This window comes from Pocillopora verrucosa, chromosome 12 (assembly GCF_036669915.1).
Source record: "Pocillopora verrucosa isolate sample1 chromosome 12, ASM3666991v2, whole genome shotgun sequence".
Lineage (NCBI taxonomy): Eukaryota > Metazoa > Cnidaria > Anthozoa > Scleractinia > Pocilloporidae > Pocillopora > Pocillopora verrucosa.
Genome location: NC_089323.1, coordinates 7546470 through 7607417, shown reverse-complemented (window position 1 = coordinate 7607417; position 60948 = coordinate 7546470). Strand labels below are relative to the sequence as shown.

Below are 60948 nucleotides of genomic sequence, written 5' to 3'. Positions count from 1 at the left end.
TACGTCAAAGTTTTTTCCAATTAAAAAAAACAGCTAATGCACTGAAAAAGGTGCGCGATTCTCCAAGTTTTTGATATAAAGTGATTGGGACGGAGTTATAATAAAAATCAGAGAGGAACATAGACTTTAATAAGGTGGCTGTAACGAAGGGCAGAAGCTGAAACGACGTTGGTTCCTTCGGCGGCTTTTACTGTTTGCATAATAGAGGGTAAAGATTTTCCTTTAATGAAAAAACGAGAGTTGTTTTTTTTTTTGCTTTTTTTTTTTGGACAACTACATTTACTCCTCATGCAAAAGAATAACTGATAAAGAAATAAGGGGGAAATGAGTTTAAAGATAATTAGTGATAATGGCTCTCTTTAATTCAATAAAATTGTATTTAAGTCGGCTGTAAAACGAAAATCTTAACAATCATTCCCTTTTGCTGAAGGAGCTTGATGTTTTGAGCATCCTTGAAAATAAAGCCATCGGCAGGTAAAAAGATCTTAACCAGGTTTTTGAGAGATTCAGGGAATTAAAATCGTGAGTATTATTTGAGCGTTCTCTGAAGCAATAACCTTGTACTATGTTTATTGAAAGAGGGCTATGGAGAAAATTCTTTAAATTTGTTCTTCCACGAACACTGCCTTGAGGGATCTTTTACCTCCCCAGAGGACACGGCAGTTGAGAAGTAGGTCGCATAATTATATTCTACCTAAGGTCCAGACAAGTCGTTTTAAATCAGTGTTTATCGGTAGATGTCTTTTTAATTGCAGTTAATCATTATTTCGTCATGTAAATTGTTGCACGTCTGTTTGCGCAATGAATTCTTAATAAAGACCTTTATTATTATTATATTATTATTATTAATCTTGAAATTGTAGAGGTCCATCGAGGAAGGTGAAGCCGTTGCACTGAGAGCTCTGCCGAGTGTTGGCTCAGTTTCAACATCAATTTTTTTTTACTTTCCTCTGTGATTAATCCCGTAAATTTGCACCTCCCTCTCGACCAATCAGAGACAAAGGAAAAGTCAGTCAGGAAGTGCTCACTCGCTTTTTTTTCTGCGCTTCAGAGAGTTTGGTTAATTTTATTTTGAGTACTCACCAGTTGGTCGATAGGTAAGTGTTTATTAAAGTCACATTGCAGCCCATAGGCTGAATTACGCAATTGTTTACTTACTAAGACTTAAAAAAGTTACGATAATGACTAAAGTATAATATAGGTACTAAATATGTTTCATAGAGATCTAGTAACCATTATAATAAGACCTTAATACACTTCTTATGGCTATGATATATAATTTGGAAAATAACCCTACAATGGTCGTTACAAGTTCCACTAATGAAAATTTACCCAGAAAATTCGATTTGCTCTGCGGCCATTGCAAGTATAAAAGAGTTCTTTGGCCTATTGGTGAGGACATGTGGCATATTATAAAGGCGATGTTTTCTTATATTATACCCTTGGATTCTTATGTAAGGGCGGAAGTAAGCGGTTCAGCGTATGGTCTTTATTAGATGCGATGCTATGAAAAAGCTTATCACATAATGAATCAATATGGTGCACCATTGGTGTTATGCCAAGGATTTCGCATTCATTATTGTAGCTCGTGCTGGGTAAAACGATTGAGATCGCCCTTCTCTCAATACGAACAAGCGCGTTGATGGGATATTGCGGCAAGGCGTTATAAAATACCTGAAGGGCATAATCGACCACGGACCTTATGCACGTACTGTAGTAAAGAATTAGATCTGTTGGCAAAAATTTCGTGCGTTTGAGCTGTACTAGGAAATAAAATCGCTTAATAGCTTTCCAAGCTGCATTTTCAACGTGTGCATTCCAATTTAGGTCAGCGTTTGTAGTAAGTCCCAGCAACTTGGCGGTACTTACAACCTCTACTTCTTTTCTGTCGATAACAACTGCATCCAGTTCAACTGGATTCCGAGAAAATGAGATTTGGAGCTCCTTGCATTTTTCAGGGTTGAGTTGTTCTCTATTTATACGGGACTACTCAATAACCTGGTTAACTATACTCTGTGCATTACTGGTATTCCCTTTCGGAACAACGTCGGATGCTGTAGTGTCATCAACAAATTTCCATAAATGTGATGTGTTTACATCCAAATCATTTATCATCAATACAAAAAACTTTGTTTGAGGTGAAAAAAAATATTGGCAATTAAAAATATCGTATTTTTCACTTGTGTTGATATAGCCAATCAGCTGGTTACACGTCACTCGCCTTTGGCGCCCCTCGGTCAGGTTGATGAATGAACGGCAAAACCTTCATGACTCTCAATACCAGTTATTTGTCGCAGCTTTCTCGAAATATGGCAGCTAAAACACTAAAAAATCCCTATCAACACGAAAGAAGTAGAAGTTGTAAGTACCGCCAAGTTGCTGGGACTTACTATGACACTAACCTAACTTGGAATGTACACATTGAAAATGTAGCTTGGAAAGCTAATAAGCGATCTCAATTATCCGGAACTTGAAGGATACGGTAGACCTTTGCGGGCCAACATTTTTTTTCACCTCAAACAAAGTTCATTTTTTTAATTACAGTTTCCGCAAAACGTTATAATAAAATATTGAAATGCAGTTGAGTTATTAGCAAAAACGTTTTTTCCGAATTTAATTCTTTGAGCCGCAAAAGTGTCAAAAGCCAGTAACGATGTGTCAACCCAAATAGCTTTTGTGTTGTTTTTCGCGACAGAACATCCGGGATAACATCAGTCGCAGAAATAGTTTTGTATTTCAGTTACACGTGTTCATCATAGTAGTTTGCGAAATAATAGGTAATGATAAAAACGGAGACATGCCTTGGGTTTTAGCAGATGGGGAGTTTCTTTAGTGGGAAAATTAAATCGATTCATTTAAAATTCGATACACTATCGTCAACATTATCAGATATTTTCGGCAATATTGCCAAGTCTTGGTCTGGTACCTGAATGGATCATTTTAAACCACTATCTGAATGTAAAGTGCGCTTTGTATTAGATCCTTTTATGCCGCTGCACCATGTTTGTGAAATAGTTCCTTTTAGAATTGCGTGCTATCCCATAGTCATTAACAACTTTTAAACCCAATCTTAAGAACTCCCTTTTTGATCAGGTTTTCTTTAACCGTTTTAGAACAGAATTTTTATTGGTCAGAGCGAGTTCATTATATGCACGCGCCTTACGTCACACAAGTGCACTGTTGAGATATAAAGCACGCAGCCTACGTCATCTTATAGAATTCCTGCGTGCTTATAGAACTCAACAATGCACTCGGCGCGTTTTTCATTTCTTTAGTGAGTATCATTTAAATTTTACATGGTATACTTAGATTGAAGTAGAAGAATCATTGTAAAGCGCTAATGATCATTTCTTTACCTTAAAAGACACCGTAATCGTGTATGTCAGTACTTTAGCGAAGGGAATGATTGCTAAGATTTAACTTTGAAAGTCGATTTTAGTACGACTTTAGTGAATTCAAAACTCATTAACACAAGAGAGCCATTATTAGTGATTTATTTCAAGTTCGTATTGTCTCATAATCATCTACGACTTACATTCGCTACTCTGACGAGCAGATTTGAAAATTAAAAAAAAAGTAAAAAGCGGAAGGAACAAAAGAACTTTGGTTTCTACAATAAAATAAATCTGTATTGTTCTTCTGTGCAAACAGCTGAAAGTCAGCAAAGGCAAAAACCTCGATGTTTATCGTTTGCTGTTCGCCTGAGCCACCTTCGCCTCTATATTGTTCTCTCAAGATAGTGGTTACATCGATATCTCCTTTGTTGCCCTCGAATCAAATAAATCACTTTGGATAAAAGACTTACAGAATCATTTCCTCTCTGTTAGTAGACTGGCTGTCTGTTTAAGGTGGCAAAGGTTTAAAGAGTTTTTACCGAAAATTTATTACTCTAAATGACCGGTGGTAATTAAACCTCTTTGATTATTTCATTAAGCGATTAAGGTATGTTCCTTCGATTTGGTTGATCGTTTTGATAAATTTGGTTTTAGTCTGGCGACACCCAACTTCGTCTTCTCCTTACCAATATATATTTTCCCTTTAAATTATTCCCTTTATTGATAGCAGACGAAGAAAACTCTATCATTATCGTTCATCTAAGCTTACTTAAATTAATTTACTCTGTTTCGAGGGTCTCAATGAGGTGCTATGGCTTTCACGGCTAACGGTTGAAATTTTTGCCATTTTAGGGCGTGGATAATGTAATTGCATAGTTGTCACTGTTTTTTCTTCTTATTTGAAAGTGAAATTTTTTTCGACCGTGAGTTAAAATGTCTAAATTTTTGCTCCAATCGGCTAAATTTAGGCCGTTTTACGGCTATTGGTTAACCCTAATGAGACTCTCTATTTCCTATGCTCTCCAGATAAAAATGACTCAAATGTCCAAAATGTTTTGAGTCATTTTACTTTTATTATGTCTATTGTTCAAAGTCAAAGCTCTTTCCAGTCAAACGGACAGCTGATGCACTGACAAGCAAGCTTTTGTTAGAAAGTGATTTATATGATTGGGACAACAAAGGAGCTCTAATCGTGATTAGAGAGGAACAAAGACTTCAGTTAGGTGGCTGTAACAAACGGCAAAAGCTGAAATGACGTCGTTCCTTCTGCTGGCTTTCAACTGTTTTAACAGTAGAGGGTAAAGATTTTCCTTTACTGGAAAAACGAAATTCGATTTTTTATTTTTGCCTTTCCTTTCTCCTACCACTAAAGTTACTCCTCATACAAAAGAATCACTAATAGATTATAAGGAAAGTGAATATAAAGATAATTAGTCGTAATGGCTCTCTTGAATTCAATAAAACCGCATATAAGTCGGCCGCAAAGCGAAAATCTTAGCAATCATTCCCTTGACATTCAATAGCTTGATATTTTCAGCATCCTTGTAAATAAACCCAGCGGCAGGTAAAAAGATCTTATCCAGATCTTACCCTGAGTTTGAGAGATTCAGCAAATTGAAAATCGTGAGTATCATATAACATTTGGCGTTCTCTGAGGCAATAAGTTGCATTATGTTTATTGAAGATACCTGAAGGATGACTATGTTGATTATCGTTTACGTTAATCCTAAAATTGTACAGGTCCATTGAGGAAAGTGAAGGCTATGCACTGCGAGCTCTGCTGAGTGTTGGCTCAGTTTCAACAAAAAAAATGAAAAAAGGTTATTGTAGAGTTTAATTTGCCTAAAGCAGAAGGTTGTACACAGATAGATCCATGTAATAGCTTTTTCTTCCCGAAATTGAGATTGTTGTTTATTTATCTTTTCATATTTACTACAGCTTGGATTACAGATAAGGATGTCTCAAACAATTTCCCAAGATCCCCTGTATCGCTCGAGAGCAGAAATTGTTTTGGAAGTAACTTTTGCCATTCTGGTTTGCCTCGCTTCCGTACTAGGTAATGTGCTGGTTGTTTATGTTGTAAATAAATACTCTGAGATGCAAACCATCCCCAACATTCTCATTCGCAATCTCGCACTGACTGATATTATCATGGCAACCCTTAACATGCCGTTCTGGATAACGAGCGTGTGCTCGGGAAAATGGAATTTGAGCCAGCAATGGTGTGAAGTCTCCGCATCGGTACAACAAACTATAGTTTTGGCCTCCTTACTCACTATGGGCTTAATTGCCATGAACAGATACATGAAAGTCGTCAAGCGAACCTTATATATCAAGTTTTTCCCCAGTAAAAGAGCTGCCTGGTTGTACTTTGGTTTCGTCTGGCTGGTTTCTGTGCTATTCGCCACACCTCCATCGTATGGATGGGGAAAAATAAAATTTGACTCACATTTTTTACTGTGCTCATTCAACTGGAAGGAAGGACACTTTTCTTTTGTCATTCTGCTTGCAGGGTTTTTCGACGTGATAATGTTTGCAATATTTTACTTCTATTGGCAAATTTACCAAACGGTGAAAGAAAGCACAGATAATGTCAACGCTAATGTTGCAAAAAATGGCGTCGGCGCACCAAGGTTCCATCGTACTGACATCGATGTTTTGAAGACTTGTTTCACAGTGGTTTGTTTCTTTTTAATTACATGGTTTCCTATAGCCTTGTGCGCTTTTATAATAGCTAATGGAGGCTACATTCCACGTGAAGTGGCTAAGGTGGCTGTGTATTTGTTGTTCTCCAGTAGTGTTGTAAATCCAATCATCTATGGGATAATGAATCCGCAGTTTAAACAGGCCTTCAAAAAAGTATTCCGTTGTGGTCATTATGGCAACGGTAATGAAGATCAGAGTCATGCAAGAGTTGCAGCTGTCATAATACATCCGAAGGGCAATTAAACTTACCAACTTTTGGCCTAAAGATCTATCATTTAAAGCTGTCATACAACATTTTTTGTTTAATTCAAAACCTTTTTTTCCGGGAAAGTGGGGTCGATACTGGCTTCGTTCTGTTTTTTCGTGTCTTTATACTTTTCTGGGTCCAATAAAATACAAAAACAGACATTGGATATTTGAAAAATTTTTAGTTAGCTGTCGAAAATAACCGGGATTGCACAGGCTTTTTTTTTACTTTGTGATTAAGAGAGTGTCTCTGTAAGAGCGGTCCGGTCGATTTTGCTTGAGACACGGATTTCGCTCGTTTCTCGTGTGTTGTAAGACATTCATGTACCTATACTAAAACCACAATCAGTTTGATCGGATCTCTTTATTTTTCAGAGTTTTACGGAAATTAAATTTCACTCGAGCGAAGGCTTATTGTGACACTTTTCAAGACTTTAATTTCATACAACTTTAGAGGACAATTTACAAAAAACTACGGAACTCAGCAAAAAACAAATACCACAGCCATGTATATTAACTCTATCTTATCTATCGAGGCGACTTTCGTAAACATCACGTGTCAATCAAGGAAACAGGAAGACTTGAATGACACCTTATCGGTTCGCCTAAATCAAACACGCCAAAACCGATCAAATTCAAGGTAAATTTTTGAAAAAGTGAGGCGTTCTTAACTGATCCAACTAACATAGCTAGGAAGTAGGTGCCATAGAAAAGATAACTACAGAAAAAAACTTTGCGGCCCGACCTTTACGAGAACTTTATAACTCCGTGAACTTACCTAATTTTCGGCAATCTCCAAGTTTGGCCGCCATTTTGAGGGACTTGTCAACATGAAGCGTAACCGATATAAATCAAGCAGGTTAATCTTAAACCGTCAGAAATACATACGAAAGCAATTCAAATGAACTTTTCTTTCAATTCAAGCGGCAAAATTTGAAATTGTTCGTTAAACTTACAATCCTCATGCGACCATTTCTTTCAACAATTCAAACACTACAACTAGTGTTCGAATTCCCCTCGTCGATTCCACCGCAAGAAATAACCTGTGCCACCCAAGCTTCGACTCGAATATGAAGTACGAATCAAGTAACATAACTGCTTCATCTTCGCGGAAATATCACGCTGGTATTTTGATTTTCCGATCGACAAGAACGGTGATCAGGAATAGATCGGTTTGTTTACCTCGTAAACGTGACCTCTGACCAGCCGCTAAGTGAAAATAGCATAGCGCGGGGTGGGGTGGTTGGCGGGCTTATCGTCATAAGATATTCGAATGCATGCTCAAAAAGCTTTAGGACTATCAGTCTAAACAGTGAAGGCATGCTTCGAGGTACAGACAATTTTTATTTTATTCTCATAACTTTCTCCTTTAAATTAGAACTGGTATTAATTAATAGAGTTATCAACATATTTTTAACCGGGGCACCCATATAACCTTTTTGCTTGTCATCAGTGGTATAAAATAAAATGTCTTTTCCACCAGAACCTTTTATTTATGCCCCATTGCACGGAATGAACACTATACTTTGAATGATTGCTCTAAGTAATTTTTTCTGTTCCCAAGAATGTATGCAAAGTGGTAGAGATTTTATTGATTCCGCTGACACGTTCTTTTAAGTTATGGCGCGTGTAGGTTTTTTCTATCAAAAGTCGCGCGTGCAACACACCGGAATTGAAAATTCGTCGTAAAATCGCACGAACCTTAGAATGATTTTAGGCAACTTTGACTTCTGGCGAGATTAAGAGGATGACTCAAAGGACCCCTTGAGATTTTTTTCAGTACTATAACTGAGAATTGTTAATAACTATGATAATCGTCATCATTAGCGGACGGTGCTTTTTGCCCATTGTTGTCATCATTATCGTTATCACGCCGGAAGAAGTATAAAGCCGGCATGTCGCCTTACCTAGCTACACAGAAAATTGTTCTCTCTTTTGCTCCCCTTGGATCCTGGAAACTGTTACTATTAAGACGATCAACAAGAAAGCCTTTATAATTATTGAAACTTTTGATTAACAGAATGTGGGAAAAAATCGGTGGGAGAGTTTTTCGCGTATCTTGTAATCTGAACGATAGTTTTAAATAAAACAAATAACAATTCATTCAATTTACCTTAGTTGTCTCGTGTTTAAATAGTGGCGTTTCTGGGGACCGTAGATTCTTCTCTGATTCTTCTTGTCTCAGCCAAGACTCACTATCATCAACTTTTTTCTTGTGCTTCTTACGGCATGGGACACAGTGAGTGAGGTAAGCGATTGCAAATTTCTCAGTTAAAGTAAAGCCCAGTAGCATCCATCAGGAATTAAAAACCGACATGCACTGTTTACTTTTATTATTCTTAATCAAATAAGGGGTGTTTTAGTCTGCAAATTTAATCATATCGGTTAATGAGAATCATACAAACTGAGGAAAACTGACCGCAAATAATTGTGAACCGTACGCATGAGTAAGTAGATTGCGTTATCAGGTGATTTGATCTTCTACAAAAACATTATTGATTATCAACCGAGCAACTTTGTACATATTTCCATCTGTGATGAAAAGCACTTACACATAGATCTATTTTTTTTCAACGTGATGTGTACTTAAGTACCCTTCATCTAATAAAGAATTTCTTCTCTTTTCGAGCAGATATGTCACGTGACAAAAATAGATAACAGAAAATGTTACTGAAGACCACCTGATTCAACTGGAATAATAACTCCAAACAGCTTTTGAACGTCCTGAGACATATGCAAGGTAATTACATCTCTGCCTTGGATACACTTCCTGACACCATCATGATCAGGATACTGACGTGTTACCTTTGCACTTCTCCAAAACTTCCCCAGAGTGTAGCGATGCCTATAGAAAATCCACATTTTTTTGTTTATCCTCCTGAGCGAGGTGAAATAGGCCAATCCTTGCCAAGATTAGCTCATTTTCACTTAAAAAACCTCTTTAGACAGGTGGCAGCTTATCAAATGTTTTACTTCGTCATTGCATTCAGACAGTCGTACCAAACCACTTAAGCCACACGATGAACCAAAGTTTTTTCCATCTTTGCTATTCAAAAAGCAGTCCTGAGACATAATGAACGTCTCGCTTGTGAACGACTTCTTCCTGTACTTGTAATTGTTTCCAAAGCGATACAAGTTCGGGAGATCTAAAGGAACTCATTATAACTTTGTATATTCGATACGATTTCAATTTCCGCGTCAAAGGAGAAGCCTACTGTAATTCGTGAGTGGTCAGTGGTTACGCTCGTGAGGTAAAGAATGGGTTTGTGACTTTCTCATTCAATTGAATCACTCGCGTCACTCTTATAAAATGGTTGAACGGAATACAGACTTCGAGTAGTCTCTTATTTTTCTTAAAGATAGTGAGGTCACGCGTATCCTGTGAGCATGGTGAATCCGCGAGACGCGAGACTCGTATCTCGCGTCTTCGCCGCTCCACGCTCTCAGACTTGGGCAAAGATAAGGCACGTTATTTCCGGTGCGATACAAGAGGTTCAATGGTTATCTCGATTATCTAAACACATTTATTTACGTGGTAAAGATTTGCTTTTAAATCTATGAACTGATGCTAGTCCTATTTGGAACGAAGTTTATTTGAAATAAAAAGGAATAGTAAGTAAAACAAAAGTTGTCTGCAACACGAAGTATGCCTTCACATTAAGACTGAGAATCCTAATGTTTATCGAATGTTCCCAAAAACCTTCTGATTATCTGCCCGCATCCACCCCTCACCCCGCTCCTCGCCACTGAACCGTACTGTTTTCACTCAGCAGCTGGTCAGCGGTCACGTTTACGAGGTAAACAAACCGATCGATTCTTGATCGCCGTTCTTGTCGATCGGAAAATCAAAATACCAGCGTGATATTGCCGCGAAGATGAAGCAGTTATGTTATTTGATTCGTACTTCACATTCGAGTCGAAGCTTGGGTGGCACAGGTTATTTCTTGCGGTGGAATCGACGAGGGGAATTCAGAAAGTTGTAGTGTTTGTATTGTTGGAATAAATGGTCGCATGGGGATGGTAAGTTTAACAAACAATTTCAAATTTTGCCGCTTGAATTGAAAGAAAAGTTCATTTGAATTGCTTTCGTATGTATTTCTGACGGTTTAAGATTAACCTGCTTGATTTATATCGGTTACGCTTCATGTTGACAAGTCCCTCAAAATGGCGGCCAAACTTGGAGATTGCCGAAAATTAGGTAAGTTCACGGAGTTATAAAGTTCTCGTAAAGGTCGGGCCGCAAAGTTTTTTTCTGTAGTTATCTTTTCTATGGCACCTACTTCCCAGCTATGTTAGTTGGATCAGTTAAGAACGCCTCACTTTTTCAAAAATTTACCTTGAATTTGATCGGTTTTGGCGTGTTTGATTTAGGCGAACCGATAAGGTGTCATTCAAGTCTTCCTGTTTCCTTGATTGACACGTGATGTTTACGAAAGTCGCCTCGATAGATAAGATAGAGTTAATATACATGGCTGTGGTATTTGTTTTTTGCTGAGTTCCGTAGTTTTTTGTAAATTGTCCTCTAAAGTTGTATGAAATTAAAGTCTTGAAAAGTGTCACAACAAGCCTTCGCTCGAATGAAATTTAATTTCCGTAAAACTCTGAAAAATAAAGAGATCCGATCAAACTGATTGTGGTTTTAGTATAGGTACATGAATGTCTTACAACACACGAGAAACGAGCGAAATCCGTGTCTCAAGCAGAATCGACCGGACCGCTCTTACAGAGACACTCTCTTAATAGTGCAACCAGGTTAGTTTACCCTTTCCTCGGATACTGTACTGCTGCCTCGATGAGGAATACGTCTCCACATATTTTTCTGTCCACATTTAAAGTGTGTTTTTTTTCAGTGGCTTTTCGTACCTGGCGTAGCACAGGTTCTCTTCTTAGAAACCTTAGTTTCACTGTACATATATTCAGATTGTATCAGGATGCGTTTACCAAACGACTGACTGACTAATCCTGAGTAAACTTTTCACATTAAATGTCTTGTGCGGTGGGTGTAATCAGAATGATATCTTGATATTTCTGCCTCACTGAACTAAAATTCACTTAAGAATTCTGTTAAAATTTAACCTAGGGATATTTTTATGGCGTACACAAATGCAGAAGGCTATGGACAAAATCCATGGAAGAGCTCATTGAGAGAAGCAAGGGCGATGGCGGTGACCGGCTAACTTTGCTAAAATTTGTCTCCGTTCAGAGAAAAAAGCGTCATGATCAGCCATGAATATATGTTTTAACATATATTCCCGTTGGGTTTTATTTGCCATTGGCACGACAATAGCAAGGCTGAAGCTGTGCCTTGCAAGACATGGGTCCCAATTATCCGGATCGGAACGTTAATCAAGTAGAAAAAAGGAAAAATGATTCAATGTTCCTACAAGAGAAATCGGGTGCTTTTTTTAAGAGAAAGAAGTTTTGTTGCGTAGTTGGAATTTTATTATCTTTGAACAAACATACATTTCCGAACATCTGTGGATGGAAAACATGTCCATATGCGTTCTGTCGAGTGGGTGTGCTTAACGTTTTTCAATGTGCACCTCGTTGCGTGCGAATTATTGAGATAAAAAGAACATTCACCACTGCTTTAAAGTAAGAAAAATCGTAACGAGACAACAAAATGCATGTTGAGTTTTAGCGCAGTTTTTATTCTTCTTAGATAGGCCAGGGTCGCATCTAACTAGCATCCAAAAAGAGTCAAATCTACAATCTTCGACGACACGGATTCGTTCACTCTGCGACATCTGAGAAGATGGAGTTGCAGAGTAGACAAAATTCGATGATTTAAAAAAATATTGTTAAGGTTAACACCCTAATTCTTCATTGATGAATTTTCCATTAGGAGTATCGCATATGCTATAACGTTGAGGAGTCTTGCAATCAATTTGGCGAAAGAAAAATTGTCCTTCCTTCCTTCCAGTTAAAAGTATAGACAAAGACATATGAGTCGAATTTCATTCTTCCCCATCCCCACAAAGGAGGTCGGGTAGATAGCACAAGAATCAGCCGGACCACACCACAGTTTAAACGAGCAACTGCTTTACTAGGGAAGAATGCGGCTACCATGACGGTTTTAATGTATCTGTTTAGGGTAATTAAGCCCATGATGAGCATAAAGGCAAAAGCCATTGTAGCTTGCACCGATGCGGAAACTACACACCATTCCTGGCTTAAATTCCACGTTCTCGTGTACAAAGTCGTTATCCAGAACGGTGTGTTGATGGTCGTCATGAACACATCAGTTAGTGCAAGATTTTAAATGGAAATGTTGCTGACGGTTTGCATCTCGGAGTATCAATTAACAACATAGGGGCAGATCAGAATGGCGAAGGTTACCTCCAGATAAATTTCCGCTCTCGAGCGACCAAGAGGATCTTGGGAATTTTTTTGAGAAATTCGAGTTGCAGTAAACATAAAAATAAAACCAAACAAAATTTAAAATTTAAAATCAAAATATCGATCAGAAGTCTGACAGAAGTCTAATGCACTGGTAGGAGGATGATAAAATTCTAACACCCCCTCTAAACGTCTTCCTCCCAGAGACTCATTTAATCGCATTTCTTGTTTTAAAGCCTTCCTAATTTAAGCACCGGATGCTTGAGATCCTTGGCTTGCAAGGTACAAACGTTGACCTCTAAGTTGGGTAAATAAAATTCGACAAGATGTTTATTCGTGGAACTGAGCCTTTGCCTAGGAAGGCTCGCCACTTGTTCGACCTTGTTTCCCTTAGGAAACCCTTACTAGTACAATACCAGGAGTGATGGCACTTATGGATTTTCTCCATATTGTTTCTGTGAGGGATCTTTGATAAACATTGTACGAATTCGACGCTTTTAAAGAATGCTCAAACATTGCAGAATGATCTCGATTTTTTATTTCACTGAATTTTTAAAACTTTTCTTTTTAACTTTTACAGTTTTAAGTTCACGGACACCGTAATCGTGTATCAAGTTTAGCGAAAGGAATGTTGCTAAGATTTCCGACTTTAGTACGGATTTAGTGAATTCGAAATTCAAGCACATTATCAGTGATTAATTTGAAGTTCGTGGTCTCGCATAATCACCTATCAGTCACCCTCTACTCTGAAGAGCAGCTTTTAAAACTAGGAAAAAATCGAAAGGAACAAAAATACTTTGGTATTTATACTAAAAATAGATATGAATAGTTCTTCTGTGCAAACAGATGAAAGCCGTTAAAAGCCACTTTCGTCTCTTTATTGTTCTCTCAGGATAGTGGTTGCATCGATATCTCCTCTGTTGCCCCCGAATCAAATATAATCACTTTAAATAAAAGACGAAGTTGTAGCCTAGATGTCTGTTTAAGGTGAAAAAGGCTTCAAGACTTTTTACCGAAAATTTATTATTCTAAATGACCGGTGGTAATTACACCTCGTTGATTATTTCATCTAGCGACCAGGGTATGTTCCTTCGCTTTGGTTGATTGTTTTGATAACTTTGGTTCTAGTTAGACGACACTCCACTGCAAAGTGCCCTAAACTCATTTTATCTTTGCCAATAGATATATTCTCCTTTTATTAAATGAACAGTTTATAGCAGACGATGTCCGTTTAAGCTTACTTGAATTAAGTCATTTTTTTCTGAGCGACACTCCGTTTCAATTGTCTCAATGGGGTAATCACTTTTACGGTTAATATAACTCCATTGCAGTTACCATCATTTTTTCAAGGTCATCTTTTTTTTAACTGTTAAAAAAAGATGACCTCGAAAAAATGAAGGTAACAGCAATGGAATTATATCTATCGATTAAATTATTAAGCCGAAATTTCAACCGTTTTACGCCTATCGGTTAACCCCATTGAGACTCTATTTCCCAAGCTGTCCAGTTCAAAATAAATCACTTTTATTGTGACTCAAATATCTTAAATGTTCTTAGTCATTTTCCTTCTATCATGTCTTTTGTTACATGTACGCCAAAGCCTTTTCACTTAAAACAGAAAGCTAATGCACTGAAAAAGGGGAATGATTCTTTAATCTTTTGATTTAAAGTGATTTATTTGATTGAGACAACAGAGGAGATCAGAGAGGAAAATAGACTTTAATTAGGTGGCTTTAACAAAAGGTAGGAGCTGAAAACGCAGTTGTTTCCCTCTGTCTGGCTTCAGCTGTTTGCACTGTAGAGGGTTAAGATTTTTCTTTACCGAGAATACGAAGGCTGTTCTTCCTTTTTGCTTTTCCTTTTTTCAACTACTAACTTTACCCCTCCTACGAGAGAATAACTGATGAAGGATTATGGGGAAAAGAATATAAAGATAACTAGCGATGATGGCTCTCTTAAATTCAATAAAGCCGTAATCAAGTCGACTGCAAAAAGGAAATCTCAGCAATCGTTCACTTTCGCTGAAGTAGCTTGATGATTTTAATAGCATCATTGAGGATAAAGTTAGTAGCAGGTAAAAATATCTTAACCAGGTTTTAAACTTAGATGGAAAGATTCAGGTAATTTAAACTCGTAAGTATTATATAGCATTTGGGCGTTCTCTAAAGAAATACCGTTGCACTATGTTTATTGAAGATACGTGAAGAATGACTGTAGAGAATATCCTTTATATTAATCCTGAAATTGTAAAGGTCCATCGAGGAAAGTGAGCGCGATGCATTGCGAGTTCTGCTGCGTGTTGGCTCAGTTTCAACAAACAAAAATGAAAAGAGATTATTGTTGAGTTACATTTGCCCAAAGCAGAAGGTTGTACATTGTATTGCCTTTGATGAATCAATGTCATAGCATTTTTTCCCGAAATTGAGATTGTTCTTAATTTTAATTTTGATTTTTCATGCCGCTTGGATTATAGATCAGGATGTCACCAACGATTTCCCAAGATCCTCTTAATCGCTCGAGAGCAGAAATTGTTTTGGAAGTAACTTTCGCCATTCTGGTTTGCCTCGCTTCCGTACTTGGTAATGTGCTGGTTGTTTATGTTACAAATAAATACTCCGAGATGCAAACCATCACCAACGTTCTTATTCACAATCTCGCACTGACTGATATTATCATGGCGACCCTTAACATGCCGTTCTGGATAACGAGCGTGTTCACGGGAAGGTGGAATTTTAGCCAAGAATGGTGTGAAATTTCCGCATTAATACATCATACTATGGTTTTGGCCTCCCTGCTCACTATGGGCTTAATTGCCATGAACAGATACATGAAAGTCGTCAAGCGATCCTTGTATATCAAGTTCTTTCCCACTAAAAAAGCAGCTTGGTTGTACTGTGGTCTCGTGTGGCTGGTTGCTGTGCTATTCTCTACACCTCCGTTGTACGGATGGGGAAAAATGAACTTTGATTCAGATTTTTTAGTTTGCTCATTCAGCTGGAAGGAAGGACACTTTTCGTTTGTCATATTGCTTGCAGGGTTCTTAAACGTGACAACATTTGCAATAATTTACTCCTATTGGAAAATTTACCAAACGGTGAAAGAAAGCACAGATCATGTCAACGCTAATGTCGTACAAAATGGCGTCGGCGCGCCAAGGTTCCATCGAGCTGACATCGATGTTTTGAAGAGTTGTTTCACAGTGGTTTGTTTCTTTTTGATAAGTTGGGGTCTTCCAGGCGTATGCGTTTTTACAATAACTGGTGGAGGCTACATTCCACATGAATTGCGTAAGTTATCTGTGTATTTTTTGTTCTCCAGTAGTCTTACAAATCCAATCATCTATGGGATAATGAATCCGCAGTTTAAACAGGCCTTCAAAAAGGCATTCAGTTGTGGTCGTTATGGCAGCAGTAATGAAGATCAGAGTCATACAAGAGTTGCAACTGTAATGATACAGCCGTGGAGCAATGACACTTGATGACGTTTGGCAGGAAGATCTATCATTTGAAGCTTTAGTACAATATTTTTTGTTTATTTTCAAACCTTTTTTCAAGAAAAGATGGGTTGATGCTGGCTTCGTTCTGTTAAGTTTACGTGTCTTACGACTTGCCTCGGTCCATGAAAAAAAAAATAGACTTTGGATGTTAGAAACTTTTTTAATTGCTTTCGAAAGAATCCAGGATTGCACAGGTATTTCTTTACTTCGTTCTATGATTGGTACCGTAAACTCGTACCACCCTCTCAACCAATAAGAGGCAAAAGTAACACCGATCAAGACGTGGTCACTCGCGTTTTCCCGCGCTTTAGACAGTTTGGTTAGTTTTATTTTGAGTTCTCATTGATCACATTAGCCCGGCCGATCCGACCTCTTTAATATCCACCGATGGCCACCTCCACATCAATGAATAATAGTTAATTTTAAAATGTAATTTCGGACGTTTGAGTGTCATGGGAACACATTAATCAGAAATTAATATCCTGATAGTACGTTGAAGAAGTTCGCATGGCACCATGGAAATGTCGAATTATGTAAGTGTTTGGAAAATTAAGTCATTAGATCGGTCGGTCTTATTTCTTATATATGTTTCTTATCTGAATGTGCTGTAATTATCATTTCCAACCCATTTAGAATATAATTACAATCATGATTTTTTTTCTTTATGATTAATAGCGTAACCAGGTTAGTCAATCCTTTCCTTGGGGTACTGTGCTGCTGCCACATATTTTCTGACCACATCAGTTTTTTTGGTTTTTTTCGTTGGTTTTTAGTATCTGGCGTCGTACAGTTTCTCTTCTTAGAAATTTTAGTTTCACTGTATACATATTAAGATTTTATCAGGATACGTTTACCAAAAGACTGACTGACTTATCCTAAGTAAACTTTTCACATTTTGTGGGTAATTATTGTCATCAACTAAGTTGATAACATAAATTGGCCACTGCAGAGTTTAAAGGCTGACGTTTCGAGCGGTAGCCCATCGCCAATCGCTCTCTCAGTTGAGAACACTAAATTACCCTGTTGTACTCTCCCACCAACGTAGCACAACGTGCGGGGAGTGTAATCAGAATGATATCTTGGCATTTCTACCTCACTGACCTAAAAAGCACTCAAGAATTCTGTTAAAAATTTAACCCAAGGATGTGTTTATATCATACCCCAAAATAGAACGACATAAACAAAATCCATCGAAGGGCCCGATGAGAGAAGCAAGGGCGATGGCCACGGCCGGCTAACTTTGCTGAAATTTGTCGGGAGCTTTAATCAAGTAGATTTCAAGAATAAGAAAAATGATTCAATGTTTCTACAAAAGAAATCGGGTACCATTTTTTTTTTTTTTTTTAAGAGAAAGAAGTTTAGTGGGGTAGTTTGAGTTTTATTACCCTTCATTTCTTAACGGCTATGGATGAGTAACAAGTCCATATGCGCTCTGTCGATTGGGCGTGCTTAACGTTTTTCGATGTACACCTCGTTGCTTGAAAACAAATTCAAGAAAAACAACATTAAGCGTTGCTTTATTTTGCTCAAAGTGTGAAAAATCCTAACGAGTGTTGAGTTTCAGCGCAGATTTTATAATTTTGAGATAGGTAAGGGTCACGTGCTGTTTTTTTTGGTAAGAATACAAACAAGAGAGAACTGTGGCCGAGTATAAACATACTTATAACTCTTGCATTTTTCTTTGCAAACTTAAACGGATTGGGTATATCTGATGAATATCACTATTTGCAGGAAATCGAGAGTTTTCAGAGACGCAATGTAATTTCTGCTGTTAGTAAATCTTAACTTTACGCAAAGGAATAAAAGTGTTCTAGCATACTCGACTGACAGAATGCAATTCATATATTCGTTAAGAGTAAAGCTAGGTGACTTGTTGTTTTTCATTCACTTAACCCACAATGTTGGTTTTTCTTCTATTGGCATGTTAGTTATTAAACAAAAAAAGGGTTATATTCTTTGGCATTAACATGTTTTGGGACCGACTCGTAGTCATTTTTGCGAGGAATAAAATGACTCTGAGAAGCGCTCCTAAACATAATTATGCCCAAGAACGAAGCACTACTATCATCAATTTAGAGGGAGTTGAATAAAATGAAAAAAACTCAGTGACAACTAAACATTTTGAACGACCACGCGAGCGTACGAGCGGGCAGGTACACACTTTACCCCGCCAAATTTCCATTTTAACTCGCATGATTCACCATAACTCCCACCAAAGAGATAGCAATTAAGATTTAATTTTCTTTGGATGAGAAATCCTCAACCAACGAGACTAAAACATCTCCATATAGTCCTTATACCAGAATTCCTCTCAACAGATACGAAGGAATAAATGGTGATAAAAATGTTAGTATTCTTACGGTTCAGTATACGAGGGAACCTGAGCCTGAGGTTTAACGAAAGAATATGGCGTGTACACTTATGCAAACGGGGATAGATATGTAGGGTGTTAAAAAATGGCCGGAAACACGGACATCCAGGACTGCTCTTTCTGAAATTCAGAAAGCCGCAAATACTTAGATTCAAACCAAGCGGGACTATCGTGCACTAACCAATTATAAATCTCGTTATACGCTGGCAAACTTGAACAATACAAGGCAAATACTAAACTGCTCCTTCATTTGGGCAAAGTCCTTCGCTCGAGATAAAAAATGTACACGTGAAGAGTTCTTGAAATAACACTGACTTGAGTCTCGAACTAAATTACACGGAAGGTAAGGCTGCAAGGCTGCCTTGACGCTTTTTATGTATCCGTTTAGGGCAATTGAGCCCATATTTAACATGAAAGCAAAAACCATTGTAGCTTACACCGATGTGGAAACTTCACGCCACTCCTCGCTCAAATTCCACCTTTCCGTGTACAAGTTCGTTATCCAGAACAGTGTGTTAAGGGTCTCCATATGGATATCAGTCAGTGCAAGATAATTGTGAATGAAATGTTGGCGAGGGTTTCCATCTCGGATGTCTATTAACAACAAAAAGAACCAGCACGTTACTAAGCATGGCAGATCAGAATGGCGAAGGTTATCTTCAAAGAGATTTCCGCTTCGGAGCGACCAAGGGGATCTTGGAATTTTTTTGAGACATTCTTGTCTGTCACTCGAGTTACAATAAAAATAAAAATAAAACCAGAAAAAATGTTTAAAATTCAAAACCAAAATTTATCAAAAGTTTGATGCACTGGCATGAGGACGATAAAATTCTAAGTACCGCTTTAAACTTCTTCTTCCCAGAGTCTCATTTAATCGCATTTCTTAAGCCATCATCAGTGATTTATTTCAAGTTCGTACTGTCTCATAGTCGTGTAATAGTTATTCTGTACTCTGACGAGAAGTTTTGAAATTTAGAAAAAAAAAGCGAAAGGAACAAAATAACTTTGGTACTAGTATAGGTAATCACATTATTTCACTTTCGATGAAATGGAATCGTCGTATACGAGGTTTAACCATGTTTGTTTTTAATTTCGACGTAGAATCGCTCGAGCAAAGTGTTGAATAACCTGAAAACTGCATTTATCTTAACCAATCATAACTGAAAAATCTTTTCATGTATGCTATTAACATTAAAAATAAATTTGTGTTGTTCTTCTGCGCAAAAAGCGGAAAGCCGGCAAAGGAGGAAACCTTGATGTTTACCGTTTGCCGTTCGCCTGAGCCACCTTGAATTCGTCTCTATATTATTCTCTCGAGATGGTGGTTACATCGATATCTCCTTAGTTTCCCCCGAATCAAATAAATCACTCTAAATAAAAGACTTACAGAATCATATACTATCTGTCAATAGACTACTCCGCTGTCTATTTAAGGTGAAAAAGGATTTAAGAGTTTTTAACCGAAAATTTATTATTCTAAATGACCGGTGGTAATCAACCTCGTTGATTATTTCATTGAACGATTAGGGTATGTTCCTTCGCTTTGGTTGTTTGTTTCGCTAACTTTGGTTTTAGTTTTACGACACCACACTTCATTTTATCTTTGCCAATGGATACATTTTTCCCTGTATCAAATAAACGGTTGATAGCACACGAAGAAAACCCTATCGTTCATTTAAGCTTACTTAAATTAATTCATTGCTTTCTAAGCGGCACTCTGTTTCGAGGGTCTAAATGGGGTGATATGGCTTTTACGGCTAACGGTTGAAATTTTGGTCATTTTAGGGCAAAACTAATATCATTCCACTTTAATCATGACTCCAATATCCAAAATGTTCTGCGTCATTTCCCTTCCATCATGTCTTTTGTTACATGTACGTCAAAGCATTTTCACTGCAAACACACAACTAATCTACTGACGAAGGGGCATGATTCTGCAAGTTTTTGATATAAAGTGATTTATTTGATCGGGAAAACAAAGGAGTTCTAATCACGAATAAAGAGGAACATAGACTTGACATAGGTGGCTCTAACAAACTTCAAAAGCTGAAAACGACGTTATTTCCTTCTGCAGTTTTCAGATGTTTGTACAGTAAAGGGTAAAGATTGTCCTTTGCTGAGAAAACAAAAGCTGTTCCTTCTTTTTGCTTTTCGTTTTTTTTTTTCAGCTTCCACCTTTACTCCTCATACTAAAGAATAAATAACAAAGGATTATGAGGAAAATGAATTTAAAGATAATTAGTGATAATGGCTCTCTTAATCTTAGCAATCTTTCCCTTTCGCTGAAAGAGCTTGATGGTTTCAGCATTCTTGAAAATATAGCCAACGGCAGGTAAAAAGATCTTAGCCAGGTTTTTAGACTGAGTTTTCGGAGATTCAAGGAATTGAAAATCGTGAGTATTATTTGAGCTTTCCCTCAAGCAATAATTTTGTATTATGTTTATTGAAGATACCTGACGGAAGACTATGGAGAAAATAATTTACGTTAATCGTAAAATTATCAAGGTCCATCGAGGAAAGTGAAGCTGATGCAATGCGAGCTCTGCTTAGTGTTTGCTCAGTTTCAACAAGAAACATGGGAAAAAGATTATTGTAGAGTTTAATTTGCCCAAAGCCTAAGGTTGTACATGGTAAGTTCTCTGAAGGATCCACGTAATAGCTTTTCTTCCCGAAATTGAGATTTATCTTGATTTTTTTTTTCAGTTTTAATGCAGCTTGGATTACTACCGAGAATGTCTCAGACGATTTCCCAAGATCCCCTTAATCGCTTGGGAGCAGAAATTGGAAGTAACTTTCGCCATTCTTGTTTGCCTCGCTTCCGGACTAGGTAATGTGCTGGTTGTTTATGTTGTAAATAATACTCTGAGGTGCAAACCATCACCAACATTCTCATTCACAATCTTGCGCTGACTGATATTATCATGGCGACCAATAACATGCCGTTCTGGATAACGAGCTTGTACTCGGGAAAGAGGAATTTTAGCCAAGAATGGTGTTAAGTTTCTGCAACGGTACAACATACTATGGGTTTGACCACCTCGCCATTATGGGCTTAATTGCCCTGAACAGATACATGAAAGTTGCTAAGCGAACCATTTATATCAAGTTCCTCCCAAGTAAAAGAGCAGCATGGTTGTACTGTGGTCTCGTCTGGCTGGTTTCTATGCTATTCGCCACTCCTCCGTTATACGAATGGGGAGAAATGATCTTTGACTCAGATTTTTTACTTTGCTCATTCAAAGCGCACCGAAATTCCATCGCACTGACATCGATGTTTTGAAGACTTGTTTCACAGTGGTTTGTTTTTGTTAATCACATGGTTTCCTATAGCCGTATGCACTTTCACAATAACTAGTGGTGGCTACATTCCGCATGAGGTGCGCAAGGTATCTGTGTATTTGTTTTTCGCCAGTAGTCTTGTTAATCCAATCATTTAATGGGATAATAAATCCGCAGTTTAAAGGGGCCTTCAAAAAGGCATTCAGTTGCGGTCAATGAAACTTGATGACGTTTGGCCTGAAGATCTATAATTTAAAGCTTCAATACAATCGTTTTTTCCCAAACCTTTTTTTCGGGAAAAATGGGTTGATACTGGATTCGTTCTTTTTTTTATGTCTGTAAACTTGCCTCGGTTAAGTAAAAGAAAAAACAGCCATGGGATATTAGAAACATTTTTAGTTTGCTGTCGAAAGTACGCGGGATTGCACAGGTTTTTTCTTTACTTTGCTCTGTGATTGGTCCAGTAAACTAGCACCACCCTCTCGACCAATCAGAGGCAAAAATAAAACAAAAAAACCAGAACGTGGTCACTTGCGTTTTTCTGCGCTTTTGACAGTTTGGTTTAATTTATTTTGAGTTCTAATCGTTTCCTAGGGCTTGAATAAATATCCACCGATAGACATCTCCACTTCAATGAATAATCGTTAATTAACAGTAATGGCACGTGAACGAGTTTCGTGTGGCGTCATGGAAGTTTCGGGTTATATTAGGGTTCGTTGGAAAAGTTAGTCATTTTAGGTCGGTCAGTCTTACATTTGGCCATTTTGTTTTTTTGTAAGTAATGTAATTTTCATTTTCCATCTCCCTGTAAAATACCATTACAATCATGATTTTTTTCTTTGTAATTATTAGTGTAACTAGGTTACTTTACTATTTCCTGTGGGCAGATAAAGGAAAAAAAAGTGCTTAAGAGTAATTTTTTTCTTTCTCAGTGACAACTATTTGATATGCAATTAGAGCGCATAATTATTGTTAAATTTTCCTGTTTAGAGATGAAGGATACTTTTCCTTTGTAGCTAAGGGCCCCAGAGCTCAGTACTCAGCCAATGAACACGACAAGACCACGTGATAGTAACGTCATTCGTGTTCTAGTTTACGCCCCTAACAGAATGCATTTCATACATTTGTTGAGAGTAAAACATGTTGACTTGTTGTTTTTCATTCACTGAACCGACAATGTTGGGATATCAGTCATGATATCCCAACATGACATGAGGATATCAGTCAGTGCAGGATTGTGAATGAAATATTGGTGATGGTTTGCATCTCGGAGTATCTATTGACAACATAAGGAAGCAGCGCATTGCCTAGTATGGAAGCGAGGCAGATCAGAACGGCAAAGGTTGTCTCAAAAGAAATTTACGCTCTCGAGCGACTTCCAGGCTCTTGAGAATTTTTTAAAAATTTTTTCATCTGTCATTCGAGTTGCATGAAGAAAAAATCAAACAAAAATTCGCCATTTTGATTTGCCTCGCTTCCATACTTGGTAATGTGCTGGTTCTTTATGTAATAAATAGATACTCCGTAATGCAAACCATCACCAATTTTTTTCATTCACAATCTTGCACTGACTGATGTCTTCATGGCGACCCTTAACATGCCTTTCTAGATAACGAGATTGTACACGCGAAAGTGGAATTTGGGCCAGGAATAGTGTGAAGTTTCTGCATCTGTGCGACATTACTATGGGTTTGGTCTCCTTGGACAATTTGGGCTTAATTTTCCTGAACAGATATGTAAGAGTCGTCAAAGCGAGCTTTGTATACCAAGTTCTTTCCCAGTAAAAGAGTTGCTCGGTTGTACTCTGGTTTTGTCTGACAGGTTTCTGTATCATTAGCTACGCCTCCGTTGTACGGATGGGGAAATATTGCATGCAAGGTTCTTCAACGTGACAACATGTGCGATATTTTACTCCTATTGGAAAATTTATCCAATAGTAAAATAAAGCATGGATAATGTCAATGCCAATATTGTACAAAATGGTGTCGGTGCACCAAGGTTTCATCGCACCGACATCGATGTTTTGAAGAGTTGTTTCACAGTGGTTTGTTTCTTTTTAATCATTTGGGGTCCAGTGGGATTAGGCGGTTTTGTAATCATTGTCGGAGAGCATATTCCACATGAAGTGCTTAAGCTATCTGTGTATTTGTTGCTCTCAAGTAGTGTTGTAGATCCAACCATCTATGCGATAAATGAGTCAGCAGTTTTAGAGGGGCCTTTAAAAAGGTATGCAGTTGTGGTCGTTATGGCAACGATAATGATCTGAGAGTTGCAAGAGTTGCAGCTGTAATTGTACATCCGAGAAGCAATGAAACTTGATGACTTTTGAATTGTGGACGTCTTGTATTCTGCAGCGCACACTTTTATTGATATCTGTCGGGCTATACCAGCAACTAAACTACTCTCTACATCTAGTTACAAGCTCGGCTTTTATAGGTACGGTTGAGGATCTAGAACTTTCCGTAACATTACGGCAGATTCTATTTATATATTGATTCGGGGATGACTCAGCATAACACAGCTACTTCTAGAACATTCTTGAAGGTCACACTACAACTTTTGGCCCGAAGATCTATATTTAAAGCTGTGGTGTAATATATTTCGTAAAATACGTTATGGTTATTCGTCGTGGTAAATAACACTTCAAAAGAGAAATACAGTCGTTTTTCTCACGATGTGGTCTCTTCGGATGTGGATCACATCGTTTCGAATGCATACTTCTAGTCTTCTTCAGGCGATAAAGTCGGTTGAGTACCCATCACCTATATGCTTGTTGTGCTCAGGTGTGGTTTGATGGAATTGCACGGCTGTGATTGATGCATCTTTCGGATCAGTTTCCCAATGTGGTCCGTTGTCGCACGGCTTTCCTGCTGTTGTGTTTCTCGATCGTCGGCATCCAGGCTTCTGAGACTCCCATTCCATTGTCCCTGTTGTTGTTGTTAGGATGAAGTCTTACGTAAATTGCCTCTTTTACCCTGCGTGTGAATGAATGGGGATCACGATCAATAAACTTTACTCCGTTTTAGCGCTCTGAGACGGCAGAGGTCTCTGTCTTGTTGAGTCGGATATCCTTGTTGTGTTCCTTGATTCTATTCTGCATAGGTTTGCTAGCGGTTTCGCCGATGTAAATCTTTCCGCACTCACAGGGAATCCTGTACACTACGCTATCCTGTTAAGCCGGGTCATCGGCATCCTTATAGCGTTCTAGGTGCAATCGAAGCGTAGTCTCTGATTTTAAAACAGCGTATATACCTAGTTGTTGTAAACAGCGGCGAAAATGGTCGAATAAGTCTTTGACGTAGGGCAGGACTGTTGTTGATGTGAACTCGGTGGGGGTTCAGTGCTGGCGGTTGGTGTCAGTTTTTTTTTTTTCTTTTTCCATCAAGATTATACCAGCAGACAAAGGACGCGCCAGTGTAGTCTTAGACACTGACACTAACCAGACCAAAATGACCTTCCTGATTGAAAATAGACCGTATCAGCATTTAAATAAAGTTCCGAGAAACCGTCGGACGAGGAAGCTTCCTGAGGGACTGTTAACTTTAAACCGAAGCAGACATGTGTCAAAGACCGTCTACTATAAGATCAGACCACGACGCAAACAGCCGCCTAGAATCTACGGTTTACCAAAGCTTCATAAAACCCTTAAAACCGATTGTGTCATACGTGAACAACTTCGCCTATGATTTGTCGGCGTATCTAGATGACAGCGTATCTCCACGAACAGGAAACTCAGCCCACTCGACCAATCAGAAGCAAAAGTGAAAACAGTTAGGAGGTTGTCGCTCTCGTTTTTCCTGCGCCGATTTTGGACAGTTTCGTCGGTATTACTTTGAGTTCTCATTGTTTTTTAAAGGTATTTCTCTCTTTTCTAATTGGCTGTTGGGGTTACTCTAGGTTTGGGTTGTACGACACTCAATCGAACAGCATTCTACTCAGCCATGCGGACTTCACTAAATTGACAATTGTAACAATAGAAGAGACATTATTTAGCATATTATTGATATTTGAGTCAAGCTTGAAATTACTTATTTTTACATGGACAGAAAAGAAAATAGGCTGTCAGCCAGAGGAAAAAAATTAATGAAGCTTACTCATATGTAAAACGGAGTTTCAGTTCGTTGTTGCCAATGGCACTAAAAAACTAATAGCCCATTCGCAGCAGACATGAAATTTTTTTTGTCATATTTCTTAAGTAAACTGCAATTGTAATATTCATAAGCCCTCCACGCCTGAAAAAGAGGTCAACCGAAAAGAAAACACCGTGGGAGAGATTGCCAAAAGGCGACAGATTCGATAGTCTATATGCATGCTCAGATACCGATCTTGGCAAAGTTCTAGTCCATTACGTAATGTTTTGCGACAAAGAAAATAGGCATCTTTCGACTAAGATTTATCGCGTTTACTTCGGTATTAATTTCCTAAGATTTGCTTGACTGTTAAACAATTTTTTGCCCTTTATAGTGCCTGTTGAAAAAAATTCATAGGACCGAATTTGAGATAGAGGAAGGAAACACAAAATTGCAAATAGCGAGGAAACTGCCTTCATAACCCTATTTTTTCGGCATTTAAATGATCTGCAGGACGATTTTCACAAATTTGTGAAAATTTTGAGAGATTTCACCGAAGCAAATTAAAGAAAACCAAAGAAAAAGCCAAATTATGGCTGGCGAGCGCCTCCCTTCGTGGAACCTCAACTAAATAGCGAAAATCATTTTGACAATATTTACTACAGCAAACGATAGTCTCAACCTTGCTCATCGTCCTTTTGATGGCTTTTAGTGAACTTAAAAAGCGAAAAAAAAAATTTCAAGAATACAAACAAGAGATCTGGAGAGCGCAAAAAAACTATTAGTCTTTTTTCGTCTCTTTTTCGGGTAAGAGTAAATTTTGATAATGGGTTTCACTAATTGTAAGAAATCGATGTTTCTGCATGCCTTTTACCAGCTTTCAGCTGTTAGTAGAGAAGAGGTTAAAAGGGTTTTTTTACTTACCGTGAATAGAAAAATTGCTTTTTCCTTTTGCTTTTGTTTTTAACTAAAACTTTACTCTTCAGACGACAGAATAACCGGAAGTGTTTATGAAACAAAAAGAACCTAAATTAGCGTAATGGCTCTCTTGTGTCTGTAAGCTTTGAATTTAATAAAGTCGTAATTAAGTCAACTTTCATACTGGAATCTTAGCAATCATTCCCTTTTGCTGAAGTAGCTAAGGAAAAGCTAATAGACGATTTTAATTTTACAATAAATAGGTAAAAATGGTTCAGTTAACAGGTTAAGTAAATGTGTTTCGAATAATGGCTGTCTTGTGTATATGAGTTTTGATTTCGATAGAGCCGTATTGAAGTCGACCTTCATACAGGAACCTTAGCTGTCATTCTCTTTTGCTGAAGTTGCTCAGACTAAGGAATAACTAGTAAATGATTACGACAAAAATTGACTTGACAATGAGTGAGAAGTAATGACCCTCTTGCGGTGATGTATTTCGAATTCAATAAAGCCGTATTTTAGTCAATTTTCAGGCCTAAATATCAGCAAACACTTCTTTTGCTTAAGTGGCTCAGACTAAGAAAAAACTAACTAATGATAAAAGCAAAGAACGAATTTCGACAACAGACTAGTAATAATGGCTCTCAAAACAGATTGACACAAGGGGCTCGATAAAGCCGTATTGAAGTCGACCTTCACACAGGAACCTTAGCTGTCATTCTCTTTTGCTGAAGTTGCTCAGACTAAGGAATAACTAGTAAATGATTACGACAAAAATTGACTTGACAATGATTGAGAAGTAAAGACCCTCTTGCGGTAATGTATTTTGAATTCAATAAAGCCGTATTTTAGTCAATTTTCAGGCCTAAATATCAGCAAACACTTCTTTTGCTTAAGTGGCTCAGACTAAGAAAAAACTAACTAATGATTAAAGCAAAGAACGAATTTCGACAACAGACTAGTAATAATGGCTCTCAAAACAGATTGACACAAGGGGCTCGATAAAGCCGTATTGAAGTTGACCTTCACACAGGAACCTTAGCTGTCATTCTCTTTTGCTGAAGTTGCTCAGACTAAGGAATAACTAGTAAATGATTACGACAAAAATTGACTTGACAATGATTGAGAAGTAAAGACCCTCTTGCGGTAATGTATTTTGAATTCAATAAAGCCGTATCCAAATCGACTTTCAAACGAAAATCTTACAAGCATCCCATACGCTGCAATAGCCTCATGATTACAGAGTCAGTCAATGTGGAGCCAGTAGAATTTGAAAAAGTTCTCAACCAGGTTTTTCTCTGAGGTTCAAAGATTTTCTGACATTCCTGCCTCACTGAACTTGAAAGAACGTGAGTATTCTTTTAGATAAGAACGAATTTTAAAAAAATTGCCTCAAAGATTTGTTGACAACGAAGATACAAAACCCATCAAATTCACCAATCCTGAGATTTAGTGGGGCTCCATTTAGAGAATTCTCCTTTCATAAAAAGGGAAAAAAAACAGAAACAGAAATATGAATATATTCTTGACGGTTTTTTCCATTGTCGGGAAGACTGGGTCTCAACTACTCGGCGCTCAAATAAAGAAGATTTAGAAAATAAGAAGAAATGATCAAATGTTTCTAGGAGAGGTATCAGGTGTTCTTTTTTCTCCCTTCAATAGAAAGTCGTTTAATGGGGTACATGAATTTTTATTTCAGTCTAGAATCCTCCAATCGACGAAGATGTCTCAAACAACTTCACAAGATCGTGTAACTCGCTCGAGAGCAGAAATTTCGTTAGAGGTAACCTTCGCCACTCTGGTTTGCCTCACTTCCGTAATTGGTAATGTGCTGGTTGTTTATGTTGTAAATAAATACTCTGAGATGCAAACCATCACCAACATTCTCATTCGCAATCTTGCACTGACTGATATTATCATGGCGACCCTTAACATGCCGTTCTGGATAACGAGCTTGTACTCGGGAAAATGGAATTTGAGCCATGAATGGTGTGAAGTTTCTGCATCAGCACAACTTACTATGGTTTTGTCCTCCTTGTTCATAATGGGCTTAATTGCCCTGAACAGATACTTGAAAGTCGTCAAGCGATCCTTGTATATCAAGTTCTTCCCTAGCAAAAGAGTTGCTTGGTTGTACTGTGGTCTCGTTTGGCTGGTTTCTGTGCTATTCGCCACACCTCCGTTGTACGGATGGGGAAAAATGAAGTTCGACTCGGACTTTTTCGTTTGCACATTCAACTGGAAGCAAGGACACGTTTCTTTTGTCATAGTGCTTTCAGAGTTCTTCTACGTGACAATGTTTGCAATATTTTACACCTATTGGAAAATTTACCAAACGGTGAAAGAAAGCACAGATAATGTCCACGCCAATGTCGTACAAAATGGCGTCGGCGCACCGAAATTCCATCGTACTGACATCCATGTTTTGAAGAGTTCTTTGACAGCGGTTTGTTTTTTTTTAATTACATGGATTCCTAAAGCCTTGTTTAGTTTTATAATAATTGGTGGAGGCCACATTCCACGTGAAGTGACTAAGGTATCTGCGTATTTGTTGTTCACCAGTAGTCTTGTAAATCCAATCATCTATGGGATAATGAATCCGCAGTTTAAAAAGGCCTTCAAAAAGGCATTCAGTTGTGGTCGTTATGGCAACGGAAATGAAGATCCGAGTCATGCAAGAGTTGTAGCTGTAATGATACATCCGAGGAGCAATAAAACTTGATGATGTTTGGCATGAAGATCTATCATTTAAAGCTTTAATACAATACTTTTTTTTTTCCGAACCTTTTTTTTCCGGAAAAGACGGGTTTATACTAGCTTTGTTCTGTTTTCACGCGTCTTTAGACTTGCCTCGGTCCAGTAAAAGACAAAAACAGACATGGATGGGATTGTACAGGTTTTTCTTTATATTGCTTTGTGATTGGTCCCGTAAACTTGCACTACCCTCTCGACCAATCAGAGGCAAAAATAAATCCAATCAGGACTTGATCACTCGCGTTTTGCCAAGCTTTAGACAGTTTGGTTAGTTTTATTTTGAGTTCTCATTGATTATATTAGTTCGGCCGGTCCGGTCTCTTTAGTATCTACCATTAGCCCCCTCCACTTCGGTAAATAATCATTAATTGACGTACGATTAAAAATGAAATTTCTGACGTTTGAGTGACATGGGAACAAACTAGTCAGAAATTAATATTCTGATGGCACGTTGAAGAGGTTCGCGTGGCATCATGGCAGTGTCGAATTATGTAAGCGTTTGGAAAATTAAGTCTTTTGAGGTCGGTCAGTCTTGTATTTCACCACTTTTCTATTTGAATGTGTTGTAATTATCATTTCCAACCCAATTTAGAATATGATCACAATCATGATTTTTTTTTCTTTGTGATTAATAGTGTAACCATTTAGTTTACCCTTTCCTCGGGGTACTGTGCTGCTGCCTTGATGAGGAATACGTCCAACAGATTTTTCTGGCCACATCTAAAGAGTACTTTTATCGGTTGTGCTTCGTATCTGGCCCAGCACAGGTTCCTTTCTTAGAAACCTTAGTTTCACTGTACACATATTAAGATTGCATCAGGATGCGTTCACCAAAAGACTGACTGACTAATCCTAAGTAAACTTTTCACACTGTATGGGTAATTTAGTATTATCAACTGAGTCGATAGCGTAAATTGGCCACCGTAAAGAGTTTTAAGGCTGACGTTAGCCCTCCGCCAATCGCTTTCTCAACTGATAACACTAACTTACCCTGTTACTCTCTCACCGACGCAGCACCATTGTTTGTTTAGGAAGTTATCCCCTTTTCACATTGAATTTCACTTATGGTGAGTGTAATCAGAATGATATCTTGACATTTCTGCCTCACTGACCTAAAAAGCACTTGAGAATTCAGTTAAAATTTAAACTAAGGATATGTTTATACCATACGCCAAAAAGGAACGCCATAAAGAAAATCCATCGAAGGGCCCGATGAGAGAAGCAAGGGAGATGGCGGCGGCGGCGAACTTAGCTGAAATTTGTCTCCGTGTAGAAAAAAAAAAGGTGTCAAGATCAGTCACTACATTTAAAATATAGTCTTATTGGTTTTATTTGCCATTAGCATGACAGTAGCAAGGCCGAAGGCTGTGCTTTGCAAGACATGGGTCTCAATTATCTGGAGCTTTAATCAAGTAGATTTCAAAAATAGGAAAAAATGATTCAATGTACCTACAAGAGAAATCGTGTACTTTTTTTTTGGTAAGAGAGAGAAGTTAGTGGGGTAGCTGGAGTTTTATTATCCTTTAACAAACATACATTTCTTAACGGTTGTGGATGGAAAACAAGTCCATATGTGTTCTGTCGAGTGAGCGTGCTAAACATTTTCAATCTGCACCTCGTTACGTGCAAACAATTACAAGAAAAACAACATTCAGCGTTGCTTTATTCTGCTAAAAGTGTGCAAAATCATTATGAGTGCTGAGTTTTAGCGCATTTTTTATAAGTTGAGGATAGGTCAGGGTCGCGTGCCGTTTTTTGGTAAGAATAAAAACGAGAGAGATCTGGGGCCTGGTGCATTTTTTATTGCAAACTTAAACTAATTGGGTATATCTGATGAGTATCACTATTTGCAAGAAATCGAGAGTTTTTAGTGACGCAATGTAAATTCTGCTGCTAATAAATCTTGACTTTACGGAAAGGAATAAAAGTGTTCTAGCATGCACAACTAACAGAATGCAATTCATACATTTGTTAAGGGTAAAGCAAGGAGACTTTCATTCACTCAGTCTACGATGCTGGTTTTTCTTCTATTGGCGCGTTAGTTATTAAACCAAAAAAGTTTATATTCTTGGGCATCAATATGTTTTGGGACCTACTCGGAGTTTTTCCCGATGCGTTAGGCGATGGATAAATTAATCTGAGAAGCGCTCCTAAACATAATTATGCCCAAGAACGTAGCACTATTATTATCACTTGGGATGGAATTGAAGAAAGTGAAAAAATTGACAACTAAACAGTTCGAACGACCACGCGAGCGGGCGTAAACATGTTTTACCCTGCCACATTTCCATTTTAAACCCGCACGATTCGCTGCAACTCCCAACAAAAGTGATGGCAATTAAGATTTAATCTTCTTTGGATGAGAAATTCTCAACCAGTGAGGCTCAAACATCTCCGTATAGTCCTCATTCCAGAATGAATTCCTCTCAACAGACACGAAGGAGAAAATGGTGACGGCGAAAACTCCGGTCGATAAAAATTTTGGTACTCTTACGGCTCAGTAAACGAGGGAACCTGGGCCGGAGGTTTAAGGAGTGGATATGGGATGTATACTTATCCAAACGAAATAGATATGAAGGGTGTTAAAAAATGGCCGGAAACAGTGACAAGGAGAGTACATCCACTACTGCTCTTTCTGAAAGTCAGAAAACCGCAGATACCTAGATTCAAATCAAGCGGGACCATCGTGCATTAAACATCACCCACGGAGATGGCAAAGGAAAGGGCGGAATAAACGTACAACGTCTTGTGGTTAACTAGCATCCTTTAAGAGTCACATCTACAATCCACGACACCACAGTACAAGGAAGCAACTCCTTCACTGGGGAAACACTTGATGTACAATGCCTTGACGATTTTAATGTATCCGTCTAGGGCAATTAAGCCCATGTTTAACATGAAGGCAAAAACCTTTGTAGCTTACACCGATGTGGAAACTTTACACCACTCCTGGCTCAAATTCCACGTTCCCATGTACAAGCTTGCTATCCAGAACGGTGTGTTAAGGGTCGCCATGAGGATATCAGTCAGTACAAGATAATTGTGAATAAAATGTTGGTGACGGTTTGCATCGCTGAGTGTCTATTAACCACAAAAAGAACTAGCACATTACTTATATGGAAGCAAGGCAGATCAGAATGGCGAAGGTTGCCCACAAAGAAATTTTCGCTCTCGAGCTACTAAAAGGATCTTAGGTCTGTCGAGGTCTGTCACTCAAGTTGCAGTAAACATAAAAAGAAATCAAACAAATATTTAAAATTCAAAAGCAAAATCTACCAGAAGTCTGATGCACTGGTATGAGGACGATAAAATTATAATTACCTCTTTAAGCTTCTTTTTTCCAGAGACTCATTTAATCGCATTTCTCAAGCCATTATCAGCGATTTATTTCAAGTTCGTATTGTCTCATAACTATGTATTATAGTTATTCGGTACTCTAACGAGATGAGTTTAAAATTTTTAAAAAATTGCGAAAGGAACCAAAGAACTTTGGTATTTATAGTAAAAATATATCTGTATTGTTCTTCTGCGCAGAGGAAAAACTCTCGATGTTTACCGTTTGCCTTTCGCCTGAGCCACCTTTGCCTCTATTGTTCTCTCAGGAAAGTGGTTACATCTATATCTCCTTAGTTGCCCCCGAATCAAATAAATCACTTAAAGAATCATTTCCTATCTGTCAGTAGACTACTGAGCTGTCTGTTTAAGGTGAAAAAGGATTTTAAGAGTTTTTACCGAAAATTTACTACTCTAAATGATCGGTGGTAATTAAACATCGTTGATAATTTCATTTAGCGATCACGATATGTTCCTTCGCTTTGGTTGATTGTTTTGATAACTTTGGTTCTAGTTTGACGACACCCCACTTCATTTTCTCTTTGCCAATGGACATATTTTCCCTTTATCGAATGAACAGTTGATAGCAGACGAAGAAAACCTATTTTTATCGTCCATCTAAGCTTACTTAAATTAATTCATTGTTTTCTGAGCGGCACTGTTTCAAGGGTCTCAATGAGGTGATATGGCTTTTACGGCTAACGGTTGCAATTTTGGCCATTTTAGGGCTAAAATAACGTCATTCCATAGTTGTCTCCGTAATTTTTTTTTTAAAGTCGGATTTTTTTCGATCATCGGTTGAAATTTGTCAATTTTTACGCCAATCTGCTAAATTTTGGCCGTTTTACGGCTATTGGTTAACTCTATTGAGACTCTATTTCCTATGCTCTCCAGATAAAAAATAAATTACTTCTATTGTGAGTCAAATGTTCAAAATTTTCTGAGTCATTTTACTTCTATCATTTCTATTGTTCAAATTCAAAGCTCTTTTAAGTCAAACAGACAGCTGATTCACTGACAAAGGGGGGATGATACCGCAAGCTTTCGTTTTAAGGTGATTTATATGATTGGGACAAAGGAGATCTAGTCGCATTCAAAGAGGAACGTAGACTTTAATTAGGTGGCTGTAACAAACGGAAAAAGCTGAAATGACGTTGTTTCCTTCTGCTGGTTTTCAAATGTTTGAACAGTAGAGGGTAAAGATTTTCCATTACTGAAAAAGGAAATTTGTTTTTTATTTTTGCTTTTCCTTTTTCCTACCACTAAAGTTACTCCTCAAGAATCACTAATAGATTATAAGGAAAGTGAATATAAAGATAATTAGGGATAACGGCTCTCTTGAATTCAATGAAACCGTATATAAGTCGACTGTGAAACGGAAATCTTAGCAATCATTCCCTTCCGCTGAAGTAGCTTGATGATTTCAGCAGCTTTGGACATAAACCCAGCAGTAAGTAAAAAGATCTTATCCAGATCTTACACCGAGTTTGAGAGATTCACCGAATTAAAATCGTGAGTATTATATGAGTAAAATAAGTTGCACTATGTTTATTGAAGATACCTGAAGGATGACTATTACGTTAATCCTGAGATTGTAAAGGTCCATGTAGGAAAGTGAGGGCGATGTACTGCGAGCTCTGCTGAGTGTTGGCTCAGTTTCAACAACAAAAATGAAAAAAGGTTACTGTGGAGTTTAATTTGCCTAAAGCAGAAGGTTGTACACTGATGGATCCATGTAATAGCTTTTTCTTCCCGAAATTGAGATTGTTGTTGATTTATCTTTTCATATTTACTGCAGCTTGGATTACAGATGAGGATGTCTCAAACAATTTCCCAAGATCCCCTGTATCGCTCGAGAACAGAAATTGTTTTGGAAGTAACTTTTGCCATTCTGGTTTGCCTCGCTTCCGTACTTGGTAATGTGCTGGTTGTTTATGTTGTAAATAAATACTCCGTGATGCAAACCATCACCAACATTCTCATTCGAAATCTCGCACTGACTGATATTATCATGGCGACCCTTATCATGCCGTTCTGGATAACAAACTTGTACTCGGGAAAATGGAATTTGAGCCAGGAATGGTGTGAAGTCTCTTCATTAGCACAATTTATCATGGCTTTGGCCTCCTTGTTCATTATGGGCTTAATTGCCCTGAACAGATACATGAAAGTCGTCAAGCCATCCTTGTATATCAAGTTTTTCCCCAGTAAAAGAGTTGCTTGGTTGTACTTCGGCCTCGTCTGGGCAGTTTCTGTGCTAGTCGCCACACCTCCGTTATACGGATGGGGAAAAATAAACTTTGACTCACATTTTTTACTGTGCTCATTCAACTGGAAGGAAGGACACTTTTTTTATGTCATTCTGCTTGCAGGGGTTTTCGACGTCACAATGGTTGCAATATTTTATGCCTATTGGAAAATTTACCAAACGGTGAAAGCAAGCACAGGTAATGTCAACGCCAATGTTGCAAAAAATGGCGTCGGCGCACCAAGGTTCCATCGTACTGACATCGATGTTTTGAAGACTTGTTTAACAGTGGTTTGTTTCTTTTTAATTACATGGTTTCCTATAGCCTTGTGCGCTTTTATTATAGCTGGTGGAGGCTACATTCCACGTGAAGTGACTAAGGTGACTGTGTATCTGATGTTCTCCAATAGTGTAGTAAATCCAATCATCTATGGGATAATGAATCCGCAGTTTAAACAGGCCTTCAAAAAAGCATTCCGTTGTGGTCGTTATGGCAACGGTAATGAAGAGCAGAGTCATGCAAGAGTTGCAGCTGTCATAATATATCCGAGGAGCAATTAAACTTAATGACTTTTGGCATAAAGATCCATCATTTAAATGTTTAATACAATACTTTTTTTTTTTTGTTTATTTAAAAACCTTATTTTCCCGGAAAAGATGGGTTGATACTGGCTTCGTTCTATTTTTACGTGTCTTTAGCCTTTTCTCGGTCCTGTAAAAGACAAAAACAGACATTGTATATTAGAAACATTATTAGTTTGCTGTCGAAAGTATCCTTGATTGCACAGGTATTTCTTTATTTCGCTCTGTGATTGGTCCAGTAAACTCGCACTACCCTCTCGACCAATCACAGGCAAATGTAAAACCAATCAGGACGTGATCACTCGCGTTTTCCCGCGCTTTAGACAGTTTAGCTAGTATTATTTTGAGTTCTCATTGATTACGTTAGCCCGGCCGGCCCGGCCTCTATAATATCCACCAATAGCCCCCTTCACTTCGGTAAATAATCATTAATTAACCTACGATTAAAAAATGATATTTCTGACGTTTGAGTGACATGGGAACAAACTAGTCAGAAATTAATATTCTGATGGCAAGTTGAAGAAGTTCGCGTGGCGCCAAGGAAGTTTCGAGTTATCTAAGCGTTTGGCTGGAAAATTAAGTCATTTTAGGTCGATCATTCTTATGTTTAACTACTTTCTTATTTGAATATGTTGTAATTATCATTTTCCAACCCCATGTAGAATAGCATCGCAATTGTAACTTTTTACTTCGTCATATTTCTCTGTTCACATTTAAAGAGTGTTTTTTTTCAGTGGCTTTTCATATCTGGCGTTCTCTTCTTAGAAACCTTGGTTTCACTGTACACATATTGAGATTGTATCAGGATACGTCTACCAATAGACTGACTGACTAATCCTAAGTAAACTTTTCGCATTGAATGCCTCGTGCGGTGAGTGTATATATAATCATAGTGATATCTTGACATTTCTGCGTCCCTGAACTAAAAAGCACTTAAGAATTCCGTTAAAATTCAACCTAAGAGTATGTTTATAACATACACTAATGAGGAATGACATGGACAAAATCCATGGAAAGGCCCATTGAGAGAAGCAGTGGCGATGGCCGCGGTCAGCTAACTTTGCTGAAATTTGTCTCCGTGTAAAACTGGAGACAGATTTCCTAACTCTTGTATTTTTCATTTCAAACGTTAACTTTATTGGGTATAACTGATCGGTTTAATTATTTCAGGAAATCGAGAGTTTTTGATGCAATTTAATTTCTGCTTTTAAACAACATGACTTTGCGCAAAGGAATAAAAAGTGTTATAGAACGTTATTGTTCTCTTTCTCTGTGACAACATTTTAACTTGCACTTTGAAAAATTTAAAAATCCCAGAACCTTTTCATGTCTTAAATTGCATAATTATCGTTAAATTTTCCTGTTTAGAGATGAATGAAGCTTTTCTTTTGCAGTTCAGTGCCCCAGAGCTCAGTACTCCGCTGACAAACATGAGAAGACCACGTGATGGTAACGTCACTATGTTCTAGCATGGGTGACTAACAGAATGCAATTCATACTGTTGGTTTTTCTTCTCTTGGTATGTTAATTATTAAAACAAAAAGGTTTAAGAACGGTTGTGTAAGATTTTGAATGAAAATGTTAATGACGGTTTGCATCTCGGAGTATCAATTACCAACATAAAGGCAGATCAGAATGGTTAAGGTTACCTCCAAAGAAATTTCCGCTCTCCAGCGACAAAGAGGATCTTGGGAATTTTTTTGAGAAATTCGAGTTGTAGTAAATATGGAAATAAAACCAAACAAAATTTAAAATTCAAAATCAAAATAACGATCAAAAGTCTGTCAGAAGTTTAATGCAATGGTATGAGGATGATTATATTCTAACTCCCTTTCTAAACGTCGTCTTCCCAGAGACTCATTTAATCACATTTCTTGCTTTTAAAGCCTTCCTAATTTAAGCACCGGATAATTGAGATCCTTGGCTTGTAAGGTACAAACGTCGACCTCTAAGTTGGGTAAATAAAACTCGACAAGATGTTTATTCGTGGGACTGAGCCATTGCCCAGGAGGGCACGCCATTTGTTCGCCCTTGCGTCCCTTAGTAAACCCTTCCTAGTACAATACCAGGAGTGATAGTGTTTATGGATTTTCTACATATTGTTCCTGTAAGGGATCTTTGATAAACATGGTGCGAAGTCGACGCTTTTAAAGAATGCTCAGACGTTGCAAAGTTTTCTTTTTAACTTTTACTGTTTCAAGTTCACGGACACCGTAATCTTGTATCAAATTTAGCGAATGGACTATGGATTTAGTGAATTCGGAACTCAAGCCATTATCAGTGATTTACTTGAAGTTCGAAGTGTCACATAATCACCTATCAGTTACCTTCTACTCTGAAGAGCAGCTTTTAAAATTAAGAAAAAGAGCGAAAGGAACAAAAATACTTTGGTATTTAAACTAAAAATAAATCTGAATAGTTCTTCTGCGCAAACAGATGAAAGCCAGTAAAAGCCACTTTTGTCTCTTTATTGTTCTCTCAGGATAGTGGTTACATCGATATCTCCTTTGTGATAGTGTAGTTTGATCGTCCGGGTGAGTGTAGTCCTGAGAAGGACTGTTGTCGGTAGTGGTGACTGACGTTTCGACAACCTGAGCGGAAGTCAAGAGAATGGTGAAGAGAATATAAAGATAATCAGTGATGATGGCTCTCTTAAATTCAATAAAGCCGTAATCAAGTCGACTGTAAAAAGGAAAACTTAGCAATCATTCCCTTTCACTGAAGTAGCTGATTGAATCAGGATGCGTTCAAAAAAGACTGACTGGCCAATCCTAAGTAAACTTTTCATTTTTTATGGGTAATTTAGTGAGTTGATAGCGTAAGTTGGCCATCGTAGAGTTGAAAGACTGACGTTTCGAGCGTTAGCCCTTCGCCAATCGCTCTCTCAGTTGGTAATACTAAATTACCCTGTTATACTCTCCCACCGACGCAGCACCATAGTTTCTTTAGAAAATTACCCCCTTTCACATTGAATGTCCCATGCGGTGAGTGTAATTAGAATGATATCTTGACATTTCTGCCGCACTTAACTAAAAAGCACTTGAGAATTCTGTAAAAATTTAACCTAGGGGTATGTTTATATCAGACGTCAAAATAGAACGCCATAAACAATATCCATCGAAGGGCCCGATGAAAGAAGCAAGGGCGATGGCTACGGCCGGCTAACTTTGCTGAAATTAGAAAAAAAATAGGAGACATTGCAAGACACGAGGCTCAATTATCCGGAGCTTTAACCAGGTAGATTTCAAAAATAGGAAATATGATTCAATGTTTCTAAAAAAGAAATCGGGTACCTTTTTTTTTTTTTTTAAGGGAAAGAAGTTTAGTGGGGTAGTTTGAATTTTATTACCCTACATTTCTTAACGGCTATGGATGAGTAACAAGTCCATATGCGTTCTGTCGAGTGGGCTTGCTCGACGTTTTCAATGTGCACCTCGTTGCGTGCAAACAATTACAAGAAAAGCAACTTTCAGCGCTGCTTTATTTTGCTCAAAGTGTGAAAAATCATAACGAAAGTTGAGTCTTTTTATATTTTTGAGATAGGTCGCGTGCTGTTTTTTGGTAAAAATACAAACGAGAGAGATCTGTAGCCGAGTGCAAATATACTAATAACTCTTGCATTTTTCGTTGCAAACTTAAATTAGTTGGGTATATCTGATTAGTATTACTATTTGCAGGAAATCGAGAGTTTTCAGTGACTCTATGTAATTTATGCTGCTAGTAAATCCTAACTTTACGCAAAGGAATACATTTGTGTTCATACATTCGTTAAAAGTAATACAAGGTGACTTGCTGTTTTTCATTCACTTAGCCTACAATGTTGGTTTATCTTCTATTGGCGCGTTAGTTATTAAACTAAAAAAATTTATATTCTTCGGCATAAATATGTTTTGGGATCGACTCAGAGTCATTTTTTCCCGATCCGTTAGGCGAGGGATAAAATGACTCTGAGAAGCGCTCCTAAACATAATTATGCCCAAGAACGTAGCACTGTTATTATCAATTTAGAGGGAATTGAATCAAATGAAAAAAAAGAGACAACTATACATTTTGAACGACTACGCGAGCGTGCGAGCGGGCGTAAACACATTTTACCCCGCCCCTTCACTAAACTGCCCCTTCATTTAGGCAAAGTCCTTCGCTCGAGATAAAAAATAATAATATGAGTCTTTGAAATAACACTGACTCGAGTCACGAACTAAATTACAAGAGAAGATCAGCTTTGTTGCCACGTATGGAGATGGCATAGAAAGCGGCGCACTAAACGCGCAGTATCTTTCGGTTAACTAGCATCTCTAAGAGTCACATCTACAATCTTCGACAACACGGTTTCGTTCACTCTGCGACAAGCACGAGAAGATGGAGTTGCAGAGTACACATAATTCGATGAGAAAAAAATGATTGTTAAGGTTAACATCTTAATTCTTCATCAATGAATTTTCTAATAGGAGTAAAGTATCGCACATGCTATGACGTTGAGGAGCCTCGCTATCAATATGACGGAAAAAAATTGTCCTTCCTTCCAGTTGAAAGTATAGACAAAGACGTATGAGTCGAATTTCATTTTTACCTATCAGTACAATGGAGGTCTGACAGTACGAGGAAGCAACTCCTTTACTGGGGGAGAACTTTATATACAACTGCAAGGCTGCCTTGACGATTTTAATGTGTCCGTTTAGGGTAATTGAACCCATATCTAACATGAAGGCAAAAACCATTGTAGCTTACACCGATGCGGAAACTACACACCACTCCTGGCTAAAATCCCACGTTCCCGTGTACAAGCTCGTTATCCAGTACGGTGTGCTAAGGGTCGTCATGAGGATATCAGTCAGTGCAAGATAATTGAGAATGAAATGTTGGTGAGGGTTTGCATCTCTGAGTGTCAATTAACAACAAAAAGAACCAGCACATCACTAAATATGGAAGTAAGCCAGATCAGAATGGCGAAGATTACCTCCTTAGGAGGATCTTGGACATTTTTGGGGACATTCTCGTTTGTCCATCGAGTTGCAAGAAACATAAAAATAAAACCAAACAGACATTTAAAATTCAAAACCAAGATATATCAAAAGTCTAATGCACTAGTACGAGGACGATAAAATTCTAATTACCCCTTTAAAGTTCTTCTTCCTAGAACCTCATTTTATCGCATTTCTCAAGCCATCATCAGTGATTTATTTCAAGTCAGAACTCTCTCATGATCATGTATTAGTTATTCGGTACTCTGACGAGAAGATTTACAATTTAAAAAAAGCGAAAGGATCAAAATATCTTTGGTATTTGTATAATTAATCACATGATTTCGAGTGCAATTTGGAATAAATAAACACGAGAAAATTTTTTCAAAGACTAACAAAATTTGTGGTCTTTGAAAAAATTAACATTAATTTTTAACATGCTTATTTATTCCAAATTGCAAGAGAAAAATCATGTGATTACGTATTTATAATATACATGAAAAAAATATGAGATAGTTTATCATAATTATGCAGAAGCAAAGAGCGCGCATCAAGTGCAAAAATATTTATTCAAACCTTTGAAGTGACATTGTGCGTTCGGTCAAAACAACCGCGTACGATCAAAACAGTATTATACAATGATATTTTCATTCCTTTAAGGCGCAAAATAGTTCAAGGTCCGGCTAAACAGTTCAAGATTTCAGTGCGAGGTTTAACCATGTTTGTTTTTTATTTCGGCGTAGAATCGCTCGAGCAATGTGCTAACCTGGGTCGGCTCATTACCTCGGCAATTCACACTACATTTTCTAAACCGACAACCAAAAAGCACTGCTTTTTACATTGTTTTCATTGTTAGAGCTGTTTTTCAGCTGCTATGTTATTGTGCGGTGGCGAAAGAAAACCTACTTAACATGCCGGCCAGTATTTCGCTCGCAAATTCTCAGCGTATCCAAATGTCGCGACATCCAAGGTTCGCATTTGATTGGCTATCTGTGAGTTTCTTTGATTAATGACCGAACAGAATGTCTGGTTTTTTACTTCTTTGCACTGAATTAACCCTCTTCTGCATTGAATTACCTGAAAACTGCATTTATCTTAACCAATCAGAACTGAGTAATTTTTTCATGTTTTCTTATTATTAACATTAAAATTAAATTTGTATTGTTCTTCTGCGCAAGAAGCGGAAAGCCGGCAAAGGAGGAAACCTCGATGTTTACCGTTCGTCTGAGCCACACTCGTATCTATATTGTTCTCTCGAGATAGCGGTTACATCGATATCTCCTCAGTTGCCCCAGAATCAAATGAATTACTTTAAATAAAAGACTTACAGAATCATTTCCTATCTGTCGGTAGACAACTGAACTGTCTATTTAAAGTGAAAAAGCTTTTAAGAGTTTTTAACCGGAAATTTATTATTCTAAATGACCGGTGGTAATTAACCTCGTTGATTATTTCATTGAGCGATCAGGGTATGTTCCTTCGCTTTGGTTGATTGTTTTGATTACTCTGGTTTTGGTTTGACGACACCCCACTTCATTTTATCTTTGCCAATGGATACATTTTACCCTGTATCAAATAAACAGTTGATAGCACACGAAGAAAACCCTATCGTTCATTTAAGCTTACTTAAATTAATTCATTGCTTTCTAAGCGGCACTCTGTTTCGAGGGTCTAAATGGGGTGATATGGCTTTTACGGCTAATGGTTGAAATTTTGGTCATTTTAGGGCAAAACTAATATCATTCCACTTTAATTATGACTACAATATCCAAAATGTTCTGCGTCATTTCCCTTCCATCATGTCTTTTGTTACATGTGCGCCAAAGCATTTTCACATCAAACAGACAACTAATGTACCGACGAAGGGGCATGGTTCCGCAATTTTTTGATATAAAGTGATTTATTTGATCGGGAAAACAAAGGAGTTCTAATCACGATTAAAGAGGAACATAGACTTGACAAAGGTGGCTCTAACAAACTTCAAAAGCTGAGAATGACGTTATTTCCCTCTGCAGTTTTCAGATGTTTGTACAGTAAAGGGTAAAGATTGTCCTTTGCTGAGAAAACGAAAGCTGTTCTCTCTTTTTACTTTTCGTTTTTTTTTTCAGCTTCTACCTTGACTACTCATACAAAAGAATAAATAACAAAGGATTATGAGGAAAACGAATTTAAAGATAATTAGTGATAATGGCTCTCTTGAAGTCAATAAACCGTATTTAAGTCGGCTGCAATCATTCCCTTTCGCTGAAAGAGCTTGATGGTTTCAGCATCCTTGAAAATAAAGCCAGCGGCAGGTAAAAAGATCTTAGCCAGGTTTTTAGACTGTGTTTTCGGAGGTTCAAGGAATTGAAAATCGTGAGTATTATCTGAGCTTTCTCTGAAGCGATATTTTTGCATTATGTTTATTGAAGATACCTGAAGGAAGACTGTGGAGAAAATAATTTACATTAATCGTGAAATTATAAAGGTCCATCGAGGAAAGTGAAGCCGATGCACTGCGAGCCCTGCGTAATGTTTGCTTAGTGTTAACAAGAAACACGAGAAAAAGATGATTGCAGAGTTTAATTTGCCCAAAGCCTAAGGTTGTACATTGAAAGTTCTCTGAAGGATCCACGTAATAGCCTTTCTTCCCGAAATCGAGGTTGTTCTTGATTTTTTTGTTCAGTTTTAATGCAGCTTGGATTACAGACAAGAATGTCTCATACGATGTCCCAAGATCCCCTTAATCGCTTACGAGCAGAAATTGTTTTGGAAGTAACTTTCGCCATTCTGGTTTGCCTTGCTTCCGTAATTGGTAATGTGCTGGTTGTTTATGTCGTAAATAAATACTCTGAGATGCAAACCATCACCAACATTCTTATTCACAATCTTGCACTGACTGATATTATCATGGCGACCCTTAACATGCCGTTCTGGATAACGAGCTTATACTCGGGAAAGTGGATTCTGAGCCAGGAATGGTGTGAAGTTTCTGCAACAGTACAACATACTATGGGTTTGGCCACCTCGCTCATCATGGGCTTAATTGCCCTGAACAGATACATGAAAGTCGTCAAGCGAACCATTTATATCAAGTTCTTCCCAAGTAAAAGAGCAGCTTGGTTGTACTGTGGTCTCGTCTGGCTGGTTTCTGTGCTATTCGCCACACCTCCATTGTATGGATGGGGAAAAATGAACTTTGACTCAGACTTTTTACTTTGCATATTCAACTGGAAGGATGGACACTTTTCTTTTGTCATATTGCTTGGAGGGTTCTTCGACGTGACAATGGTTGCTATATTTTACTCCTATTGGAAAATTTACCAAACAGTGAAAGAAAGCACAGATAATGTCAATGCCAATGCTCTTCAAAATGGCGTCGGCGCAACGAGATTCCACCGTACTGACATCGATGTTTTAAAGAGTTGTTTTACAGTGGTTTGTTTCTTTTTAATTACATGGTTTCCTATAGCCGTATGCACTTTTACAATAACTAGTGGCGGCTACTTACCACATGAGGTGCGTAAGGTATCTGTGTATTTGTTTTTCGCCAGTAGTCTTGTAAACCCAATCATCTATGGGATAATGAATCCGCAGTTTAAAGAGGCCTTCAAAAAGGCATTTAGTTGTGGTCGTTATGGCAGTGATAATACAGATCAAAGTCATGCAAGAGTTGCAGCAGTAATAATACATCCGAGGAGCAATGAAACTTGATGACGTTTGTCCTGAATATCTATCATTTAATGATAGATCGTGATGGCACGTTAAAAAGTTTTGCGTGACATCATGGAAGTTTCGGGTTATATTAGTGTTCGTTGGAAAATTAAGTCATTCTAGGTCGGTTTGTCCTGTTTGAACATTTGGTTTTTTGTATGTAATGTAATTTTCATTTTCCATCTCCCTATAAAATACCATTACAATCATGATTTTTTCTTTGTGATTAATAGTGTAACCAGGTTAGTCCACTCTTTCCTCGGGGTATATAAAGGAACAAAAAAAAGTGCTAAAGAGTATTCTTTTTTTTTCTTTCTCGGTGATCACTGTTTGATTTGCAGTTAGAGCGCATAATATCTGTTAAATTTTCCTGTTTAGAGATGAAGAAAGCTTTCTTTTGTTGCTAAGGGCCCCAGAGCACAGTACTCCACCAGTGAACACGACAAGACCTTGCAATAAATATGACGAAAAATATTGTCCTCCCTCCCAGTTGAAAGTATAAACAAAGGCATCTGAATAGAATTTATACAAGGCTGTTATACAAGGCTGTATTGACGATTTTAATTAATCTTTTTTGGGGCAATTAAGCCTATATTGAACATGAAAGCAAAAAACCAATATATCATTGCACTGATGTGGAAATTTCATACCATTCCTGGCTCAATTTCCACGTTCAAGTGTATAAACTCGTTATCCAGAACGGTGCGTTAAGGGTCGCCATGAGGAAATCAGTCAGTGCAAGGTTGTGAATGAAAATATTGGTGATGGTTTGCATCTCGGAGTATCTATTGACAATGTAAAGAACCAGCACATAACCAAGTATGAAAGCGAGGCATTATTAAATGTGACGAGCAACTTCCTCGGGAGGGTCCCATTGATGAGTCATGAACTTCCTGTTTATTTAATGACGTCAATGCGTGGGTAGTTCGTCAATTTCTAAGAAATGAATTTCACCAAATAATTATCATAATATGGTAAGTAGAATAGTGGTTAGCGAGTTTGAGCACGATTTGTGAAATTGGGCTCGAACCGCCAACTACTACACCACTAACGAAAATGTCATTTCGACATTGAATCTTAAATGAAATGCGTTAGAACGGCTTTTACGCATGCTGTAAAATACAAAGTGGACAAGTTCGCGAGCAATTTAGAAAAGTATAATAAAGTTATTAATTGACGATCATTTTTTTCATTTTCTCATGAATACAGTTGGACTTATACGGTACTTAGCAAGAGGTACAGTGTTTTGCAATTCACAGAATATTCATTCTTGCGAAGTCACAAACATTTGTGTCCGCGTGGTAAATAAAACACCCTCTTTAGTACAATAACAATTATGCACGCTCTGTTTTCATTGTCGCCAATAAACTTATTTCTTTCCGATTGTAATCCGGATCGCTAAAGTAAAATAAAATGAAGCTGGCTTAGTGTTTATTTTCCTTTCAGTTGAAAGTCAAAAGCTTGAATCTGATTGGCGCCATTGACATCTCCTTTGTTCACGTTGACATAGAAAAACCATCGATGGGTGTATACGGATTTTTAACTAAACTTCCATTTCTCAGTAAAACTGCGGCAAGGTTCAACATCAGACTCAACATCTTAATGGGAATAAGGTGGCACGTTCTCTGAGCCTCTAAAACTCGAAGTAATTCTCCGGAAATGTAAGGCGATCAAGCAATTTTACAAACAGTTTTTAAAAGGAAGTACACAATACTTCTTGCTCTAATCAAGATTTTCGTAAGTACCAGTTTATAGGCAATTCGCCTCGTCACTGGTACATGTTCTTGTGCATAGCAAATGGGGTTTTTTTCTATTTCTGCGATTGTCGGAAAAACGGTAATTTCGATTTACTCGTAATCCAAAGCTCTTTTTTACAGCTTAGCTCAGTCTGATTTTGGAGTTGGTATGGCCGCTCAACCGTTACAAGCTGCCACAACTTGTAAAAAACCGTTTCCATTAGTAACAGTACGGAAAATTGCAAATTGCAATTACAATTTTTCTTTCACGAACATTCTTTCAGGATTTCCAGAGGCATTAATTTTATGTCCTTAGGCAACTGACGTTTTGGTAAAAATTGCAGTCGAAAAGAGAAAGAAAATCCATCATGTCGACCGATTCAGCCCAGACCGTGATCACTGTGGTGTTTTCTGTGCTGATAATAACAGATATCGTGGGGAACACTCGGGTTTGTGTCGTTATAATTAAAAACCAAGGCATGAGGTGAGTCATTATGAAGAAGTTTGAGCTTCTTCTCACTTCTTTCGGACTTACCGCAATATTCATTGACATACGTTTCTCTGCGATCAATCGAACTTCCTGAAGACCAAGCTGTGTTTCATTACCTTTAGTAGATCCAGTTACATGTGTTTTACAACATCGAAGCAGCGACCGAGAAAGGAAAAAACACTTCAAAAAAACTTCTGTCTGTGTACTATTAATAACCCAAAAATATATTTACTTTCGAGTTAACCATAAAAGCCGTCTTCTCGGCTTTTTTGTTTCATTTCTTTATTGCTATCAAGTCTCGAAGTAAGGAAGTAAGAGAAAGCGGTGATATCCAATATACGTTTATCTTGAGTGTAAATCACCCCTGAAGGATTGAATATATATATCAGTATTGTAAAAGAGGCATTAGTTCTACGCACTGTTAAAACCGATTGTAAAACAGTTTTTATATCTGTGTGAAAAGATGGAAGATATGTTACGTTCCGTTGTTTTATTTTGGGATTTGAAAATATAATTTGTGACGTGAAATTAAGATACAGAGGGCAACTTGAAACTTTGAAGCAAAACAAAGAAGTCATTTTTATTTCTAGGACACCAATAAACTTTTTGCTGGTCAATTTGGCTTTTGCTGATATCATGGTAGCGCTGTTTATAGCGCCACAGTTCGTTCTGATCCACACTTTCCACCATCCTAACGGAGTTATAGGAACATTCCTATGCAAATTCTTGACCGGAGGAAATTTGATGTAGACAGGAGCAGCTGCATCTGCGTTTAGTCTGGTCGCTATTGCATTTGAACGTTACTTCGCTGTTATGCACCCTGACGATAACACAGAGAAACTCACACAAGGAAAGCTTAGGGTGAGTTTGCAGTTTTCTGTTTAAGAAAACCGTTAATTAAGACCGATTCATTTCCTACACCGAGATAAAACCTTCAGCTTTCAGAATACTGTCTTGAAAAGCAGGCAAATTCAATCCGTTTACTCTGTTTCTTTGTGTCAAATGCTCAAATAAAACAAAGAAAGAGCCAAGTCACTCAAAAAGGCGTAAGAAAAACTAACCTTTATCTTTGCTATCCATTTCGCAGCAAATGACGTAACGTATGACGATAAAGAACTTTATACGTAGTTTGATCTTTTGTTTGTCTGATTGGTCGCCCAAAATCAATCAATTAGCGTCCATAATTATTCAGCGCGATGTTTCTTACGCTAAAAAAGTGAAAGTTGATATTCCTCAATTGTGCCTCTGTTGTTGTGAAAACCAGGAGCAGATCCAAGAATATTCTAAAGGGAGGTGGTCACTTCCCTTTAAAATATTCCTGGATCTGCTCCTATAGATCTCAGAGATCCAAGGTTGGTTTCAGAAAAAAAGCAGATTTTCTTTTCACGTCAAAATCCCAAATAAGGTAAGAAATATTTCAAGACAAATCAAATTCTAGCAACTCCTATTAAGATGTAGCATACCACCTGTCGTTGCAAGAGTTTTAGTGTCCGACAATTAGTAAAAAAAAACAAGTTTCCAACGCTACCACTGTAAAACGCTCAATAAAGCTTGATTTGAAACGTTTCCACAGGTTATAATCCCTGTTATTTGGATTTCTGTATTGATTTCAATCACACCTTCCTTTTCGACGTCCGACTTCGATAAAGAAAACGAATTTTGTTCGCAACAGGAACGGATACTCAGGGCTTTTAGTGTAGCTTGGCCTGTGCTGCTTGGAGCTCTTCCGATGTTGATCATGACGGGCCTGTACTCTAAAGTTATCTATTCTCTATGAATCAAAGACGAAGAGCGTGTTCGTGGAACTCAACAGGTAACTAAAATACAACGCAATAAATTGATTCCGTATCAAGCCTTTCTCCAAATGCCACTACTCAAAGCAAGTCTGTGAGTGAAGTTTTTTGAGCAAAATGTTTTCTTTTTTCTTTTTTTGCCGACGAACTAGATTCAGTAGACCAAGTTAATAAGATTTTTATATCAATTGCCATTTAAAAATGGCAGCGCTCACTTGATGGGGGAAGTTGAAAGGAAAACGCGATTACTTATCGAAAAGTAGTGGAACGATAACTCTGGACGTGCTTTGAAAAATCTCTTTATTAATTTTTCGTCAGTAGTGGCTAACAACAGCGAGAAATCGCACTCGAGTAGTCCCGAGAGGAAACCCGAAAACCAATTACGAACATGTTATGATGAAGAGGAGGTCTTGCGCCGCTAGAGATAGTAGACATACGTAGTTACAAAAACCATTATGATTGCCTAAGATCCCTGGGGGAATAACTACTGAAAAGAAAGACTGGCTTTAGTGAGTTATCTTCCCAGAAGCTCCTGAATTTGAAATGATGTTTTGGAATTTTTCGCTTTAGGGCGTCATGAGAGTGCGTAAGCGCGTCACAAAAATAGTTGTTGCAGTTAGTATCACTTACTGACTCTGTCGGACTCCAGACCTAGCCGTCTATACCATGATACACTTCGGCTCAAAGCATAACCTTGTCTACGCAGCTCACCTCATTTCCATTGTTTTAGTTGTGTGCAACTCAACCGTTAGTCCCTTTATTTACGCCTATGTGAATGGTCGCTTCAGGAAGCATATTAAGGCTCTGTTGAGTTGCCATGGTAGCGGTACTGACAGAAACAGAGTTCATGCCATGGGAAGAGGCAATGAGACCTCTAACACAAATTCAGGGATTAATGCTTCGACCATTCACAGAGATATTCAGTCTTTGAGCCAAACCAGAGTTCCTCTGCTTCATAAATCAAAAACAGACCATTAGCGTAGGCGTGGATTTAACAGGAGAAAAGTTATTTTAGACTGAAGATTTAAAGGCCTTCGTCGGGACAGTCCTGTCAATTGGGGGTTTTACTTGGGGTCAGCATTAAAATTATCCAAGATTTCGTGGAACCGGGAAATCCGGAATAAGATTACACGCCATGGGACCAGGATAAACCTAAGATGAAACACTGAATTACGTCCACGTCCAGTTACACAGACCACGAGCTGGAGATAAACAAGATTAAATGATAATGATGCGTAGAGGATACTGTAACTTGTGATAAAATTAACAACTAAAACTAGTCTTCCGTTCACCTGTACGTTTGACCTAGAAAAAAACGAACGCTATGGCTTGTGTCGATGTTTTGTTTCAAAAACGATGTTGTCTTAAAATCTCTTTTACACCTTGTGCTCTCCTCAAATACGGCCACCTGTATCGAACTTATGAAAAGCACATTTTTACTCGGCCAAGGTCATTAGATTCTCAAAGTTAACCAAACATATCAAATAAACAAAACGATTATAAAACTGGATAAATAAGCAACATGATAAAAAACAATTTTGCTTTACAACGCATTCATGTAAAATCGGTTGGGAGGGCTTAGATGAATAGAATAGTTAGAAACTGCGGCGGGAGAAAAGTGTGAGTACCCTGAGGGTACGTGTAAGACGATTACAAACGACTATTAAAGTTGGAAGTGCACGTGTAAAGAATCACCCAAATAAAAGTGTGATTCCCAAAAACATACAGTAAGGTCCTTCAGTATATTTAGAATTGACAGTTCGTTTTTTAGCCTTTTTGTAAGAAATGTACCTGACTGATAGTTTTTACGGAGAAGAATCCATCTCAATTTTTACAGGATGTGGGTTATCTTTTTTTCTTTGACACATGAAGGTTACCGTTACCGTTACCGTTTGATCGTGTGAGTAATCATATAGCAAAAGCAATATCCTTGCTCTGTATCTATCGGTTTCCTTTTTTTTTAAATTAGATATCGTTTGACATCTAAATAATACAGGCGCAAAAAGCTAATCTACGGTAGGAAACATAAGTGTCATAATGAGCTGTCATTATTTGTACATGTTACCCCGGCACGTGATGGAACAACACAGACCGTAGCGCATATCGTTCAAGTTTATTCCAAGGTAAGTGCTTCAAACTTGAAAAGCATTTAGATCCTCGTGTTGCTGAGGTGAAGACTTCAGTTACTTATCATCCAGCCTATAATTATGCTTAAGCTATAACTTGATGGTTTGTTCTTGGAGTTTCCCCAGAGTCAGTAATGGTTATATTATCCTCTAAAGTGGTGTACACTTTGTGGTTCAAACAAAATACTCCTACTAAACAAACCAACTTGCAACAGGTTGGTAAATAGAGAATAATACATGGGCGCGCGTAGATATAGAATTTCTCTTCGAGTGTTTAAATCGATAGTTCACGAGTGGGCACAGCGAACGAGTGAGATGTCGAGTTGAACACGAAAAGAGAAATTCCATATCTACAAGCAACCATGTATTATTTTGTTTATCATATAAAAACAATAGCCCGTTACTGATAAGAAAAGTCGACTTTATTAATGAATGAAAATTAAGGGATCAGATATCATCTTATAAAAATCGTAAAATGCATTGGCGCACTCAAGATGAAAACACGCATTGGATCACTATAAAAACAAACACAGGGCCTAATTTTCAATTATTTCAGTTTTTGAATTGTTCCTTACCGACAAAAGGAATCTTTCAATTACACAGCCAAAATCGTTTTGGAGAAAATTACAGTCGAAAAGAGAAAGAAAATCCATCATGTCGACCGATTTAGCCCAGACCGTGATCACTGATAGAGAGAGCGGTGATATCCAATATACGTTTATCTTGAGTATAAATCTCCTCTGAAGGATTGAATATATTATAATATTGTAAGAGAGGCATTTTTCCAAGCACTGTTAAAACCAATCGTAAAATAGTTTCTATATCTGTTTGAAAGGATGGAAGATATGTTATGTTCCGTTGTTTTATTTTGGGATTTGAAAACATAATTTGTCACAGGTGAAATTTAGAGACAGAGAGCAACTTGAAACTATGAAGCGAGATAGAGAAGTCAATTTTATTTCTAGGACGCCTATGAACTATTTGCTGGTCAATCTGGCTTTTACTGATATCATGGTAGCGCTGTTTATAGCGCCACAGTTCGTTCTGATCCACACTTTCCACCATCCTGACGGAGTTATAGGAACATTCCAGTGTAAATTCTTGACTAGGAGAAACTTGATGTGGACAGGAGCAGCTGCATCTGCGTTTAGTCTGGTCGCTATCGCATTTGAGCGTTACTTCGCCCTAATGCACCCTTGCGATAACACAGGGAAACCGACACATGGAAAACTTAAGGTGAATATGCTGTTTTATTTTTGAGAAAACCTAAAATAAGACCGATTCATTTGCTGCACCAAGATAAAACCATCAGCTTTTAGAGTTCTGTTTTGGAAAAGGAGGCAAATTCAAATCCGTTTACTTTGTTTTTTCATGTCAAATGCTCAAATAAAACAAACAAAGAGCCAAGCCACTCAAAAAGGCGTGGGAAAAACTAAACTTGATTTTCGCTTTCACTCTCGCAGCTAATGACGTAAAGTATGACAATAAAGAACTTTGCACGTAGTCATAGAGGCTGTCGGACTCCGTTTGATCTTTGATTTGTCTGATTAGTGGCTCAAAATCAATCAATTAGCGCCATAATTATTCAGTGCGATGTTTCTTACGCTAAAAAAGTGATAGTTGATATTCCTAAATTGTGCCTCTGTTGTTGTGAAAACCAGGAGCAGATCCAAGAATATTTTAAAAGGAGGTGGCCCACTTCCCTTTAAAATATGGATCTCAGAAATCCAAGGTTTGTTTCAGAAAAAAAGCAGAATTTCTTTTCTCGTCAAAGCCTAAATAAGGTAAGAAATATTTCAAGACAAGTAAATTTTTAGTAAATCTTATTAAGAGGTAGCATACCACCTGTCGTTGCAAGAGTTTTGGTGTCCGACAATTAATAAAAACTACAGGAAAAAATGAATTTTGATCCACGTCATTATTTACATCTCCAAGAATGTCTTGAGATGCTATGTTTAAAATAACAGATATACAATTGGAACTGATCAATGACATTGACATGTTTCAATTCATCGAAAAAGGAATGCCTAGCGGTATCTCATATATTTTTATCAAAGCCTTCCAAAAAGGTGACTTCCCCACGTACATCGATGCCTTGCGAGCGATACTGCCATGAATGTTTGTGATGGACCATTCTAATAATGCCAGTTGGCTTTCGGTTGACTACAGGGACATGTATGTCCTTCCATTCACGCATCCAGGTACGTACAGGTATTTCAACCAAGGCTACTTTGCTGTGCACAAGATCACGGAGCTGTCTTCTGTCATAGCCTTTGATCATGCGCACGAGCAGGAGAGTGCTAAAGTTAAAGGGGAAGGAGGCACAGTTTCGCAGACAGATTACTTCTAGTGTGAGCAGTGAGGACCAGTTCTGAAACTGTGGTGACTTCTTTGCCATTTCATCTTTCCATTCTTCTTTGGAAAACATGTTCTCTTGCTCGTTCTCTCTTGATTTGGCTTGATATTCATTGTAGGCTTTATTCATCAGAATATGCAGACTTGCAGCTGTCACCTAGTTTGCACATCGTGTACGGGTTACATGGTTGGCGAAAGGGATGACTCAGCTTCCTCCTGTGTTGCTACTCCAGCGTTGCACATAACTTCCTTCCATCCACTACCACTCAGCCATTTCAAGGACGCCATCTCCATGTGAAATTCCCCAAGCATTAGGACAAGGTTTACTTCACTGAACTCGACGATTGCTTTGCTAAAGCAAACAGTGACTGATCTAATGCGATGACTGGTGTCTGTGAGCGTTCCATCTATAAAGCTGTAAGATTCCTCAGCCCTGATGTTAAAACAAAAGCTTTGTGACCCATAAGTGGGATTTCTATAGCTGTTGTTTCGTATCGCTGCAAATTTTTTTCTTATATTTCACAAACCACTCATCATTGATGTTTGACCCAAAAATATAATGTACCCAAATATTATGAAAAATATCAAAGATGGGCACGTGATGGCATAAGAGTTAAAATGACTCATTGGTTATGTCGGAAAGCGTTGTCATTTAAGAGGATTTTTTATTCTTAGTTTCGCTTCCATGTTAGTGAATTTCTGACAGGCGTGGTTCTCGTCTCCAAAAGATAATTTGGATTGGCCCCTTTTATCAGAAAGAAAGTCATCTTTTTTTTAACAACTGTCGGTTAAAATTTGTCAATTTCTCCGCCAATCGGCTTAATTTCAACCGTTTTACGGCTATCGGTAAATCCCATTAAGACTCTATATTTCTTATGCTGTTCAGATCCAAATAAATCACTTTAATTGTGACTCCAATATCCAAACTGTTCAGAGTCATTTTCCTTCTATCATGTCTTTTGTTACAAGTACGCCAAAGCTTTTTCACTTTAAACAGACAACTAATATACCGACAAGGGGGCATAATTCCGTGAGCTTTTGATTTAAAGTGATTTATCTGATTGGGAAAACAAAGGAGTTCTAATCACGATCAGAGAGGAACATAGCCTAAGTAATTAGGTAGCTCTTGCAAACAGCAAAAACTGAGAACGAAGTTGTTTCCTTCTACTTACTTTCAACTGTTTACGCTGTATATATAAAGATTTTCCTTTACTGAACAAACGAAAGCTGTTTTTTCTTTTTGCTTTTCTTTTTTCGACCACTTACTTTACTCCTCATACAAAAGAATAACTGACAAAGGATTATGAGCAAAAAGGGATATAAATATAATTAGTGATAATGGCTCTCTTGGATTCAATAAAACCATATTTAAGTCCACTGTAAAACGGAAATCTTAGCAATCAATCCTTTTCTCTGAAGTAGCTTGATAATCTCAGCATCTTGGAACATTAAGCCAGCCGCAAGTTAAAAAGATTTTAACCAGGTTTCGAACTGAGTTTGAGAGATTCAGTGAATTAAGAAACGTGAGTATTATATAACATTTAGGCATTTTATGAAGAAATAAGTTGCACTATGTTTATTGAAGATCATGAAGAATGACCATGGAAAAAATGCCCTTTGTTACTCCTGAAATTGTAAAGATCCATTGAGGAATATGGAGGCGATGTATTGTGAGCTGTGCTGAGTGTTGGCTCAGTTTCAATGACAAAAAAAGATTATTGTAAAGTTTCATTTGCCTAAATCAGAAAGTTGTACATTGTAACTTTTATGATGGATCCACGTAATAGCTTTGTCTTCCCGAAATTGTTGTTGATATATCATTTACATATTTACTGCAGCTTGGATTACGGATGAGGATGCGGTCTCAAACGATTTCCCAAGATCCTCTCAATCGCTCGAGAGGAGAAATTGTTTTGGAAGTAACTTTCGCTATTCTGGTTTGCCTCGCTTCCGTACTTGGTAATGTGCTGGTTGTTTATGTTATTAATAGATACTCTGAGATGCAAACCATCACCAATATTTTCATTCACAATCTTGCACTGACTGATGTCTTGATGGCGACCCTTAGCATGCCTTTCTGGATAACGAGCTTGTACACGGGAAAGTGGAATTTGGGCCAAGAATGGTGTGAATTTTCTGCATCAGTACAACAAACCATGGGTTTGGCCTCCTTGCTCAATTTGGGCTTAATTGCTCTGAACAGATACGTAAAAGTCGTCAAGCGAGCTTTGTATACGAAGTTCTTTCCCAGTAAAAGAGTTGCTTGGTTGTACCCTGGTTTTGTCTGGCTGGTTTCTTTGCTACTAGCTACGCCTCCATTGTACGGATGGGGAAAAATGAACTTCGACTCAGATTCCTTTATTTGTGTCTTCAACTGGAGGAATGAAAACGTTTCTTTTCTCATATTGCATGCAGGGGTCTTCAACGTGACAACTTGTGCGATAATTTACTCCTACTGGAAAATTTATCGCACAGTTAAAGAAAGCACGGATAATGTCAACGCCAATGTTGTACAAAATGGCGTCGGTGCACAAAGGTTTCATCGCACTGACATCGATGTTTTGAAGAGTTGTTTCACAGTGGTTTGTTTCTTTTTAATTACCTGGGGTCCAATGGGATTAGTCTGTTTTATAATTACTGTTGGAGGGCATATTCCACATAAAGTGCTTACGGTATCTGTATATTTGTTGTTCTCCAGTAGTGTTGTAAATCCAATCATCTATGGGATAACTAATCCGCAGTTTAAACAGGCCTTCAAAAAGGCATTCAGTTGTGGTCGTTTTGGAAACGAAGATGAAGATCAGAGTCATGCAAGAGTTACAGCTATAATGATACATCCGAGGAGCACTGAAACTTGATGACTTTTGGCCTGAAGATCTAAATACAATCGTTTTTTCCAAACCTTTATTTACGGGAAAAAATGGGTTGATACTGGCTTCGTTCTGTTTTTATGTGTCGTTAGACTTGCCTCGGTCAAGTAAAAGACAAAAACAGACATTGGATATTTGACACAGTTTTTAGTTTGCTGTCGAAAGTATTCGGGATTGCACAGGTTTTTCTTGACTTTGTTCTATGATTAGTCGAGTAAACTCGCAACACCCTCTCGACCAATCAGAGGCAAAGGTAAACCAAACCAGGACGTGGTTTTGGAAACGAAGATGAAGATCAGATTCATGCAAGAGTTACAGCTATAATGATACATCCGAGGAGCACTGAAACTTGATGACTTTTGGCCGGAAGATCTAAATACAATCGTTTTTTCCAAACCTTTATTTGCGGAAAAAAATGGGTTGATACTGGCTTCGTTCTGTTTTTATGTGTCGTTAGACTTGCCTCGGTCAAGTAAAAGACTAAAACTGACATTGGATATTAGAAATATTTTTTAGTTTTCAGAGCGATTGGCAAAGGAGAATTGGAATTGGGATCGCGGGAACTGGAATTGGAATCGCTCTCTGTAACCTTGGCCATATTGTGAAAGATTTTGCTACTGTGTAAGGGTTAGATTTTGGCGCGCACAGAAAGCTACGTGAGCGTAAGCGCCAGTTGCTCGAAATACCTGCGTGGCCCGTGCGACGAAATAACTTCACGGGATTGGCAAAGTTTCAGTCACAGCAAATTGTAAGAGAAATCTAGAAAGACTTAAGCTTACATCTCGTCTAACGTTTAAAGCGACATATTAACGCCTGCAACCATTATGTTTTATGCGAACCTCGCAAACTTTAAAATACGTTCTCTTGTGATACCTGCGAAAGCATTCGGTATAATTTCTGGTAAGATTTTCGCAGACAATCTGATCGATTTCTCTTACATTGCGTGCTGATACTGAAACTTTTCACCTCGAGCAAAGCTTCGTCACACGGCCCAAACAAACAAGGCGAGCAACTGAACTTCTTGTACATCTCCGTGTTAAAACACACGAAAGGACTCTAAAGCATACTTCACTCTGATTGGGCATAAAAACACAAAGATTTTCTGGCACCAATCAGATGCCAGAACGACTGCGACCGTTTGGAACTAGTCTTGTAAGACAATGTCCCCAGGGGCTCTTCCGCCCTAACTTGATCTTATCGTTAAATAGTTATTTAGGCGGCTCGGGAAAATGGTAAGCAGTAAAAAAAGAGGCTTTCGCCTTTTGTTCAGTAGCCTTCAGCTATTTGTTTAGTAAAGGGAAAACATTCTAATCTACTGTAAAAAAATTGAACTTTTTCTTTCGTTTTTGAGACATCTAAGCTGACCATTCACATCATAACATAAGTAATAAATGATCATAAAGAAAACTTTTTAAATAAATCGTTGATAACGGCTGTTTTGTATTTAAGTGTTCATATCTCAATAAAACTGAATTTAAATCGACTCTTGTCCCTAAGCTTAAACCAAGAAGATTTGAAAATATAGGGAAATTATTCAATGCTTCTCTACTAGAGACATCGGGTGCCTTTTCTTTTAGGATAAAAAAGTTTACTGTGGTGGCCTGATTTTTATTACCTTCCGGCAAACATAGTTTTTCTAACGGATAAGGATGCAGAAAAAGTTGGAAACGTAAATTGACCACCTTAAAGAGTTTCAAGGTTGACGTTTCGAGCGTTAGCCCTTCGTGAGAGCGAAGAACACAAATTACCTTGTTTAACTCAATACAGTTTTTACGTGACAGAATCTAAGGTTTCCAGCAACTACACTTGTAATATTCATAAGCCTCCACGCCTGAAAAAGAGGTCAACCGAAAAGAAAACACCGTGGGAGAGATCGCCAAAAGTCGACAGATTCGATAGTCTATATGCATGCCCAGATACCGATCTTGGCGAAGTTCTAGTCCATTACGTAATGTTTTGCGACAAAGAAAATAGGCATCTTTAGAGTAAGATTTATCGCGTTTGTTTCGGTATTAATTTCTCAAGATTTGCTTGACCACTAAACATGTTTTTGCCCTTCCTAGTGCCTGTTGATAAAATTAAAAAAAATCGCCAAATTTGAGACAGATGAAGAAAACACAAATTGCAAATAGCGAGAAAATGCCTTCATAACACCTATTTTTCCGGCATTGATATGATCGGCAGGACGATTTTCTCAAATTTGTGAATTTGCCTGCTTCAATATTAATAGCCTGCAAAACAAGTTCGATGAGGTTCGACTATGGCTAGCTACTAATACATTCGACATTTTGACAATACAAGAGACTAAAATCGACTCAACTTTTCCTAGCTCACAATTTCATGTCGAAGGTTTTAACTTTTATCGTCGCGACAGAGTCAAAGGCGGCGGTGGCATTGTAGTATACATCAGAGACAATATAGCCGCTTCACGGAAGAAATTGAGAGGAAAATGCGTCGAATCAATGTTGTTTGACATGAAAATCGGACAACGACAGTTTGCATATATTACTGCCTATAAGCCTCCATCTGTTGACAACAACACATTCAAACGCGAACTCTGCGATCTTCTGGACGAAGTAAACAGCCTTTCTGACAATGTGATTTTTACCGGAGACTTAAATTCGGACATCCTCCACCCACTTGATAATCACAAAGAGGGTCAGTGTTTACTGGATAATCACAAAGAGGGTCAGTGTTTACTGGATATGTGTGACATTTATGACCTTGACAGCCTTATTAATGTTCCTACGAGGATCAGTAAAAACAGGGAATCCTGTCTCGACGTTATTCTCACTAACATCCCCGCGTTTGCCAAAGACTCGGGTGTCACTCATACGGGTCTAAGCGACCATGATCTCGTATATACGGTTCTGAAAACCCGACACATGTGATCAAAAGCAGAAACCATAACTAAAGGATCCTTTAAAACTTTTGATAAGGATTCATTTCAAGCTGATTTATCAACAAGAATACAAGCGGATGAGATCTGGAGCAGAATGCAAAATTACCTATAACTCTTGTATTTTTCATCGCAAACTTTGACTAAATTGGGTATTTCTGATGGGTTTCACTATTTGCAGGAAATCGAGAGTTTTTGACGCACTGTAATTTCTGCTGCTAGTAAATCTTGACTTTACGCGAAGGAACAAAAAGTGATATAGAATATTATTTTTCTTTCTCAGTGACAACTATTTAACTTGCACTTTAACAAATTTGTAAAAAACAGAACCATCTCAAGTGTTAGAGCCATAATTCTTGTTAAATTTTTCTGTTGAATTAAGTTTTTCTTTTGCATTTAAGTGCCCCAGAGCACAGTACACAGTGAAGTGTTGGTAATTAAGATTTAATTTTCTTTGGGTGAGAAATTTTTTTTTTGAGTGAGGCGTGAGTAGTCCGGTGGTCAGTGTGCTGGACTCTGGGCCGGACGGCCCGGGTTCAAGTCCTGGCTGGGGCATGACGTAGTGTCCTTAAGCAAGACGCTTCACTCACATTGCTTCGTCTAAAACCGTAGGCCCCGTCTCCTGCAGGGTTGGGGTAGGAGACGTTAATTTCCCACGCACGAGATTACTGTGTGGTGGATTTCCTCCCCTGGGGTGGGATGGGTGGTTAATATTTATTGGGGTTGTATATCAATTGGGATATCTTCCTGTTTTTTTCTCCACTTGTCGATACTATTCTGTACGTGTAACAAATTTCAATAAAGTAAAGTAAAGCCAGAGACTAAAACATATAGTCCCTATAGACTCTGAACAGCAGGTTTAAAAATTAAAAGTGAAGCGAAAGGAACCAAATAACTTTTACAGTAAAAATAAGTGTATAGTTCTTCTGCGCAAACAACTAAAAGCCGACAAAAGGCAAAAACCTCGATGTTTACCGTTCGCTAAAGACACCTTAGTTTCGTCGGGTGAACATCTAAGAGCTTGCTCCTTCGCGATTCGTTGAGTGGAAAGCCACATCAGTCACAGCAACCGAGTTTTACGGCACTGTCATCCCGAGCTGAATCTTCATGTTCCTCTGACTTCGGCTTTTCACAAAACACACGCTTTGAGTAATTTAATTGTCAAGTGAAAAACCTTGCGTGTTTTATGAGCCACAATTCGGCCGGATTTCACCGAACATTTCACTTTCAGATTCTTTGCGACTTAAAGACCTCAGGCAAATTTGTCAAATTCGACCGGCCGAACTATTTCAGTTGGTGAACTCAGTATTGCAGATTGTGAACTTTGTACATTTTTGACAGCTTTAGTGTTGTTCAATCAATCAGATTATCTGAAACATTCAAACATGGATTCTGATTAGCTTCTGATAGCTTGCTTTATGAGAGTATAGATAGTTTGTATTAAAAATTGTAAGAAATGCGCTGAGAATTTAGCGGATTCTTCATTATAAAACAAATAAAGAAGCCTTGAGTGTGCAATGTTCTGTTACAAGGCACACAGAGAGCGGCTAGAGCACTTGAGAAGTAGGGAGAAACAACAAACCACGTCTCGTGTTTCTTCCTACACTTCTTTCGTGCTCTAGCCACATCCTGCATGCTTTTTAACAGAACAGAGCACACTCAAGGCTTCTCTATTAGTTAATTAAAAAAAAAAGACTTATAGAATCATTTGTCAGTAGACTAGTTTAAGGGTTTCAAGAGTTTTTACCGAAAATTTATCATTCTAAATCACCGGTGGTAATTAAACCCTTGTTAATTGATTCATTAAGCGATCAGGGTATGTTCCTTCGTCTGAGTTTATCGTTTTGCTAACTTTGGTTCTAGTTTGACGACACTCCACTGCAAAACGTCCTAAACGTATTTTACCTTTGACAATGGATATATTTTCCCTTCGTCAAAGGAACAGTTGATAGCAGATGAAGAAACTACTTTCATCTTTCATTTAAGCTTACTGTTTTCTAAGCGGTACTTTGTTTTGAGGGCCTCAACGGGGTGATATGGCTTTTACGGCTAACGGTTGAAATTTAGGCCATTTTACGGCTAAAATAATATTCCATTGTTGCCATCGTAATTTTTAAAGTCAAATTGTTTTACGACCATCGGTCCAAATTTGCCAATTTTTACGACTATCGGTTTAAAATTTGTTGATTTTTACTACTATCGGTTGAAATTTGTCAATTTCTCCGCCGACCAGCTAAATTTCAACCGTTTTACGGCTATCGGTTAACCCCATCGACTCTCTATTTCCTGTGCTGTCCGATCAAAGTAAATCACTTTAATTGTAACTCCAATATCCCAAATGTTCTGAG

General features: G+C 37.9%; 6 protein-coding genes across 6 annotated transcripts; all 6 read left to right on the top strand.

The window, feature by feature from the left end:
• The first annotated feature begins 5291 nt into the window (after positions 1 to 5291).
• LOC131777807 (visual pigment-like receptor peropsin) lies at positions 5292 to 6284 on the top strand. Its single transcript, XM_059094148.2, has one exon. It carries the CDS (start codon positions 5292 to 5294, stop codon positions 6282 to 6284), a length of 993 nt encoding a protein of 330 aa, XP_058950131.2.
• Positions 6285 to 15105: 8821 nt separating this feature from the next.
• On the top strand, positions 15106 to 16104 carry LOC131777808 (visual pigment-like receptor peropsin). Its single transcript, XM_059094149.2, has one exon. The coding sequence runs from the start codon at positions 15106 to 15108 to the stop codon at positions 16102 to 16104; it is 999 nt and encodes a 332-aa protein (XP_058950132.2).
• A 12379-nt stretch (positions 16105 to 28483) lies between these two features.
• LOC131777809 (visual pigment-like receptor peropsin) lies at positions 28484 to 29482 on the top strand. Its single transcript, XM_059094150.2, has one exon. The coding sequence runs from the start codon at positions 28484 to 28486 to the stop codon at positions 29480 to 29482; it is 999 nt and encodes a 332-aa protein (XP_058950133.2).
• A 5181-nt stretch (positions 29483 to 34663) lies between these two features.
• On the top strand, positions 34664 to 35656 carry LOC131777810 (neuropeptide Y receptor type 2-like). Its single transcript, XM_059094151.2, has one exon. It carries the CDS (start codon positions 34664 to 34666, stop codon positions 35654 to 35656), a length of 993 nt encoding a protein of 330 aa, XP_058950134.2.
• A 7676-nt stretch (positions 35657 to 43332) lies between these two features.
• On the top strand, positions 43333 to 44331 carry LOC131771211 (visual pigment-like receptor peropsin). The gene has a single exon (XM_059086983.2). It carries the CDS (start codon positions 43333 to 43335, stop codon positions 44329 to 44331), a length of 999 nt encoding a protein of 332 aa, XP_058942966.2.
• A 10350-nt stretch (positions 44332 to 54681) lies between these two features.
• Positions 54682 to 55689, top strand: LOC131771212 (visual pigment-like receptor peropsin). The gene has a single exon (XM_059086984.2). It carries the CDS (start codon positions 54682 to 54684, stop codon positions 55687 to 55689), a length of 1008 nt encoding a protein of 335 aa, XP_058942967.2.
• Positions 55690 to 60948: the final 5259 nt, after the last annotated feature.

Coding starts and splice junctions, on each gene's coding strand:
- LOC131777809 (XM_059094150.2), top strand. CDS start 28,484: ATGTCTCAAACAACTTCACAAGATCGTGTAACTCGCTCGAGAGCAGAA.
- LOC131777810 (XM_059094151.2), top strand. CDS start 34,664: ATGTCTCAAACAATTTCCCAAGATCCCCTGTATCGCTCGAGAACAGAA.
- LOC131771211 (XM_059086983.2), top strand. CDS start 43,333: ATGTCTCATACGATGTCCCAAGATCCCCTTAATCGCTTACGAGCAGAA.
- LOC131777808 (XM_059094149.2), top strand. CDS start 15,106: ATGTCACCAACGATTTCCCAAGATCCTCTTAATCGCTCGAGAGCAGAA.
- LOC131777807 (XM_059094148.2), top strand. CDS start 5,292: ATGTCTCAAACAATTTCCCAAGATCCCCTGTATCGCTCGAGAGCAGAA.
- LOC131771212 (XM_059086984.2), top strand. CDS start 54,682: ATGAGGATGCGGTCTCAAACGATTTCCCAAGATCCTCTCAATCGCTCG.